The following is a 72,089-nucleotide window of genomic DNA, read 5'->3' as shown; positions in this document are numbered from 1 at the left end:
TTCCAAGAGTCTTATTTAAACGTTTTAACTTCGTTTAAAGGCTCAGTTTCGAGTTAAAGAAAGAGTAAAAGTTAAAGTGTTTCCTTCAAAGAAGTATAAGGGAACTAAGTATTCCTTAAATAGTTGATTAAGATCAAAAGTTTCAAGTCAAGCAAAGAGTAAGAAGTTGAGTTCATTTCTCAAAATATATAAGGGGACTAAGTATTCCCTAGAACTTTATAAATGTTTTTACATTTAAGTTAAGAGGAAACTAAGATTTACAAAAAGAGTTTTGAACAAGAAAAAGAGAACATTGATTCCAAGAGAGCATTTGAAGCTAAGTGTTGAGCAATTATATCAACACAAAGAAAGAGAGTTATTTTAAAAACATGAGATAAAGTATATTCTAGGCGTAGTATTGAGAACCAATGTTGGGATAAGAGATCATATTAACTTAAGTCCCAATGTAAACTATGCAGCAATCATGGGTATTAACAAGTCATACTTTTTAGATGATCACGTAAGTTAAGTTAATTGATCCACTAAGTTAAGGAGTTCTATGCAACGATAAAGTATAGGATAGTTTTGGCAGCGTGGGCAAGACATTGTATCACCACTTAGGCTCATAGTGGTGGTTGTCGGTTAGGAAATCTCCCACAAAATTATATTACTTTCATATATAACTAAAGTTGAGTTTTCTATTGCATTTTCTTTAGTGAACTAAGTTTTTTACTATTTTACAAAACTTTATGTATATCACATGTGTTTTAAATTGTTTTATATACATACATTGAGTTGAGTATTCATGAGCGAGCAGAGTAAAGGTAAGTTCATTTTATTATTATCAAGTTTAAGTTGTTGTTTAGCATTCCAACTCGCATAATCGTACATTCAATAGACTAATGTCAGTTGGCCTGAATCGTCTTATGATGTAGACGTAGGTAACCAGGATCAGCACCCAGCGCCTGTTGATCCAGTTTAGGCAATCAGAGTTAGTGGTGATCCTCCTTGCATTCCGGACGATCCTTTCATATGTTTTTCTGCCTTTTTTCATTGGAATGTTGTGGGGTCTATTCCAACATTTATCTTATATTATAGAGGCTTGATACATAGGTAGTTAGTTAGATAATCAGATTGTAATCCATATTTATTTTGCATTCAGATATTCTATTTTGTGACTTAAGTGTCATTTTGGCCAAGACAATTAATTTAAGTTATTTATGAAAATTCTCTTCCTTGTCATTGAGTAAGTCTTCCGTTGAGTTAAGTAAGCTAAACCAAGGATTCGCTTAAGGCCAGTAATGGTCACTGGGTATCGGCCACGTCCAGTGTGTAAGCTTAGGACGTGAAAGTTAGTGATGTTAGTTCATGAGTCTTTACTTTTCCCTTTCAGTTAAGTTGAGACTTGAGTTGCCACTTTGGTAGTGAATGTTATTATAATACATTTTAAGTTATATTTTGAGCACTCAGTTTTCTTGTTTTAAAACTATTTATCTTGAGTAAGTCTTCCGCTGAGTAAGTAAGTCAGATCAAGGGTCCACTTGGGGCCAACAATGGTTCTCGCGTGTCATTCATGTCCAGGGCGTAGGCTCGGGATGTGACATTATCAATGGTTTGATACAGGTCGATACTTTGTTGTTCGAAAATAAGTGTTATTTTAGCTTATTGCATATTCATCAAAAATTAATTACTCTTTTTGTTTTATATTATTTGTTCCCTTATTGACATTATCCCTTTTAGAAAATCTTAATTAGAGGTATATTTTATTAAGTTAATTTCGATGTTGTTTTAGAGCTTTAAATTTGACTATTACTATTTACAGTCATTTAATACTATGGTTATTATAATTTTTAAAAAATAAAATTATCCTGATTTGTTAAAATGGACAAGTAAAATGAACATCTATTTTTAATATTGGAGCTTAGTAAAATGAAACCGAGGGAGTAAAGAGTATTGTTTACTAAGTTTTTCTATTTATGTTTTTTTTTAAAAAGGAGCACGATGTTCTTCAATACAAGGGCATAATCGGGGGGATTCACGTGGATTCCATGGATTCACTCAAATCCCCTCGGCAAAAGTACACAGTATATAATGTAATATTTAAATGTGAATTGTTTAGCATTCACTAATTGAAAATGTGAATATATCACCACATGATATTTGTGATCTTAATTGAATATATTATTTGTTGTTTTATATGTGGTTTCTAATTATTTGTATTTTGAACAACTTATAAATTGCAAACATATTAAAACTAAAACTTGCAATTTTTATGTATAAATGTTGATGATTTATTTGATTTTTACTATTATTTACCATCTTTTTGGTTTTATAATAGATGGTCTTGTTTGTAACAAACTTTAAACATGTGAAAAATAAATAAACCACACAAATAAAATCTGAAAAGCATAAATATATTGATAAATATTGCGGTTATAATTCTGTTGATCCTTGATTCTAATCTCCTAAGATTTATCCATGATTAGAGGGTCTTTAGTGGCACATTTCTCAAATTAGGATGATTAGATTGACCTGTCTATATGAATAATCCATCAACTTATGGAATATTCGAGATCTCGACCTTTTAATGGAATCTTTGAGATTCCTTTTAAGAGAACTTAGTACCCTTTGTATAGGCATAAACTAGGATTTAGGGTTGAGTAACCTCCAAGAATCCTAATTTGAGTTGATCACAATTTGTAGAGTCCAAACGCGAATTAAAAATATCTTGTAGAGTCCCACAAAAATTCAATGTCTACAACTCTATCTATTCTAAATTGAATATTAATATTTTAAAGTGATTAATTTATTAAGATGACAATCATTACCCTCTAATAATTCAAGTGAGAAAATAGCAAATATGACAACAAAAATGTTCTTCTCCTAGCTTGTTAGAAGACCATAGAAAAATAACATTGTCCGGCAATTATCTACGTTGTCCCGATTACCTAAAATAGAAAATCTCATAATAATTTAAGAATATAATTAGAAAGAAGCTTTTTGTAGAGTTGAGCTGGAAAACAATGAGCAAAGTACTTGATAAAAAAATATACCCTGCATTTCTAATTTCAGCACTATTAATTCCTTCATTACTAATCTCTATGTTACTAACTTTTGTGTTATTTATTTTTCTACCAAATGACCCCTATATGCATTATTTTTAGACAAGCTAGTTGTAAAAACGCACTGTAAATGGTAAAACGTATCAAGCGTAAATAAATAAATTTAAAATCCACTATATTAAATGAGTTTTACTAAAACATTAAATTAAACCCCATAAAACTCCATTCTCATAATTTAGGAGATAAGCCTAAAGCCCATTTGGATAGACCTAGTTATAACTTATGACTTACGAGTTCTTTAAAGGAACAAAAGTCAGCATGAAATCAAGATTTCAAACCAAAAGGCCCTTGATTTTTTAATTTATTATTTTTTTCATCTAAAACAAATATTTAAGAATATTTTTTATTTTATCAAAAATAATACAAAATTATTTTAATTTATTAACATCTAAAATAAATCAATTCAAACAAGTTCCTCGCAGAAGGCTATAATTATTCCAAATAAGTTAACTTTTTTGCTTTTTCTAGGCCTGAAAATTTCGACATCCCAACATTAACTCAACTAGGTGCGTACATATTTGTATATATTTATTTTTTCTTAGAAAAACTTCGAACAATAAGGGTGTACTTGTTACAAAAGAAAATACTTATAAAAAATAAGTAATCTTCTTATTTATCTCTAATAAAATATATTGTTTGAAAATATTTTATACATTATGAGGATGACTGATGAGCGTGGGTGACGGAGGTTAGTACTACGGGGGTGGGTTGAAGGATGATAAATGAGAAAAGGACAATTAATATGATCATATATCATTTATAATACTTGTTTTCTTTATTTCTATTAAATGTATTATTTTTTCATTTAAAAAAATATTTTTGTATAAGAGAATTTATTTATCAAAAATTTAACAAATCAAAATGTGATGCACCTGTTAAAATTTTGTTTACATTGTTTGTTTACAATGTAGCAATTAGTTATGTAGCTACAATGACTTTCATGTAGTTAGTTAATCCATTAGTGTAGTTAGTTAATACTTACTAGTTAGTTATCTCAATTAGAGTGTCTTGTAAATAATTAGTTACTCAATCTATATAAATGGTTGAATTGAAGTAATTGTCGTAGATCAGAATTTCAGAAATCAATAATATCTTCTTCTCTTTTTCTCTCCACATTCTGTCCATATTCATTTCTTGAATGATGAGTTAATAAATTCATTTTCTTTATGGTATCAGAGCGGGATTTCAATGGAGTTTAGATCTATTCGAGACGATTGATCTTGTGTTCTTCTTCTAGACAAGTTTAGATATCTTCTAGTTTGTTGTTCGAGTTCAGATCTCTTGTAATTTGTTGTTCTGCACTATTTTTTCTTCTCTTTGATTCAAAGCTTAATAATGGTTGTCTTAAGAATTGATTAAAGTGATCCTCTGTACATTGGTCAATCTGATTCATCAGGAGCTATGTTAATTCCTATCAAATTGATCGGATCGGAAAACTATGGTGTGTGGAGCAGATCTATGAGGATTGCACGTCTAGGTAAGAGGAAATATGGTTTTGTAACTGGTGTTTGTACCAAGGCTCTATACAAGGATAAGCTGCATAATCAGTGGGAGACCTGCAATGCCATCGTTTTATCATGGCTGATAAACACTGTTAGTGAAGAACTTCTTAGTGGTATAGTCTATTCTACAACTACATTTTCAGTTTGGATAGATCTCAAAGAGAGGTTGGATAAGGTCAATCGCATGAGAGTCTATCTATTGCACAAATAGATCACAACACTCACACAAGGTACAGATTCTATGTCACAATACTTTACTAAGCTTAGAACTCTATGGAGTGAGTATGATGTTGTAACACCACATCCTAGTTGCAATTGCCCACAGTCTAAAGAGTATACCAATCATCTTGAACAATTAAGACTAATCCAGTTTTTATGCGGCTTAAATGAATCATATGATCAACCTCGTAGACAAATACTACTTAAAGGAGTGTCACCTTCTTTGAATCAAGCATATGCTATGATCATAGAGGATGAAATAAAACATTCAGCATGCTTGACCAATGTAGTTGATAAATCAAAGTCGATGGTTCTGAATGTGAATAAGACTCAAGGGGAAAGGAGTTTTTTAAACGAAGAAAATGTGAGTATTGTCACTTCACTGGCCACACCAAAGACAATTGCTATAAACTGATTGGTTATCCAAGTGATTGGAAACTGAGGAACAAAGCAGGTTATGGTAATAGAAGCACTACTGGTAATTCTGGTGGCTATGGAGGAGTGTCATCAACATCCAACAACCAGAAGTTTGGAGGACAACATGTTGCCAACAATGTGTCTAGTGATTCCAATTCTTAAAATTCATCTCAAGTAGCTTCAACTAGTCAAGGAGAAGGAGATTGTGCACACTTGACAAAGGCACAAGTATTTACTGAGAAGGAGTACAAACAAATATTGGACATGTTGAACAAAGAAGAGCCAAGAAGAGTCAACATGGCAGGTATTACAACTTGCTTAATGTCAAAAGTTGTTTCACAAGATTGGATTATAGATCAGGAGCAACTTATCATATAATAACACACAAACAGTCACTGATAAAGAGTCATGAACTAAATAAGACACTGAAGAATCATGTACATTTACCTACAGAAGACAGGGTGAACATTAATCATACTGGTGAATAGTTATATTTGATAATAAAATTGTGAGAAATGTTTTACATGTGCCAGACTTCAAGTTCAATCTGATATCAGTGTCCAAGATCACAAGGGAATTGTCCTATTTTCTGTCATTTTATCCTGATCTCTGTGTTTTTCAAGACCTCTTCAGAGGCAAGGTGAAGGGTATTGGTAAGGAAGAAGAAGGATCATATGTGTTCAAAGGAGATCCAATAATAAAACAAAACAAAGTTGGACAATGTAAACAACAAGTAATGGATGCAGGTATGACAGATCAAGATGTTCAGCTTTGGCATCAAAGACTTGGGCATCCCTCCCAACATATCATGAAGCATTTAAATCTGGTTCACAGACATAACAATGAAGTACTTACTAGTTGTCATGTATGTCCTTTAGCTAAGCAAACAAGACTGGTTTTTCCTAGAAGTAATTCTAGAGCTTCTGCTTGTTTTGATATGGTTCACATGGATTTATGGGGACCATACAAGACTCCTACTCTAGACAAGAAACATTATTTTCTGACAATATTAGATAACTATAGTAGGTTTGTTTGGATTCACTAGTTACAGTTGAAGTCTGAAACAATTGTAGCCATAAAAATTTTCTTCTCTATGATAACAACTCAGTTTGGTATACATGTTAAAGTTGTTAGATCTGACAATGGTACTAATTTTTTTAGTTCTCAATGTATTCAACTGTTTAATGATCTGGGAATACTTCATCAAAGTAGTTGTTCACACATACCACAACAAAATGGTGTGGTGGAGAGGAAACATAGGCACATTCCTACACATAGCCAGGGCCATCAGATTTTAGTCACAGTTGCCTCTTAGATATTGGGGATATTGCATCAAGGTTGTTGTCTACTTAATGAATAGACTTCCTTCATCAACCATGGCAAATAAAAGTCCTTATGAGCTCATTTATTCCAAAGTTCCAACACTTTCTCATCTAAAGGTTATAGGTTGCTTGTGTTATGCTTCATTGTTACCTAAGGGTGATAAATTTGCAGAAAGAGCTATTCCCACTATATTTCTAGGCTATTCAGAATTGCAGAAGGTCTATATATTGCTTGACATCAAGTCTAGAAAGTTTATTGTGAGCAGAGATGTAGTATTTCATGAGAGTATATTCCCATTTTCTGCAAAGTACATAGATTCTGTACAAGATGTCTATGGTTCTCCATTAGAGGTTATTGATACTCCTATTCCAGATTATGAGACTGATAATGCTACAAACACAGAAGTATATCCTGATGAGAATGTTGCTCATCCTATTATGCAATATGAAGACAATACTATTACTCTTATTGAGACTGAGGTTGATGAAGTTCCTACCACTACAAATATTCCTACTCACAATCAACCAGTCAGTAAGACCTCAAGGAAAATTAAAGAATATGTTTGGATGAAAGATTATACAGAGAATAAACAAAGTAGTACTAGACATCCAATTGTCAACTCTCTTAGTTATGAAAGAGTTACACCTAGTTGCAAGGTTTTCTTGAGCAAATTATCAGAGTACATTGAACCAAAACACTTCCATCAAGCTATTAAAGATGATAGATGGATTCAGTCTATGCAACAAGAGATCAAAACTCTAGAAGACAACAACACCTGGACAATAGTTGAATTACCTAAAGGGATGCATACTGTAGGTTCTAAATGGATTTACAAAATAAAATACAAGTCAAGTGGTGAGGTGGAAAGATTCAAGTCCAAGTAAGTAGCTAAGGGATACAGTCAGCAGGAAGGACTAAACTATCATGATACATTTTCACCAGTTCCAAAAATGGTGACTGTCAGATTTGTGATTGCCTTAGCTGTTTCAAAGGGTTGGGATATGTCACAAATGGATGTCTATAATGCTTTTCTTCAAGGATATATAGATGAGGAAGTATACATGGAAATGCCTGAGGGTTTCAAGAAATCAGGGGAAAACAAAGTATGCAGGTTGCTTAAGTCATTATATGGGCTTAAACAAGCATCTAAACAATGGAAATTTGAAGTTAACTAATGCTTTGGTGACTACTGGATTCACTCAAAGTGTTCATGATTATTCCTTATTTACTTTAAAGAAAGGTGCAGAGATTGTGATCATCCTAGTTTATGTTGATAATTTTCTCATCACTGGGAGTGACACACAAATGATCACTGAAGTAAAGGAGAATTTACATAGACAATTCAAATTGAAGGATCTTGGTGAACTCAAGTTCTTCCTTGGTATTTAGGTATTAAGATCATAATAAGGGGTAATTTTGAATCAAAGGAAATATATCTTGGAACTCATCGCTGGAGCAGGCCTACCAGGTGCTAAACCTGCTTCTACTCCTATTGAGCCTAATGTGAGATTAACATCCTTAGAATATGATCTAGCAAATTGTCATACTGCAGATGAAGTGCTTCAAGACATTACAGATTATCAAAGGGTAGTTGGGAAACTACTATATGCCACTATCACCAGACCAGATATTAGTTATACTGTACAAAATCTAAGTCAGTTCATGCAATCTCCTAAGAAGACACATTGGGAAGCAGCAATTAGACTGATTAAGTACCTAAAGGGTACAGTTGGTCAAAGAGTTTGGCTACAATCTAAACCTGCTGGAACTTTGTCATGTTGGTGTGATTCTGATTGGACTGCCTGCCCAAATACTAGGAGGTCCATTACAAGATATGTAGTTAATTTTGAAGACTCATTAGTGTTATGGAAATCCAAGAAACAACAGACTATTTCCAGAAGTTTAGCTGTGTCTGAAGTCAATTGGCTATAGGGATTGTTTACTCAACTCGGTGTGAAGATTCATATGCCTATTATCATTTTTAGTGACTGCAAATCAGCCATACAACTAGCAGCAACTCCATTTTTCCATGAAATAATAAAACACATCGAAATTGACTGTCACTTTATCAGAGACAAAATCAAAGCAGGAACCATCGACACTGCCTATGTCCACACACAGCAGCAACTTGCAGACTTACTAACAAAAGGGTTGAGTCAAGTTCAACACTCATACCTTTTAGGCTAGCTTGGTATGCTTAATATTTTGCACCCTTCAGCTTGAGGGGGTGTGTTAAAATTCTGTTTACATTGTTTTGTTTACACTGTAGCAATTAGTTATGCAGCTACAGTAACTTTGATGTAGTTAGTTAATTTGTTAGTGTAGTTAGTTAATACTTACTAGTTAGTTATCTCAATTAGTGTGTCATGTAAATAATTAGTTACTCAATCTATATAAATGATTGAATTGAAGTAATTGTAGTAGATCAGAATTTCAGAAATCAATAATATTTTCTTCTCCCTTTCTCTCCACATTCTGTCCAGATTCATTTCTTCAATGGTGAGTTAATAAACTCATTTTCTTCAGCACCTTTACACAATGTTTGGATCATTGTTCTTATTCATTATTTTATAATGTTTGTATTGTATTATATTATATTGTACGATAGATATAATGTCTGACTAGATTATATTATTTGTCGTTGTTAAATAATATTTTTGTTTTTTAGTTTGTCTATATGACATGCTATTGTAATTTATAAATTTACTAAAATATCTTTAATTATTCTAAGTACTAAAATTATCAATGATTACTAATAAAATAACAATATTATCATGCATATTTCTTTATTTAATATGAAAATAACATAAAATTATATTATCAATTATCACTACATTATAAATATTATTATCATGTTTGTATCTAGATTTATTTGATTATATAAAAAAAATCATATAAAGTAATATGTTGAAAGAGACAAAAGCAAGAAAAAAACCGAGAAGAACATATGCTTAAAAAAAGAAGAACAAAAAACAAAACCTAGAAGGAGACAGAGCAATATAGTAGTGTTGGGTAGGAGGTTTGGGTGAGATTAAATAATATAGAGTAAAAAGTAAAATAATATTATGAAACATTAAGTAAGAATATAACTGGAAAAAAAATTAATTAATAATGAAAATACACAAAATGGGGTGTTCTATAAAATGAGGATTTTTATTGTTACGTAACAATAGAATTTACAGTACAATATATTCTAAGTAACAATCATAACAAACACGTATGTATGATAACAATATAATATAATGGATAGCAATGATATAAACCGTCTATTAAACTTAATTTAAATGTGAATATCTAGTATATTTTCTATGAAATAAGCAAAAGACCTCTTAAATTGTCTAGAACAACAATTTGTTGAACCAATTAATTTTCATATATATAGTCGCGCTTAACAAACATACAATATCAAACAATTCTAGTTTGACAATTAATGAGACTTACTATTCCTCTCAAACAACCATGTTTTTCATCAAGACTTATTGTGGTTGTGGACTTGTAGTGATTGAGATATTCTGTTGTTAAATGAATATTTTGCTAATCATGATTGAAACTATTTCATTACTTAACTCAACCTACCAAAAAGTGTTGTAATATTTGATTTATCCATCTTTTTTTAATATTCCATCTACTTAAATTTATATGTTCTATTTTCCTCAAATATCGCATATGACATATTTTTTTAGAACAACAAAATTTAAATAAAAATTTGTTGATTATATTATTTTTAATATGACGTGGCATGACACAAAAAGTTTAGTGTCTAAACAAATGATGAAACATAAAGAATATGGTTGAAAAGTAACATGAAAATTGAATAGTGTAGTATAGGTAATTATCCAAATAGTGAATTTTAAGGAGGGTGGTTTAATAATTAAGAGTGGGAAAGGCAAGGATTAATATAATGGTTAAAGTGATTCCATATTATATATGCACTTGATAATTAATTATTGCGTGAGTTTGACATAAACATCTCTCACTTTATATCCTCAGTAAATAATTACAATATTTGGTTACCAGAATCAAATCATAATTTACCTTGTTTTGCAATTTGTCTGTTTGGAATTTCATTTATTTTTTTGGTTCAAAAAGATATTTTATTCATTACTAAGTAGCATATATAATACATTTCAGAGGTACTTATACTGTTGGGAAAATAATTGAAAATTTCACAATGATAATATAATACAATAATTATCCTGAAAATAGATAAATATTATTATAATGACATATAATATTAATGCAAAAAATTAATACTTAAGTCATGCTCGATCCTAATAGAAGAAAGGGAAAATTATATATAATAGCAAATTAATAACCTAAAATAAATGGAGTAACTAGGGTTTGATTTAATTGTGCTCCATAGCAAACGTTTGCAAAGAAATTGTCAGATGCCTCTCTCCCAAATATCTTGCTCGCCACTTTCCCCCAATCTCTCGCTCGCTTCCTCACTTTTTATACAAACACAAGTGTATAAAAATTGTTTCTAATTGTATAAAGCAGAGAAAATTGTATAAATACATATATTTTTGTTCCCCTCTCTCCCCTTTTCCAGATTTTGCTCGTCACTCTCCCGAATCTCGCTCGCCACCCTCGCCTTTCTCACTTATACAAACAGAAGCGAAATGTATAAATTGCGTTTCTGTTTGTATAAAGCGTGAGAAAATTGTATATACACATGCAAGTACATATATTTTCATCCTATACACTTATAATTATACAATAAATATACTCCCCTGCCCAGTTTATTTTGCCTTTCTCTCTTTCTCGTTTTATACAATTTTCAAATTGTATCTAATTTCTCTCTTTCTCGTTTTATACAATTCGATTTAATTGTATATTCCTTGTGAAGTCTCTTTTGTCTTTTTCTCTTTCTCATTTTATACAAATTCAAATTGTATATAATCGTTCTATACATTTATAATAATACAATTCGTTTTATACACTTCATTTTTATACAGTTCTCTGTCCAAATGTCTTTCTCTTTCTTGTTTTATACACTTCGTTTTATACAATTTGTTTCAACTGTATATGTATAGCGAATTATACAGTTTTTATGTTTGCTATGAAGCGCAATTATGAAAATTTTGCTATAGCATACAAATATGAATTTTTTATTTGCTATATGTGAAAGTTGCCCTAGAAGAAACTATTAGAATTAACACTTTTAAAATTCACAAAGGGTGGTGACCTATATCTACTAAACTAGAATTCACACTTTACAAATTCTATAAAGAAATCCCTTAAATGATCTAATTTGTTGTCTTCAATTTATTCAAAATCATGAAAATTGGATCCAAATTAGGTCAAGAAAAATATTTTCAAAATTTAATAACACCTAGGAGTTGAAGACAACACTTGATCAACTCAAAATAGCACTCGGACCTATGTATAGTATGCCCCTCATTGCCAAGTTTTAATGACAAGTGTTAAGGGAAAAATTTAATTGAAATTTGATTAAACTTAGCAAAAAGAACTAATATACAATTAATTTTGAGTATCGGTTGGAATATATAGAATATCATCAAGATTGAATGTTTTATCAATTATAATAACTAACTTCTGTCAATGCGATAAGTAGAAATATTTTAATCATTATCTATAATAACTTCTTCAAGACCTTGGTACCCGAAATGAATACTCAAGTTATCAAGATCAGTTGTAAAATGATGTATGGTGTTACTATTTATTAATCAATTTTGTGACAATAAAGTTTTTGCTAAATTGAAAACAGGTGGTCCAGAAACTTTGTTGCCATTATTACTCCTAGGAGGTGGACAAACACATGTAATATGACTCTTTCTTTCAATTAAATAAATTCGAACATTATCTGAATTTTGAGATTAAGTAGAATTGATATGAACCGAGTTATGAAATTCACGATTTAAGACTGTTGAATCCTTCATTTGAGAAATGTCCACGACCTTGGCTTTTGCCACATCCACATATGGTAGAAAAGGAACTCTGAGTATATAGTGCTGTAGGTGCAATAACAGTAAAGGACTTCATTCCTTTTCAATTGTCATTCTTTATTCAAAACATTTTATACAATGCATCAAATATAATTTTCTCTTGACATGATTCAAGAAATCTGGAAAAAGGACGATAGAAAAGTCCTAGTCCAACAAGAAAACATATTACCAGGTCATTATCGTGAATAGAATGTTACGGTACTGCAACCAACTTTTCCACTGTTGCCTTTTATCATTTTATTTTTTACATATTAACTGACTCAATATTAGCATTGTCACGATGCCAAGTGTGAAAATATGTCTTGAATTCACAAATATATGACTTGATCTTGAAACATGTGCAACAATAAGTTTGTCCCAACCTACATGAGAAATCAATGCTCTGACCTAACTAAGGCAGGATACCTTCTTAAGCAACTATCCATCTTAGAATAAATTGATTTTCACGCAATCAAATTGTAATACGCGTACATTGATCTTGATATTGATATCATTCAAAAATTGTGTTGATATCTATATAGTACCATTAATATGATAATTCCAAGTCACTTGCTTATATCATGTCTTACACAATAAAAAGGACTCAAAGATATATATGAGTTTTACAAATGAAAAATTGACCTTATCAATTTTCGGCATGTCATTTTCTTTCTATACTTTCACACAAAAAAGATCCATATAAATCAAGATGTGCAAAATTTAGAGACGATGCAATAGTAGATTTCTAATTGAAAAATACTTGCACGTCTTTTTTTAAAAAGTTGAATCCTAACAAACAATAAATAGATACAAATACATATTCAATCAAACTCCTACATGACATACCCTTACACAGTTACACTACCATCTCATCCACTTTTAAAATCCTGACTCCGAACGCTGCAAATACTTTGTGGGCTGGCATTAAAATATTTTGGACTATTTTTATTTTTATTTTTATTTTCATTATTCATTTGCATATTCCAACGGAATGGCCATATTTCTTAGGTTAATTATGTGTAGGGGACGGTGCTAGGTTGGTGTAGAACATGATCTACAAGTTTTGATTGTTTAGTATACTTATTTGTCAATGTTTATTTGAACACTTTTTAGTCATGTGGTCATGAAAACTTGTAAAAAAAACATAAGCACATTGATACACTGTTGGGATCTATAGTTGTCTCTTAACTCAACAACATAAAATAAACACACTACGAAAAAAAATTACGAATTACATGTGAAATTGGTCAATTTATCGTTAATAACCCATAATTGATAAATTTATTTATTAAATATTCCTATTTTTAGAGACAGTATTTTGGAAGGAAGAGTAGCGGGTAGCTAGAGATTTTATATACTAAGTGAAACGATTATATTAAAAAATAATTAGTTATTACTATTGTTGACTAGTGGATTTTTATAAAATTATGTGTATTTAAATTGTAATTACAAACATTTCTTTTAAAGAAATATGAAGATAAATGATTTATCAATGTAGTACCATAAAATATTTCGATATAACTATGACCAACTGGTCCCTCCTCAAAAAATATGATTTATATCTACAAGTTATAAAAATTACCAAAAAATATATGTACGTTTTGTATTATTATTTTATTATGAACTTGTTCGGTTAAAAATAATCTAATAATTGATAACAATCAACCAAAAAAAAATAACAATAAAGGCAAAAGCAATACATTAATCACATATTCATATTTGTAATTGACTCAGAATGATGACCTATTAAAGACAAAATGTTCCTTTTTTTTTGCCACACTCTATATAGATGGCAGAAAGAAATAGTTATTAGTTATTCATGAAGTAATTTAGTAGATAAAATATTAGTTGAAATTATTAAATGATGGATATTTTTTATAAAATATAAAAAATTTGAGGTAATTTTTTAATTGTTTTCAAATTTTTAAATATTAGAACTTAGTTCAAATGCTAACTTTTTCGTATTTGAAAACTTGTGATATTTGATAAATATATTTACAAGTAATAACAAATTATATACTCAAACACTATTTTTAAAATTTTTTCCAAATATATTTAGGACCAAACGGATCTAATAGTCAGCCGTTTATTCTAAATCAATTCAATGTACGTCTTATTCTGTTCATTGGTCAATTTGTGCTGATCTTTATAAACACATATTGTGATTGACACTATTCATCAATTTATATTCCCCTCATATCTTGAAAACCATTGTACTATGACACTATTATTAATATGTTGAGGAGGGGAGAGTTGAAACTTAACAACACCACAAATTAGTAAAGCAATATTCTAAAAAAAATATATACTTTGCATGTTATTTTAAATAAATCAAATCAAATAATAAACAAGAAATATTTTGGTTTTAAAATTATAAGTCAAAAATCATAAATTAGAAATTTTAAATTTTGATTTTTGACTTATTTTTATCATTTTATCTTAATGCCAGAAGTTTATAAACACTTTTTACATTTGTCCAAACATTCCAAAAATATTTAAAAATTATTTTAATTTTAGAATATTTAAAATAAGTTAAACCGAACAGATATTAACAATAACTTTAAAATAACTACTTTCTCTTGAAAAAACATTAGCAAGATAAATGATTAAATGGTGAAATCACCAATATAATTAGAAAATAGAAATAAAAAGATATTCTTAAATGCTACTTATTTTGTGGCTTAATTAAATTTCGAAAATAAAATTATTAGTTATTCTTTCGTTTATTCGTGGAGAGACTCAATTATCTTTTTAAAAAAAACATAATAACATGTCCCTATATCAAACAAGTTTTTATTTAGGTTTCTTGTACTATTATCATTCTTGTTCTAACAATATATTCGATGCACAAATTCAAACCTGATTTTATAATTAAAAATAATAAAAAATTATTCATCTCGTCAAATTCTTTAATGATAAAGCTATATGTATATACATAACATTATTACTAAACATATGTGAATCCGCCTATAGTCAGAGTTGGATCTATACTCACAAATGAGGTTGCACGTGCTTTTGTTAATTTCAAAAAAAATTGTGTATATATGTATTCATTCTAAGGTTTAAATGAACTAAAGTCCTTTTTTACTATTTTTATTTTAAACTTAGCTAGATAATATTAATGCACATAAAATTTATAAGTATAAATAAATAATATTGATGCACTCAAAATTTCAAATGTTAAATTTACCTCCTCTTATTTTATTATAAGAACAAGTGAGAAAAGAGTGACAAGCCACTAATCTTAATTTTTAAAAAAGGTGAACCACCCTCAATACTTATAAAGAAAAGGATTGAGGCAGATTGGTGGGATATTGAAAAAAGCAAAAGTTTGGAGATCTACTTTTTAGCTTTGCTTGCAAAAGTTCTAGTTTTGCATGTGCGCCATAATGCCTCTATTTTGACTTCTATCATCCCCTTTTCATAACCACTATCTATTTCAAAATTATAATTTCAACATTTTGTATTTATGATGAAAATTTTTAAGTATAATTTAAGTTCTGTATCAAAATATGAAATTCATATTTGTATTCGGTAAACAAGTGGTCTGAACACGTGTTAACAATTTTGATGGTGTAAAAAATTATAACAAAAAGTTTCTATAAATAACACGATAAATGATTTTAAAAAAAAAGTAAAATCAGTAAGATTTTGAGCACACGAGTATTAACTTATTCCAAGCATATGAAATTAATGGGCTAAAATAATTTCTTGAATTATGGGTGCCCACAATATGCTATTTAGTCCATTTTACTTGTATATACACTATTTTTTCGATAAAGAGTGTCCAATTGGATACCTTGATCACCATATAGGAAACAATTTTGTAACCAAGAGAAGGAGAGTTCGTGAACTAATCGAGCATGTGAAGAAAGTTAAGTTTATATCTCAAGAACATTGACCAAAACGACAGATATATTAGATCTTATAATACAAATAGTTAAAGTATGATAGAGGAATATTGATTGTCACCACTAACGACATTTTCTCGTGGACAACTTCCATTATGTATTGTACTTTAGAGTTTGAGCAAAGTTTTATTATTGACTTATGCTTTATTTTTTTAATCTATAAATAATTTTTTTGATACACTTGTTGATCATTTGTATCCCAACAAATACAAATATACAATAATAACACTTTTAGATTCTTATGCTCCAAATTTTCCTTGTTCATCAAAGTCTCTGTCTTACATTTGTTTGCTTTATTAGTATAACTTTGTTTTTATTATCTATTAAAATTGCAATATTCAATTTTTTATGATTAAACCTTAATTACGAATTACGTTAAGACTTTATATAAATTTAACTGTATCGTTTTACTGACAAACAATATTTATATTAGTTTTGTGTAGGAGTAGACCACACTATCTTTCATGCTTCTCTTGTTGTTGGGCATAAACAAGACAAACCTTAACAGCTACAAATATCACCTACCTTGTGAACATATAATCTAATTAATAACACTGTTATTATAGGCAATAATTGATTGACAATCTTCTCTTGGAACAGTTCAATGTAACCTAATCACTTATCTTAAATCCTTAACAATTTAATAATATGCTTGCTTAGTAATTAAAAATTTACCCATGTTGGTGGCTATATATGATTTCTTTTTCCTTTTGGTATTCCATTCGATGTTCGACTAAATTTAAATTGCATATCGTAGGATTAATTTTAAGATGATGCTTCCAACAAGATTAGCTTCATACCCATAATTCAAATATGAGATTTGAATTATCTGACGAAGATTAGCTTCATACCCATAATTCAAATATGAGATTTGAATTATCTGACGAAGAATGGAGAAATTCCATAATTACACCAGAATTCATGTTGTTTTGATATATATATATATATTTCATGTCAAACGAACACATGGCTTCTGTTAAAACTAATATATATTTCACCAATCATATTTTCTTATAACAATGTGTGTTAGGTACAAAAGAAAATGTGTTTCATAAAAAAATGTTTTTTCCAATAAGTGTTTTCCTAGAAAATAAATTGTTATTTTTTAAATATATTTTTAATCAACATATATAATATATTATCCTATGAATATTTATATACTCGTACAAACAGAAAGAGAGTGAAAGTGAGGTGAATAGAGGTGTTGGGGTTGGTTGATGAACCTCAATATTTAATTATATTTGGTGTCTAATACACATATTATAATGATATAATTAAAATTAAATTTATGTATTGCAGAATCTGTTTCTCAATTTGATACTTTCAACATAATATTATTCCATTTTCAAAAGATGAATTCAAAAATTTCTAAATTAGAAATTAAGAAATTTTAATCATGTATTGTAATGTCTTTATAAATTTGTGTTTGATCATACTTGGTGTACTCCTTTAAGGACTCAATTTTCCACACCTACTCATCCCCTATAAATTCTAAAGAGAGACAACATCATAAAATATGGTCTACTTTGTTATCAAAGATCTTTACTGCCTTTGAAAGATGTCACTTTTGGACTTCCACATCTCTTCTTTCTTGATGGAATAAAAAGTTGTTAAAATATGACATTTTGGCATTCTAGCTTTTTAAATCATTTCCAAACAGTGACATTATATCAACATTAAATTAATTATAATAACCTAATTTATACAGTAATACCCAAATGTAACATCTCGAAAAAAGTGAATAAAAGAAATCATTTTTCTTCAATCTAAAGATACATATTCTTATCACCATCATTACACCTCGTGAGGAAGCCACTTTATTTGTAAGGAACTTATAATCATCTTCAAATGGATCTTAATTAGGTCATGTTCTCTTAATCATTTGATTTAAGAGTTAATTTCCATATCAAGGTTTGTTTCCTCTGAAAGTAACCTAACCTCATGGATAATAATATGCTCTAAATCTAATCATAGGGCTAACACTAGATTTGGAACTACTCTTTTGAAATCAAAGAGTTTCATAGACTAGCCTACTACATGATATTGTTAGTGAGGTGGGTCTAAAACGAGTTCTGCAAGTTCAAGAACCCACATTACTTTCAACTCAAAATACGTAAATCAAAATTTGCACATATAGTAAAATTATACTTATTTTGAATTTACTGAGTCTAATTCTAGATCTGCCTCTTGTTATCAATTTTTATGCCCTTCACTACTATTCCAATTAGCCTTTCTCGTTTTTTATAAAAAAAATTCTTACTTGACTTCCGATAGCTCTACTAATTCATATATCCACTTTGGTAGTAGAACGCCTATCAATAACGACTTCATATCCAAAACTTGAACTTGAAATTATCATTTGATCAAGAATGAAGGAATACTTAGTGCTCACTGTGAGCCTTTATGTTAGTTAGTAAAGCCATAGTTGTAATCCATTAATGAAGAAGAAAATAAGGCAAAGTAAGTCTAAAATATGATACAAAGATGGAGTGAAAAACTAGTACAAGAAGACAAAAAAGTAATCACTCAAATTTTGAAGTGTTTAACATTGATGATGCTCTAATGAAATGTTACATGATCATATAAGTAAGCCCCTAGCAATAGCTTGATTCATTTTAAAACTAGTAGTTCCATAGACAGGTAAACCATCTCTATTTGCATGAACATGACCAATCATGCTTATGTTTTCAAGTTCAAAAAGATCAGAACTTGCACAACTCCTACCATCATCTTCATCTTCGTCTTGGTAAAATCCTCTGTATTGATGCTTTGGTTCTTCATTCCTGTATATGCTTTTGTGACCACATGGTTGACTATCTTCATCAACAATTACAGTAACAGGGCAAAATCTCACTGATCTTTTCGATTTATTACTTATCGAAGTCGAGGAAGGGGTTTTGTTTAAGCAAGATGATGTTGTCATAGTAGTTGAATCATTCACTGATCTTGATTTCCTGACTGAACTCCAGTCCTCTTGATGGTTTTTCTTGATGTTTTTCGAATTGAATATCGAATTTAGAAAGTTTGCTATTTTCCCACCTGGTGAAATAGGTTGTTTCACCATCTTCAAGGCTCTTGATTTTGTCCTCATGAACCTTCCTCCTCCTTCACATTTTGGAGTTTTAGTCTCTGTAGAGAATGTAACAACCCTGTCTGGTCTTCGGACTTGTGTTGTTGTTTTTGGCAATGTATTGATGGATCTTGACTCTGTTTCTGAAGATGAAAACATGCTTGACTCTGCTGATGAAGATGAATCTGAACTGAAGTGTCCTGAACTTTGACTATATTTGTAACTTTCCATCCATTTCTCAATCAATATTGCACGTCGAAGGCTTACAATTTCTTCTTCCTTGTTGTTGCTCTTTCTATTTGGGACTTGTTGATGTTTTTCTTCTTCTTCTTTGGATTCGTCAATTGAATGATAAATAGATTCCAATAAAGAGGAAGAAAACGATGGCGTCTTACGCCTTTGTTGAACTCGTATTATTGGCTTTTCCCAAGAAGACATTTTCTTTTCGTTTTTCTCTCTTCTCTGAGAAAGAGCCAAAATGTGGTGAGGGGAAATGGGGACTTGTTGGTTGATGCAACTGACTACCAAGTAAGGCGATGCATTTATATAAATAAAAATTAGGGAATCTGATAAGCACTTATTCATTCTTAATTACAGGTTAGCGTTTTACATTTGGATTTAGTCAAGTAATTATTTTTTTAATCCTTTCCTTAAATATAGAGGCATCTTTATTAGAAAACATTTTATTTAATATAAGACTTTTCGATGTAAATTTGAATTTAATAAAGCAATATTGATAGATACCAAACAAAAACAACCGGCCAAAAAGAAAGTAAGTTGAGGGCGCGCGTGCGTGTGATTCTGCCAGAATGGCTAAGCAAATGCTGTTCAGTTTTCTTTTTATTACTGTCACTGTCTACATCTGCCTATTATTATTATTTACATAAACTGCAAGAAGAGTTGATTACTTAATATTCAAGTACTTGTTTGTCTAGAGACTTATTATTACTATTATTTGAGAAGCACTTGTATCTCCTACTAGGTGTAGGGGTGGAATATAAATGAGCATAGTACACTACTTCCACCAGCAGTATCATGACATACCACACGTTTTGTTTTCACCAATTATATTAGAAATGAATAAAGTAGTAGATATAATGTAAAAAAAATACACTTGGTTGAACTACAAGTCATGTTTGACATGTTACGCTCAGTGTTATTAAAGGCGAAACACAAATTTGTGGAGGCTTTTAGGCACAAATAAAGCTTTAACAGAAAAAGACGCAAAGAGAGAAAAGAACAAAATATATATATATATTTAATCCAAGACTAATAATTATAAACATGAATGAAAAATATATGATCAAAAAAATTGAAAAAAAATCATAATAAAGTAAAATATGAGTTATTTTACTTCACTTCTTCATAAGAGGCTCATTGGCAAGGAAATATTTGTCTTAGAACTTTGATGAAGACAGTAAAGTGCACATAAAGCGAAGCAAAACACTCAACACGTTTTGAACCTCACTTCAGGGTTTAAGCACACCTTTGATAACACTGATTGCAATACACCCGCAAGGAGGAAAAGCCAAAAAGGGTAGAGAGGGATTGTTGATGATAGACTAATTTATGATACTATAGAGTTATACGCATCATTCATTTAGATATTTTTATTAATGACCTTTGTTCCTATTAGACACTTCACAAAATGACAATCAATTTAAAACATATTTTACTTTAAAAATTGATTTAAAAATATGTTCTACCGTCCCCACCGTCTTCCCACTCATCCGCCTCTTTTTTCTTACAGTTTCAAATGCTAGAAAACTTGGAACGTACTAGTTCCAGTTGAGATGTATACATTAATTATGTGAAAACGCCAAATTTCAACTAAACCAACCAAAAAGAAACTAGAAAGCATGGTATGTTTCTTGGGAAAAAGGTAGAGAAGTGGGTCCATGCTCACCCTAATAACAAAGCAGTGCACCAACTAACGCAATACGGAATTTTTCAATGTTCAAAAGAAATGAAATCAAAAACAAAAAGAGCCTTTATTGCAGTTTCACACACATCACAATGGTGCATCAGTCCAGGCGAAATTTGGACTTGGGAAAAATGAGCCATATAATTGAGCAGAGATCAATGTAAGCACAAATACGCAATTGTCACGTTTTAGCCTTTCAATAGACCACTCTTTTATCACTGATCAATTCTAGATTATTCCATCCCCATGCAATATAGAATGCACCTCATTTGGCTCCTTTGCATGTCAATCTTTCAACATCAACTAACTGGTACAAATCTCCCCGCCTTTGTTTTTGAAATGGAAGGTATGTTCTGCACATCGAAATAGGACTTTGAGCATATAAATGGCCCAGAAGAAGATTAACCATAACTTAGAAATGAGCTCTAAACATGATCGAAGGGTTGTGACTGAGAACTGTTTATATTGCTCCTCCATCATCCAAGAGAAGGAGGAAGGACACATTAACCATAAAATAAATCATTTTAGATAACAAATATTCAAATAAAATGCAGCAAACCAAATCACAAACAACTGAACATATACATACAATGTGAATACATATTCAATCTAAAACTAAGCTATAGGAGGAACTCACCTTCTCTGCTCAATTACTGAATAGTCAATCTCTGCTACTAGTGTAGTCTCCTCATGTTCTGTTGTCATAAGCACTTCTCCAAACTGCAAGATTGAGTTTCTTTAGATTCCTTTTTTTGGGGTCTGTGGGTTAAGCATAAGATATTACGCGACACTTGAAGTCACTTCTACAAAACATGAATGTTTCCAATATTTCTTTTCCACCATTAATCAGCTCGTTAATAAATGGTTTGAGATCCTTCTTGTTTCTTATTTAAAGTGACGCGAGGAACATGTTAACTAAAAGATCTTTGTAACAAGCCACATCAGACATTAAAATACTTACCGGTCCAACAAGAGTAGAGTGTCCCCAAGCTACATAACTAGAACCACCATCTCTGGCAGGAGAACAAGTTGCTACATACAACTGACAGGAATATGTGCAAATAGATAAGATAGATATTCAGAGTAGTAAATACAATCAGCGAGGCGCTAGCCATGAGATCCAGAAGAAAATTGTGCTCAATTCAGAAATTTAAGTTTTGTACGGACAGTAATAAAAGTGCTACATTTAAATTGATACTAAGAAGAAGTAGAGTAATACTATTATACATTGATATGATATACATGATTCCTAGTGTCCACTATACATGAAAAGAGAAGAGGAAAAAGATAAAGCAATTTGACATCAAAGAAGCACCGCTTAGGCTCATCTAACAAGGCAAGTAACTGATCTTCACTTTTGGAAAACTAACATAATGGAAAGGAAAATACAGTAACACACAAGAGTATAATGGAGCATATAGGTATCAGTGTTGTACCTGGCAATCAGCAGCCCTGCAGGACAAGTAACATAGATGTTACTAGTTATTCTTTATGTGCATGTATAGTCAATAAATTATACAGACTTCATTAAAGCTTGACTGCAATGTATAGGAACGAAAATGTAAGCAAACAAGTCTTCTAGGATGAAAGTTAAGAGTGTCTCCGAATTTCAATACATCAAGAAGGAGCCAAAGTTTTTTAATAGGACTAGTCCCTCCCTCCGACCCAAATTCAATAAATTTATCTTGCCCTTATAGAGATGAGTAATTTCCAACCTGAAACCTAAGTATATTAGTCAGTATTTCAAAAGTAAAATAAAGGAGTGACAAACTATAAAAGAAAAAGTAGCACAATTTTTGGCATCTAAAAAGTATTAAAGAAACATAAAAGACAATGGGATGAAGAATAAAACTAGTAAATCCTAACATAAACTCATACAAACTTGCAAATCAATATACATCCATCAATTTCCACAGCCTAGTCTAGTACAAAATCACTATAGCATGTGCTGTAAATGTTCTCCATGATATCAAGTAGATCACATGGTCAGCAATAACCATCAGTAACAATTTGTTGAAAGGTGTGAAGTACACTCTTAAATCACAAGACACCCTTGATTTTTCCACTATTGGGGGAATCAAGAAAAAGTGGTTTATAAGTATGACTTCGTGATTTGATTAATTTTCTCTTCACTAAGACATATAAACAAACAAACAATAAAGAATGTGAAATGATGAATGTCCCGCTTGGATTTCATTTCTCTAGAATTTCAGCTGGTACTTACATATTTGGTATCTAAACAGAATCACTGGGTATGTTGTTGTTGGTTCCTAAACAGAATCCTAGAAACTAAGATGATTCTCAATATTTGACAATTCCTCTTGTGGTTAAGAAGGCTTTACCATCAAAAGAAAAGATCATAAAGATAGCCCCCTATGGTATTTTGTAACAAATAGTAACACACTAGCACAGGTTATAAGGACTCAGCGTTTATTACATGATAGAATAAACCAACACATAGTCACTTGTGTAGTACTGTAGTACTAAACTCATCACTACCTCGCCCGTTGCAACAATTCCCAATGCAGCGGACCGGTGGTCATGTTAAAGGCACCAGGATAACAAAGCAGATGAGCACCTAACATGCAGGAAAAAACAGTAGTTAATTGAAAGTAGCTCATCACGACAGGTTAAATCAGACATAAAATAGCCTATGTGGTCATGTTAAAGGCACCAGAACCACGAAGCAGATGAGCACCTAACATAAAGGAAAAAGCAGTAGTTAATTGAAGAGTCTGGAACCTAAATAAGCCACAAAAAGATAAAAGTGACCAAAATAAGCCACTATTTTAGAAAGTAACTAACATAGGCTTAGTGGAAGAAAAAATTTCACTTAATCCAATATTCTAAATGTTCTCCGTAGTCCCATAACGTGTATATTTTAATATATAACGGAACTATTTCTTACACCTTGTAAAATGAAAGTATTTCTTACACTTTGTAAAGTGTAAGTTTTTCTTACACTTTATAAAGTGAAACTTTTTCTTAACACTATAAAGCGGAAGAAAAAATTATGTTTTTACAAAGAGAAATATTTTTCACGTTTTGAAGCTTTTGCAGTGTTTTTCATACAATTATATTGATTTGACATATTATAAAAACAGAAAACATTATTACATTATGCATTTTTATTTTTTAATTCTGGAAACTCCTCCAAGCTCTATTTAAAGATATTCAAAGATAGCACCTTCAACATTTTTAGTCTTCTATCTTTTTTCATTTCAATCACAAAAAAATGTCTACCCCAAAAGTTAGAGTTTTGATTTATTGGGATGTTGAAATTATACAAGAGAGAAATGTCATTTATTATAATTGTCCTCCCAAACACAATGCTAAATATTCAATTAATGTTCAATATCATAAATTTCTTTCATCAATTTATAAAAGAATGGGGTATAAATAGTAGTGATTATAATTATTATAGTCGAAAAATACCCTACTTCATTTTTATCACAAGGACAAGTAAATTTTGGAGAGTGGATTATTTATAATGACGATCGTTGACCGACTTTTTGAGGGTTCCAAATGACTACATAGATCAAATCAAGTTAACAATACTTGAAATCTATGTTAGAAAGTATCCTAAGACTAGCCAACAACGCTCTCCTTTATCGGTCGATGTCCATCCCCGATTAGAAAAATCGTAATAGCGTTGATGAATTTACGATAACTCAATCTACTGATTTTTCTAACATGACTCATTATCAAAATATTCTTACCAGACGATATGATTTTGATTTGAATGAAACTATCAATGAAAGTGACTAGTAATGCTCAATAATTATATTTCGATTATAATTTGTCGATTTTATCTATTATCTATTGATTTATATGATTTATTATTTTTATTTTATTATATATTTTGTAGCGGATTTACCTCACCAAGATAGGAATATTGCTCCAAGTTATGGACTAGATACTTATTTTGGTCAATTCTCACACTTTGATAATATTATATAGGCGAAATGGTCTAATGGACCCTTATACTTGTATTAGTTTGTATTCTGGACCATACTACTTAATCTTTTGCTAATTAAACCCTTAGACTCAATTAAAACAAGACTTTTAAGGCCCTCCAACCATGTGTCTAACTCACTCTTCTTTACATAAATGACATGTCATATTCACGTCAGATATATTAATGTCATGTCATAAATATTTCATAACTATTTTTTAAAAATTATTAATCAAAATTATTTAATAAAAGGTAAAATAATAAAATTTTAATTTATACTTTAGAGTAATATTGCACCATTTTTTGTTCAACTTTTTCGTCAACTTCATTACTCCGATTTCATGTTTTGCATTTTCATATGTTTTTATGTGTTTTGTTTGATTTATTGATGTGTTTCTTTAATGAGAGGAAACAGTGGTGAAGATCTTTGTGAGCTATAATGGACAAAATGAGCCAATTTCCCCATTTCACGACCAAAATCTGTGGAGACAACCATCACTACCTTCGTCACCATTTTTGCCAACGAAATTTATACACTCTTTCCCTCACCTATCTAATCTCCACCGCACATCATCACCATTTTCTTTTCCTCCTCCAACCTCCACAAAGTCAACAGCCTAACACCAGAAAAACCTTTTAATTCGCTGCCATGACCTCGCACCCTCACCCACCTCATTCTCCTCTACATTGACCAGTGTCGCTTCTCTCTCTTACTCTACTATGAAACAATGGTCACCGGTGTGCACCACCAACACCGCTTCTCTCTCTCACTCCACAGCGATTTAGTTCTCCGATGAGTACCACGAACGCTCTTTCTCTCTCCGCGGTGAATTCGCCTCTCATGGCGACGTCCAAGTCACCATCCTCACTACCCACCACAATGCCTCCCTCTTCTGATCTTCTATTAACAATGACGACGTATGGGAAAACTATTCCGTAATTTCTATAGAGACACTTAGTTTCCCATCAACTGAAGTTGGGTTGCTTGAAGGAATCGAGAACTTCAGTTCTGCCTCTTCACTTGAAATCGGGGGCAAAATATTTTGCGGCATTTATCTTCTACAGAAACCACTGGAAGATAAAATTCGTGAAATCCATCCTGATTGTATCTTCTGTGATATGTATTTCACATAGACTATCGATATTGCACTGGAGCTTAACATCCCAGGTTATTGTTCAACCAATCCAGCTACATGTACAATTCTATTTTATACCCAGGATCTGGTAAATTGATATTAATATATTCTGAAGAAGGAAAAAGGTTGGGTTTGGGATAAAAATGGCTGAACAACATTCTGAAGAAGGAAAAAAATAGGTTGGATTTGAGATGAAAATGGTGGGTGAAGAAGAAAGGAATTTTTAATTAATTGTCTTTTAAAAAATTATTTCTTTTATAATTTTAACTTTTTTTAACCCAAAAATGTCATTCACTCGCCTTAAGAGTGTGTACTTAAACACTTTTGCCAACTCAGACATTCTAATGCCACATAAGCCTGGTAGATTGTCAGAGCGATTTGTTAAATTGATTTCTATTGAGTTTAAGGGCTCAATTGTCAAATGATTACGTAGGAGGGTCCATAATACAAACCGGTACAAGTATAAGGGTTCACCAGACCATTTTACCTATTATATATATAGCACATGTTGAAGATGCTATGTTTAAATGTCCTTAAATAGAGCTTGGAGGAATTTTCAGGATTAAAAATAAAATACATAATGTAATAAATTTTCTATTTTTATGATATGTCAAATCAATATAATTGTATGAAAAACACTGCAAAAGCTTCATAAAGCTTCAAAACGTGAACATTTCTCTTTGTAAAACATAATTTTCTCTTCCACTTTATAAAGTTTAAGAAAAAGTTTCACTTTACAAAGTGTACAGAAAAATTTACATTTTATAAAGTGTAATAAATACTTCCGTTATATATTAAAATGTGTGTTATGAGACTAACGGAAAATGTTTAGAATATTGGATAAAGTGGAGTTTTTTCTTCCACTAAGCCTATTTTAGTTACTTCCTACAATAATGGCTTATTTTGGCCACTTTTATCTTTTTGTGGCTTACTTAGGTTCCGGACTCTTAATTGAAAGTAGCTCATAACCGCATGTTAAATCATACATAAAATAGCCTATTTACTTCCATTTGCAAAATCTAGATGAGACGGAATACAATTCGTCTGCATCACGAATAAATTGTGTGCATGGTAAGTCCATTTATGAGGTAGAGAATATGAAAAGCCACATTCTGCATAGTATTTTCTGTCTTTAACTTGCCAAAGCTTCCATATCCGATTACAAAACTTACAATCTTCCAATATCTCAGAAGTGAAGAATTCAACTTGGTGGTCTCGAAAAGCTCAGAAGAAAAGGAGAAGGCTGAAAGGGTAGGTCTTCTGGATGAACATTACATAACTGAGAGAGTAACTACCATGCACATAGAGAAGATATGGAAGTTAAAAATATTTATAGTAGACAAATAGAGAAGTAAACCTCTTGCAGCATAGATAGCCGCCAGTTCTTGGAAGCGAATATCATAGCATATACCAATACCAATGCGTCCAACCTCTGCATATGGAATCCACTAGTTACTTACAGTAGCTCCTCTACTGAATGGCTGCAAGTACTTCGGTATAAGATTATAGAAATCTTAAGTACATCTTCATCAACTAATTTCAGGAGAAAAGAAAATGTTGGCAATATGCTGTGCATCTTTCCAAGTAAATAGATACAGCTAAAAAGATATCTTCAAATTTCAAAAGGCGGATACCAGTAAAATATGATAAAATAGCATAGGCTCGTTACTTTTATTTTTTTGATCAAGTACATAATATGTTGGTTACTAGATTGAGACTCACCATCAGACTTGGAAAAAAAAAGATTGCAACTTTCCTCCTACGTCAGAATACCTCAAACTTTATATTTGAACAAGTCAAACAAGGACATAATGAATTTGTCGCCACAAATTTTATATAGCATGACAATGTACATCTTAAATCAGTATAAAGCTTGTCAAACCTGTGTCTACAATAGTAGGTCTCTCTCCAGCTGTTAGGGTCCTTGATTCTTTAAAAGTCATCTTTCCTGGAATGTCAATGTCAAAGAGATGTATCTGCAAAAGCATTGTTTTCAAACTGAATAAGTTAAGGCACAAAGCTTAAGAATCCCAAACATGCAATTAAATAAATTTATGATAAATAGTAGGATACAATGAACATAGTTGGTCTGCAAACCCATGTCATAAATATTATTTTTTCTTAAGAGTATTTTTCTTATAACTCTTTCCAAATGAGAAAGAAATATGCAGACCTTCCTATGCTTGGCCAAAAGCTTTCCATCTTTGCCAAAAACACAACAACTGTTATATAATTTGTCACCGCTGCGTTCAGGTATAGAGCCACCAATAATTGTAATCTTTCGACTCCGAGAAACTTCAGATAACATTCTAGTTGAAGGAGATGCATCTCCGCCAGCATCAATGTCCTCTGCATATACTGGAAAACTATCATTGGAATATGGACTATTCCATATTTCCTGTCATAGCAGGAAGCAATTGAGTTAATTTAAGCCTCACTTAAAAACAAGAAGCGAAGAGTAAAAAGAGATACTAATGGAAGCAAGCTAGTGAATGTAAGCAAAATTAAGACAGAATGCAAGCATCGCATCGCGAGTTAGACGATGTCAAAGAAACATCATAGAACTCTCTCAGTGACTCAAATACAAAGGGATGCATCCAAGTTCATCTAAAATAACCAACAAAACACAGGACAATCGACAATTAAGAATTTATACACATTCAGCAAGTAAATTAATAATTTAGTTCAGACATGAATTATAGGCCCATTTTCTAATGTAAGGACAAAGAACAAAGAAATAGTAAATGTAGAAAAGTTTAATGATGGAGACAGATTCTATTTCTGATGCTTTCATATTTTTTTTGAGAAAGGTAACATTTACTTCTATATATCCACAGGTATACTACATCAAAGTGTAGTTCCCCACCAAAAATGTGTACTTACATCAGCCTTAATATCTTCTAGTTACAGCCAGTCAATAACATTAAAAACATCTTCAGAATTTTCTATTACTACTTGCTTACACCAAAAATAATAAAGACCTAGGCAGTTTATCTTTATCTTCTGAATATTGTTGTTCTTTCCTTCAAAACATCTTTGATTCCTTTAATTCCAAATTGTCCACCAGATGCATGCTGGGACAATCCTCCATCTCTCCTCCTCTTTTTCTGCATTTCCATCATTGTTTTAGCATTTTAGAACTTGTGTGATTCTCCCTGGTTTTGTCCACTTGATCTTCCTTTTGTGAATGAACATCTGCCATAATTGATCTATCCATTTGCAGTGTAAAAAGAGATGGTTTACTGTCTCCACCTGTTAAATAGACCTCTAGCTGCCCCCACTTCCCACCAAGTATCTTCCCTTTCAACTCTGTCATTTGGGGCGTAAACTCCTGTTAGGTGCCATTTAAAATCCTGGTTTTTGCCATAGAAACAACATGAAACTGAGTATGCTCCCATACTACTTACTTCCCCTTTCCATATTCTTTTATCCCACATAATTAGTATGCCTCCCCTGGTCCCACTAGCTTCTAGTTGCACATAAACTTCCCATCTACTATCCCAAATTTCTTTAACTATGTTTGCAATTCCCGTCTCCAGTTTTGTCTCTTGAAAACACACAACATCTGCTTTCCAGATTCTTGACATATTCCTGATCATACACCTTTTCTTCCCACAATGCAGTCTCCTCACGTTCCAGGAAACAATGTTTAAATTCATTGATTCATGATGGAAAAATATCCCCCTTTACTTCTAGAGCCATTGCTGTGAAACTTAGAATCTAGTTGCAGGTTTTTTAGTTCCAATTGCCCTTTCTTCTTGCATGTTGGTTGTTCACTCTGTTTCCCCTTTCTCGCTTATTAGTGTCAATTTTCATCAATAATTCCTTTGCCCTCTCCTCACATCCTCACCCCAAATTTCGAGCACAATTTGATTATATTTCGTTGTATCCATTCTGAGGTGCTCAGTGTGTTGTAGTCTTCCTCTGGGAATTGGATGCCCAGTGGGATAACATCCTCGGCTCCTCCATTTGTATTCTCCTCTGCCAATGCTTATACCATTATCGCTGTACTTTTCTCTCCCAGTTCTTCCTTATTTTTTCCAGTCATGTCTACCATATGTCTTGCAACTTCCAATTCCCTTTCGTCCCTATTCATGATCTTATCTAATTTTGAGCTTTATTTTCCTTCCTTTGATTCGCTGTTATCTCAATGTTAAAAATGTCTTCTGAATGGATTTGTAAAGCTTGGGCTCTAGCCTTTTCTCAAGCAATTGGGTCCAAAAGAATTGGGGCCAAATTTGGGCCCAGTTTCCTTTGACCTTTTTTTTTTGTCTGTTATAACCATTATATTCTCCCCTTTTAAATCTGCCACTCGCATGAGAGACCTCTCACTGGAAGACCCCACGTGCCCATCCACCTTTTTAGTTGCTATTACCTCTTTTGTTATCTGCAAAAGCTGATCTTGGTTATTGACTGCTGAGTATTTTCATTCTCCTCTCTCCTCTTCTCTGAGAATTTCACGATGACTGGAGCTTCACACCACACCGAAATGGTGTAAGTGAAATCATAGCAGATTATTTTTACTTCTCTGGGAATCCGTTCGCCGTCACCTTGTACTTTTATTCTAGCCCAATGAAGATGATTTTTGAGAGAGGTCTCCTTCTCCGTCTCGATATAGCCTCCACATAGGTTACCGATCTCTTTGAAAACCTTCTGCGACCATCCATACCCAATCTCTCCTTACCTCTGCCGGCCAGCAGCCAGTTGTTGGTTTCCACCATTCAAAATCTAACTTCATCTTCTTCTAGGCACATTGGCCTGTTATGACATGCTCTGCTGCTAGTCTTGACGGTAGTTCAAACATAAAATGGCCATCGTTCATGGCATACACTTTGACTTTTATCTCCAACTTCCAAGAGTTACAGGCCCATCTTCTAACATCGTTCAAGTTAGGGTTTTCATTTGTTTGGCATTGGAATTTCCCTACTAAGCATCTGTTCAAGAGGTCCTTTTCTGATTGCGATTTGCCTCCTGTGATTCTTACTCTGTTTATTGTGCTTAGTATATCTTCCTTCTATGTTGCCTCCGTCACCCATCTGTCACGGAAGAGAACTTCTTTGTAGGACCTGTGGAATTGTTTGTTGTCATTTACTGTTAACCCCTGTGTTTCTTTTGGTTCATAAATAAACCCAGCAATCCTGTGAGCTATATTTCGCAGACCTCCTTTGAATGTAGATTCTGGAGTAATTATGACTGATTTTTTTTGACCTTGTAATGCTATAAAACTGATGTATCTCCCGCTACTATTGTATTTGAGAGTGCAGTAGAAGTCTGCAAAGTGGTCCTTCATGTTCCACCTCTTAACTGTCCTCCCCTGCACTTTGGACGCTTCAATAAATACTGTAACTAACCATTTCAATACTTTAATGCTAATTTCCACTCTTCTCATCCAACGTCGGCTGCGTTTTGCCCATACAAACCAACTCCCAACTTTGTCTTTACATCTCGTAATGTCGTAGGACTTGAAACCTACGTTGTAAAAGATGTTATCTTCCCCCTATTGGATGTGTTCCAGCGAGCTTGATCCACTTATCTGAAACCTAAAGGTAAAAAACTTTAAACTAAAAGTTGACAAGACTTGATATATGTGCCTGAGAGCATTCTAAACCTTTTGATTTTTTATATCAATCTGCTTTCATATTTTGAAATGCCTAAACCCATAATTTAGTTCAGACAAATTATAGGCCCATTATTCGTGGAATTCTAATACCAATTAACTCAGTCTCTCATAAACCACGTACGTCACAGTGATGAATCTTGGTAAATAACAGATAAAATGTATATACCCTATTATAACAAAATTTGTCTCCACCTTTATGGAGTCCAGAGAGACGATTGCATTGAAAAAATTCAGCCATAATTTTCAGAAAATAAAAGGATCTTACAGGGAGAAGAATAAGTTGAGCACCCTTGTCTGCAGCATCTTCTATTGCCCTCTGAGCATGAACAATATTTCTCTCCTTGTCGGTAGTTACAGATAACTGGCAAAGAGCAATCTTGAACTGATGCACAAAAAAACGTTATGACATCACAAAGTAGATCTAGACCACAGAGAGATAAACATGAAACCAAAAGTTAGGAAGTTACACAATCTTTTTAAGCTTAATAACCTATAGCACAGAAAAGACAACTTATTACAGGAACCTAAGTTGTTCAGACTCAGGTGCTGGTGTCCAATACAGGTGTGAATCTAGAGGTCGGCTTCACTATATAAATTTTATGAATTAGGGTACGGTTCGAGGTACAAATACAGGTGGGGGGATTCGGCTAAAACTAATTCAAATATCTAAAAATAGAGTTATATGTCGAGATTACAAAAATTTACAAGCTATTATGAGGTAAAAATATTGAACAAAAGGAGAATCTCAAAATATGATATAAGGAAAAAGGACTGAAATAGAATTTCATATATACTAAGTACTCCATTTTTACTTCAATTTCACCTTAGCTTTTGTTATTAATACAAAACTCACTACATCTACTCCAAATTTCTCCACTTATTTTGATCAAAGTATCCAAAATCAGTTGACCAAATGCAGTACGGATCTCACACCATGTCGTATCAACCTGGGTGCGGTATCGAAAGTGAAGAGTTCGATCAACTTAGGTAGGGACCATTGGGTTATTAAAAAGGTAAGGTCAAGTGAAAAAGTTAAGCAACCTCAACTTATTCACAAGCAAATGAAAGGAAAGTGAGAAAAGACACAGAGAATAATAAATACTCTATGTTTATATATAATTAAACCATTAATCTTTTGATATATGGTCAGGAAAAAGAAGACATTTCTAAAGCTTTATGAGTCCTTAAACTTTCTCCTCCTTTTGACTATATACATACAAGCAAACTTCACATAATGCTAACCAATTCGAATATTTATATAGAAATGCAAAAGAAAATGATCGAATTATAATCAAGTAAATAGAAATGCAAAAGGAAAAGTGAGGAAGTTGCCTTGGTGACGGGAGGAGCAGGCAAAGGAAGCTCTACAGGAACCCTAGCTTCCTCAGGCTTGAAGGAAGATTCCATAGTTGCAGAAACCAAAAATTTGGGGAAGTTTCTGTTATAATTGTGGGAGGAGGTGCGACCAATAACAAAACTAGAGATAAATGTGGAAGTGAGAGAGGGGTTTGAAGTGGGAAGGAGATTCCGGTGGCATAATCTTGTGATCCCTATGGCCTCCATTTTCAGATCTCTGCCTCTTAGTTGTTTTACGGAAGCCCACCTTCTATTTTCTTGACTTTTTCTTTTGCTTCTTTTGTCAGCAACAAGTTATTTTTCAATAATTCATTTTGTGAAATTATTATAACATGGATATGAGATTATTTATATTATTTTATTACTAAAGTATAAATGATAAAGATAAATAATTTCAGAGTTGTTTAGTGCCTCTTTAGGATTAAAGTTTGCTTGAATTATTATATATTATACCTCATGCCAAATAATTTATTTCAATACTCTTTGAATAATTAGTAAGGGCAAATTTCGCAAAGTGATGCTTCGATCATTTGTATTAAGAAAAATTTTCAAAACAACAACATTTTAGCATTAATAACACCTCTTAGCTACATTTTTAATATTTATTAAAAATACTATATTTAAGTTTGTTATTAGGCTGATTTTAAAAAAAAAAAATCTTTGCTTTAACTTGATAAAATACAACTAAGAAATAACAAATTGGAGAAAATTAGGAAAGAGAATCTTACAAATTAGGTATATATTATTAAAAATTTTCGGTACATACGTTAGAGAGATTAGGAGACCAAAAAAGGGTGCTTCTCTCCCTTCTTCCTCAACTCCATTAACGATTTTCAATTCTCCAATGATAATCCTCCTTCTTCGTAAAAGTCAATTCAATTGGTCATCGTTTTTATTGGAAGAAAGGAAATTGATATTAGTGAAAAATATTTTTGAATTAAAAACTGAATCAGTTGAAAATGATTGACGAGAAAAAATTCTTTATTTGGCACACAATTCCAATTTGACAGTTATAATCGATTAGATATTGAAAAACTCGTAACTTTGGTACAATTTGATTTGAATACAACAATTGATTTTGGTTCAAAAATTAAATGGTCTCAGTGGATTAGAATTTTTGAAAGATAATTGTTTGGACTACAAAATAAATTTGAATACAATTAAAATATTGTGATTAAAAGCTGTGAGTTTTGAAATACAAATTGTGACAATTACTGTTATTGAAAAAATTGCAAATTTTGATTGAAGACATTAAAGCTTCAAATGAGAGATTGAGTGAATGTTTTTGAATAATTTTTCATGTTAGTTGCTTGGAATACAAAAAGCTAGGGATTAAGGCTAGGGCCAAAGTTTCATCAGTAAAGCATATTTCAAGATTGTAAAGAAGTATTCTAAGAAGAGCTTTGAAAAAGTATATTTTGCATTAAAATGACAACACAAACAGTTTCTTAAAGGAAGTATGTTAAATATTAAAGAGCGCATATCTCTGATTTGAGAAAGCATAGTCAAGTTTTTAAAGTTTAGTTCTGAATCACTATTATTGAGCATAGGTCAAAGTATCACATTTTCAAAAAGAAAACAAATCCTAAAGTGGGACATCATATTCAATTATTGAGTTAGCTTAGGGTTTAGATTATTCAAACCTCAAAACTACGCCATCAACATACGATATGACTATGATCATATCATTGTCATTAATCCTAACAACGGATAAGATGAATCTTACAACGTGAACAAAAATTTTATCACCATGAAACTCACCTCATGATTATCGGTTAGAGAAACTTTCAAGAAAATTAAAATATGTTATTTCCAACATTCGTTATTATTGTATACAAATTCTCAGTTGTAAATCTTAGTTATTAAAGTACATGCATGCTCAATTGACTATTTTACAATTTATCTTCAGATTTAGAGGGAGTTTGAATTGACTTAAAAATTAATTAAATCTACTTTTAAGTCAGTTTTTGACTTCTGAAACTATTTGACTAATATAATATAACTTAACATAAGTAAAAAAGAATGACTTAAAATAAATTAGAAAGTGTTTGACAAGGTTAAAACTTACTTAAAATAAGTCAAAATCAAAAATAGGTCTCCCTTTACTTTTGATTTTTTTGACTTAAAAGTAATTTCAGTTTGACTTTTTATATTTGACTTAAAAATCTGCTTTTTTTAGAGACCTACTTTTTTATTACTTAAAAATCATTTCAGTTTAACTTAAAAGCTACTTCCTCTGTCCCTTTTTACTTGTCCACTTTTGAATTGACACACCTATTAAGAAAATAATCAATGACGTAGTGAGTTTATAATTTTACCTCTATTAATTATGAAGTGGGTGAAAAGTTCTATATTTTTAAAAGTAATTAGTCATTTAATTGTGGGTATAATAGGTAAAAAAATCGTTCTTTCTTGATTTATCAAAATAGACAAGTAATTAGGGACAACTATAAAAGAAATGAACAAGTAATTAGGGACTGAGGTAGTAGTTTTTTTAGCCAATACACATGGGTTCTTACCCTTTCAATTCAGTATATTTAGTTTAGCAAGTTATTTCTTTCAGCTATTTTACATGTACATTTCATGTATTAACGTCATGACAATATATCTGTATATCCAGTTTATTTAGAGTCTGTTAGACATTGAGTATTTAGGTAAACGTGAGTCTTATCCCGACGCTTATATTTAATTATTAATGGCTTCATAAACAAGTTATTTGAGTCATACTTTCGATCATTTACAAAACTATTTTATTTGAGACTTATTATTTATAGTGTTATTTGAGCTATATTTTCGTGAATTGTAATATTATTGGTTTAATTGAAATTTATATATATATGATATATGGTAAATTTTATTCTACACGTACTCTCATCATAAATTGATTTGGAGTTATTTGACTAAAATGTGCAGTAATTCAAATCATGTGCTTGTGAAAAAGTTAAAAACAATTTTTTGCAATATCATATATTAGTCTCTAGAATAATCTAGTCTTTTATTTGGGATAAATATTTTATAGAAATATCTAGTTGAATCTTACGATCTTAATTAACGATTTTGAGCTAGCAGAGATTTTGTTATTATAATTTTCATTTGCTATTCTCTACATGATATCAGATTATAGTCATGTGTTGGCTTTTGTGGTTGATTCAACTAGTTTGTCCAAATGGATTTTGATAGTGATGATAATGGACTAGGAATTGAGTTGTTGAATCAGTTCAATTATAAGGTATGAAAAACAGGTAGGGAATCATACCTTGTATACCATCAACAACATCCCATAAGGTATGTTCCATACATATTTTTTATACCTTAGTAATTGAATCAATTCAACAACTTCATCCACAATCCATTACCACGACCGTCTAAATTTATTTGGACAAATCAATTGAATCAATCACTAATCCGATCTTAAATAAAATTTAAAAGGTAATGTCTGACTATGAATTCTATATCATGATCAAATCATTAACTAAGATAAGAAGATTCAACTAAAGGAAGAGAAAGTTAAAAAGGAGAAAAAATATTTTGAATAAGAGAACTTTGTTTAGAAGAATACTCTTTGATTTTGGTTGTTCTTGGGTTACATATGTACAAAACCGTCCTCTATTTATAAATATTATATGTGGATGGTTTTAGATACTCTAAGATCTTGACCATTCTATGATATTCTACAAATATCATTTCAAGAATTTCTATAAGAAAATTCTAGTAACTCTATCTTCTACTCTAGAATATTTAAATATTTCGATAAGATGTTGATCCTAAATATAACACTAGACCATTCTAAAGATTAATGTGGATATATATATATATATATATATATATATATATATATATATATATCAAAAATCATCTTTAAACTTTTTCACAGTGCTAGTGTGATAGCTTGATATAATTAAACTTGATATTCATGCATATTGGACATTGTGGAAGTAAAAGAATAAATTATGGTAAAGCAGCATTCAAGATATTTTTAGTAAGAAGCTAGACTTTGGTCGTTATATTACGTTTCATTTTTATTGCATCCTACTGATTGAGTGGTGAAGTGTTGAGATGATTCATAGTATTGTGATTTAATTGGTACATTTGAGGTATATTGTGACATTATTAGTAGTGTAGCTGATGTGGGTGACTATATTGATTCATATATTGTGATACCATTAATGGTGTACCTGATTTTGGATGATATGTGCTTTATCGTGTACGTTACTATTATTCTATATTTTTGTAGTGATAATTTGTGATATGGTATACATTAATATTTCTTTTTTGTAAAAGATCAACTGATATAATTATATATTGTTGTCACTTTTAGAGAATCATCTATTAAAATTTGTTGAGTACACATATTTTCTGTACTCGCTCTGTACTTATTGCATGCATGCAGGATCTTGCAGTACTTCAGTTTGCTATGCGTTTCGAGACATGTTGTTGTTTAGAGTTCAGAATGAGCTATGTTTTTCTTCGATAGCACTAGATTCTAGAGACACCTTATTTATTTCCCATCTTATTTTTCTTCCAAACACTTGTATTAGCTCTTTCAAACTTGATTTGTATTCATACATGCTCCTGTACTAATGTCATTACTATTCCGCATAGTATATTGTTAAAAATGTTAATAAAGGAACACAATTCACCTACGAGAATAGAAGGTACCCTCACGACTTAACAGAATTTCATGTCGTAACAACTTAATAAATTGGCAGTAACAAGATTCTTTACACGTCAATATAAAAAAAAAACCTAGAGAAATAGACAAGGTTTGCTGCATGACTTAGAAATTCATGTGTTTAGCAAATCGAAAAAGATCTAGAAATAAAGTCAAGGGTGTACATGACCAGATTGACTCTAATTTTTAATTATTAAACTAAATCATTTGTGTCAAATTTTTGAAATTTAAAAATAAAACAAAACATTTAAGCCTCAGGAGTTTTCAGGTTTTTCATCCTCAGATTTTTTCGAATTGATTCGGGTTTTTAAACCAAACAAAAACATTTGTGTCGAAATTTTAAATTTTTAAATCAAACCAGACGAATAAACCTCAAATTTTTTTTTGAATTTTGGATTCTTTTTGTAAAATATTTATACAAACATACAATTAATTATGCTCCAAATATAGGGTAAAACTTACCCGCATCGGGTGTTTACCAAGTCAATACATGTATGCCATGTGTTTAAATTTATTATTCATTTTACTTAACCATAATTAATTAATATGTATTTTACTTTATAAAATCACATAATAATGGAAATTGTATAGGCTTGGTATAAACACCCAGTGCGGGTAAGTTCTTTTCCCCAAAAATATCTTTAGTCCAATCAAAATACAACTATTAAGGTGTTTTTAAGAAAATAACACAAAATATGAGATGAGTGATGACACTAAAATATTCATTAAGAATAAATATTGGCAATTGATAAGTCATAATGAAAATGATCATAATTTAAAGAGAAAATGCATAAGTATCCCCCTCCCCAAACCTATGCGCAAAATCTCAGAGAAACACTCATACTATACTAAGGTCCTATTACCCGCTGATTTTATTTAATAAATAATTTTCTATCCCTTTTCAACCTACATGTCACTATATTTTGGGCCCAGTGCGTGCTGACAATTTTTTCAAACTTCCCGGTTGATTTTGTCATGTAGGCTGAAAAAGGGTAGAAAATTATTAATAGAATAAGTTCAGGAATGTAATAGGAACTTAGTAAAGTATAAGTGTGTCATTGGGATTTCGGATATAGGTGGGGGGGGGGGGTACTTATGCATTTTTCCTAATTTAAAAGTACTAAATCATGCTAAAATAAGTCTAACAAGAAAATAAAACTCTCTTTAAACTTCGAGTATCATTTGGGGGAGTTTGTAGGTAAAACCATTACAACAAAAACAACTTTTAGCACAAAATATGAATAGAGCAAAGAAGATGAAGGAAAACACCAATCTTGCTCCACTCCCAACTGAGCCTCCACCAGATCCTCTAGACAAATTCCCATCCTACATGGATATGCTGAGAGATCAGATACTAATTCCTAATTCCACTGAGGATCTACATATGCCTTCCTTAAATACACTAGATGCAACAGTTACTGTTTCCAAGGGAGCAATTAATCTAACAGAAGACGGAACTACTGTTATCACACTTTTCGATGAAGACAAGCAGAGAATGTATGCACCTTGGGAATTCTCTATTATTGTCAAGTTACTGGGAAAAGAATCATCCATCAGTACCTAAAATCCAAATTACAATCCCTGTGGAAACTAAGGGAACAATTTCCACAGATAGACTTAAGCTATGATTACTATATAGTGAAACTAGGATCCAGAGGTAAGCCATGATAAGATCCTGCTCAATGGACCTTGGTTCATCAAGGACACTTCCTCTGGGTACAAAAATGGGTCCCAAACTTCATGCCTAATACATCAACTCATAATAGCTCTGATGTTTGGATCCACCTTATTCTTGAAAAATTCGGTAGCTCTAATCGTACTTTACTAAAAGTTGATACATGCACGAGTGCTACTCTAAGGGAACACTACTAAAAAAAGACCAAAAAAAGACCTAAAAATGGAGACCTCAAAAATAGGTCAATAATAAGAGACCTCATGAGGTCGCTATTTAAATTAATATCTTTTAATTTTTTTTTAATGTAGGAGAGACCTCGTGAGGTCAATTTAATGAATAATTATTTTTTTTACCTAACTTATTTAAAAATTTTAAATTTTTAATCTAATTCTCATAAAATTGGAGACCTCATGAGGTCTCTTATTTTTTAACTATTCAATTAAATTAAATTATTATTTTTAATTTAACAAGTAGAGACCTCATGTTAAATTAAAAATAATAATTTAATTGAATTAAATATTTAAAAAGTTAGAGACCTCATGAGGTCTCTTAGACAAAATCAAAAACCTAGACAAAATTAAAATAACTCTTTCTTTCCTCTCTTAATTTTTTTACACGACTGCGTGCCTCTCTCTCTTTCTCACTGACCTCGTCGACGGCGCGCCTCTCTCTCTCTCGTCGTCGATCGTCGACCGCCTCTCTCTTTCTCGTCGTCGATCGTCGACCGCCTCTCTCTTTCTCGTCGTTGACCGCCTCTCTCTTTCTCTCTCTCTGTCAACCCTCTCGCATTGCTATCTCTGTCGACCCTCGCTATCTCTGTCGACCCTCGCTCTCTGTCAACCTTCTCGCTCCGCCGCCAGGTCTCGCGCCACCAGCTCGCCTGCCGCCGCCAGCTCGCCAGCCGCCGCCAGTTGCAGCGCCTCAGCAGTAGCACAACGCCTCCATCTCCAGGTAAATATCTTCGCATAGTACAACTACTTATGGTTTCACGTGAATTAGGACTTTTTCTTGTTATTTGGACACCACAAGGCATTGGGCATCCTAAGAGCTTGTGACTAGAAATTGTGACACTTCCAATTGGATTGTTGAAACTAATCATCTGTTCAAAATTAAAAAGAATAATTAGATCGTCGCTTTGAGAATTACTAAAGATATTGTAATTAGAAGTAAGAAGCAATTGAAACTCACATTGTTTACAAAAGGGGTCATAAGACCACATAGTGCTGCATCACAGTGGATGTAAAATCGATCTTGTGAATAGCCACATTCTTTGAGTGTTTCAAGAATAACATCAACATCATCAATAGCTCCTTTGAACATAGTTCCTATAGTTAAAAGAACCATCAATGGAAAAGACTTAAGATGACTGGTTTGATCACATAAAAGAAAAAATGAAAAATGATAAGAGGTTGGAGTATACGTATATACCAATTGTGACATTTATAATAGCTGGTTTGTCCTTATTTTGAAGTAACTTTGCTCTTAAATCTGAATAGTCCATCTCTCCATTTACTGATGTGTTGATTGTTTCTGAATCCATTCTATACATTCTTGCAGCTTTGAATACTGATATAATAATTAGCTTTAAATTTTAGATATAATTATTTGTTAAGCATAAGTACCAACACTAGTTGATCCTATTGATGACAAAATTGATTTTCTTTTGAAAATCAATTTGTGTCCATCTAGTGTTGACACTTAGCTTTAAATTTTAGATATAATTATTTGTTAAGCATAAGTACCAACACTAGTTGATCCTATTGATGACAAAATTGATTTTCTTTGAAAATCAATTTGTGTCCATCTAGTGTTGACACTTAGCTTTAAATTTTAGATATAATTATTTGTTAAGCATAAGTATCAAAGAACTCTATAGAGATGCTTATCCTACATGGGGCAAGTTCCCTAGCAATCTTCAAGAGACAAATATTTTTGGAGTTCAGGGTATATTCGAATTTATTTGTTTAACACTATTAAAATACTTGTCTTCATTAATACTTATCAAATAAAATAATTTATGCTATGATTGTAGAAAAAATGTGCTTGGCGTCCGGAACATGAGGCCAAAATTTGTGCAAACTTTCACAAGAAAGCTACGCATACTCTTGCTAGTTTGTTTAATAAAGCTCGTAGAGATAATAGCAAACCTAGCTGGGTTCTATCGGAGGATTGGGCAAAATTACTCGTGCATTGGAAATATGATCCAAGATTTAATCAGATGAGTGAGATCGGTAAAAAGGCAAGATCATCTACTAAGGGTGGTTCTCTATACACAAGTGGGGCTCAAAGTCAAGGAAGTGTGAGGAGGAAATTGGTGTGTATCATTTTTCTTTGTGTTTATATATTTTATGTATTAATATTTAATTACTCTTGATTATAACTTTATTATTTTATGTAGGAAAAGGAACTAGGAAGACCGATAACTCAAGCTGAGGCATTTAAGGCAACACACATTAGAAAGAAGAAAAATCCTGAAGATCCAGACGTGTGGGTTGAACCGTGAGCTGAAGTGACCTATGTAAGCCTCTAATTTTAAAAAATAATTACTTATTTTCTAAATTTATATTCTCATATGATAACATTCAATTTAGAATCGATATCTTCAAGCTTTGGAGGATTTACAACAAACTCTGCCTGAAGAAAATCGAGGTATGTCACTTACTCAAGAACAGGATGAGAGAGTTTGGTTAGACTTGACTTGTGGGCCGAGTAGATATGGGTATGGGAATGCCGCATAAAACCTTTCGTGAATTTTCTTCTGAGTTTGAAGGCCTAAATAGTTCAAATCATGATGAATCAATGAAGAAAAATTTGGCTATGGAGAAAAACATTGTTGAGCTATCTAGCCAAGCCGAAGAATCACGGGCTAGGAAAAGGCGGTTGGAGTTACAGTTTGCGGGTCTTAAGGCTCAATTCGATGCATTACTTGCCTCAGGAGGGATTCCCCCTTGTTCTGGTGATGTCACTTTCCCTCCTCAATCTCAACCTACTCAATATCCAATGTATGGTGAACAAAGAAATATGACCCATGAGAGTAGTGATGAAGAAAGTGATGAAGAAAGTGATGATTATGTGGCAAACACACTACCACATTAGTGATTTTTAGACTTGTGATATCTAACTTATGGATTATTTTGTTAACAATTTTGTGATGGGAATTATTTGTTTTGTGAATACATGATAACGTTGGAATGTATTATATAACTTATGGATATCATGATTTTTGTTTAATATATAATTATGTTGAAGTGAGTTGCAATTGAGTTGATAAGAGAATATTTAGTAAATGTATTGCTTCAATTGAGTTTTTTGAAGCTCTTTGAGTTTGATTTGGGTACTCAATTAAAATGACAGGTGATGAGAAGCCGCAGAAATAATAATTTTCTGCCAGTTTTTTTCCAGAAAAAGAGACCTCATGAGGTCTCTATTTTGCATTAATTTTCCAGATATTTCATAATAGAGACCTCATGAGGTCTCTTTTTTGCATTAATTTTTCCAGATATTTCACATTAGAGACCTCATGAGGTCTCTATTTACCATTTTCTATTTTATAAATGCAGAAAAGAGACCTCATGAGGTCTCCCTTTTGTATTAATTTTTTCAGCTATTTCAAAATGGAGACCTCATCAGGTCTCTAATTAACATTTTATAAATGAGGTCTCTTTTCTGCATTATATTTTCCGTAAATATCATAATGGAGACCTCGTGAGGTCTCCAAATATAAATGCATAGAATAATAATATAAAATTAAATTAAATAATATCTTAGCGACCTAATGAGGTCTCTTAATTAAAATATAAAATTAAATAATATTATAAAATTGTGACCTCATGAGGTCTCTATATAAAAAATATAAAATTAAATTAAATAATACAATAGTGACCTCGTGAGGTCTCTTTTTTGTAAAAAAATCAGATTATTTGTTGGTGACCTCGTGAGGTCTCCGTTTGGCGACCTAACGGAGACCTCATGAGGTGTCTGTAAAAAAGTGACCTGCATTTTACTGACCTAGCGTTGAGGTCTCTTTTTTCCGAAAAGAGACCTCGTGAGGTCTCTTTTCTAGGTCTCTTTTTGACCTTTTTTTAGTAGTGGAAACATATGTCAGGCTCTGTGTCGAGATAGACTTACATCAACCTGTTAAGACACAAGTTGTCATTAGAAGTCATAACCAAGTTATTGAATATGAATTGCAAATTTATTATGTACACAATGTGGCAAGATTGGTCTTCAGCATCAACATGATTGCTCCCCAGATCAAACACCAAATGTGGTCCAACCTGATAATGCTAATGTGGGGGGGAAAAGTCAAACGTAGAAGAAATGACATACAATCCAATATAATCGGAATCTTATGTCAATCAGAAGAATACAACTTCCCTAAAAGAAGTCAGGGGATCTTCTCCTCAAGTAAGATGCATAGTATCAGGTATAAAAATGTTAGTAAGTTCCCTCTGAATATCGACCATCCGAATCTTAGAACTCATAACTAACTTTAAATATCATAAAATCCCAAATCGAATTTCTCCCCACTCCCCTCCTGTGTCCCCTAATCAATTTGCTTCTCTTTCTATCTTGGATTAGATGGAGATCACCACCCCTGCTAACAACGATGTCCAATCCCCCATCCTTCTCTTCCCAGCGTCACGACAAGTGTGCAGGATACGTGTAATATATACAAGTATACTATTAGTACTAAGTTTTAATCTCAAACAGTAGATACAAGGTGGTAAAAAATGATTACCTACTAATAATAACAGCTATAAGCAAATTGGGATAGACAACACTTCTTCTAACACTAAATAGGTGACCCATCCCACTGAAATATTGGAGAAATGTTTTAACATGTAAATTCACCCTACGCCTAGCCCCCCTTCTACTATACCTCTTCGTGTTCCTACCAATTTCATGCAAAATATATCTCAAGAAATATACACTCAATCATCAATCCTACTTCAACACTCAAACAAGCTTAAACATACGGAGGCTCCCCTCCGTTCAAATGAGCTCAAGAAATTCATTCTCCTATCGAAAAAAAGAAGAGCAAACTCTTACCACTTTTCTAAAGAATGGAGAACTTCGACCCTCTTCATCCCCCTCCATTGCAGAACCTTCTGTTGGTCTTCGTGACAAATGTCTTACAACCAGATCAACCCCCATTGTCTTGGATCGAACAGGGGCAAACAAACCAGACAATCTTCTTCAAAATGGATCTAAATGGATAGGAGGTGACAATAGTATTACAGAAACCAAACTTCATACAGAAACCCGTTATTGAAGGTATAAAGTTGGCAATATACAATTTTCTCAACCACCAGTGGGTCAACAACATAATAAATCCACTAGCTCCTGTAGTAGCCCGCAGATCCACCACAACATGTAACACCTTTGGGGAATGTCATCTCACTTCAATCCCATTCTGAATCCAACTACAAATCAGAACCTCCCGTTCTTCAGTCCTTTAGAATTAACACTGGGAAAATCTCTGTTCTTCCCATGGATTTCTTCAGAATCCTCCGATGTCAGTCCCTTCTCAAACCCCAACTCCATGGGAGTCCTCACTAGAGAACATAAACATGGGACGAGACGGGGAACCTTACAAGCCCTCATTCACAGAAATAGCAAACTTAAGAGAAGTGACCCTTATGTTGTTCCCGAAAACGGAGGATAAGAAGTACATTTTAAAATGCCCACAAACACCGAAGAAATGCTCCATCGACATTTGTCCCCCGATCAACAGATAAGCGGCAAAACTGGCAGTGGTAGTGACCCCAACTATCAGAACAATGTCACAGTGGGCCAGGACGAAGAAACGCGATACATCTACCCATTCATAATGAATAGGAATCCTTCTCTAATTATTTGGAATATTCGAGGGGATAACAATGTGGCTTTTAGAAGATATATGAAGGATCTTCTAAATACCTATACTCCTTGTATCTTGGCATAGCTTGAAACTAAAACGGAAAGTCACGAGCTTATTAAGAATGAATACAACTTTAATGGTACAGTTGAATCTCCTGCAACTGGTCGCTCTGGGGGATATTGTTATTTTGTGACATGAGGATCAAGGTAAGATCACTGGCATGAGGCAGGCCTTTCAGGAACTACATGTGATGGTTTGTTGACACCCAATTTCGGCTCTTCATAATTATTATTATGTTACGAGATTTTATAAGAGTACGAAAATTCATCTCATAAATGCTATTTCTTATTAATTTTTTTTAAAAAATATATCATACTACTTACTTTCTCATTTTTTTAATAAGAAACAAATGTCGTTCCTAAAAAGAGAATCTATTTTTTGTTCAATATAATTTCTTTTGTCACAATAGATGTTTTTCGTACATTTGTTTAAAATTAGAAATCTTAATCAATTATTGAGTCACTAATTTCTATTAATTTAATTTTAAGAGTGACTAATTTTATCAAATAAGATAATCTTGTAACATAATTATTTTTTATTTAATAAATTATGACTATTTAATAAAGAAGATGTTATGATTTAAATTATTTTAATATGAGCAATTTCGGCAATCTATCTCTTCTTTAGCCAGCCAATCTGTGTATGCCACGTAGGCATGCATATGGATTGTGATTCTTTAGATTAAGTAGGCGTTTGACCATGCGATACTATATCACGATATGATATCGTGAGATGGAATCAGCGTTTGGATATGCGATTTCACGCTGATTCAATCTCATGATTCCGTATCCTGAGATGTGATTCCATATTCTCCAAAAAGCATGATATGGAATTACATGGTATTCCATATCATGATTTGAGATATTTTAATCCAAAAATTGATTAACAAGTTTATATTTTGTTAAAATAACCCCACATTTATGTCACTAACCATTTATTTCATATGTGAATAAAATTTATAATCATATCATTACTCTTTAAAATTTATTATTCTCACCAACATATAGTCACTTTAACTCACCCACCGATTGTTAAAGTGATGATATGTTTATTGTCTATAAACATGAAAATATAGTTGCGGATGTATTGACCAACAAATGGCTCAATATAACAATGTTGGTTAGTCTTCTTAGTCATATGATCGAGAAATGCAAGTTCAACTTGAGGAAATTGTTCGTACTATGTGGGAGGATTGTATTAAAAATTAGTACACTACAATTAATGTTTAATTTTTTTTATTAAATTAAAGCTAGATGAAACAATTACTTAAATGGAGAATAAATGCCTTTTTATAATTTATTATTCGATTTTATAATTTTTCATTTGATAAGATTGAATAAACAATTAGGACCATTTTAATAATTTTACAACTTATGAAACTTTTATGTTTATGAGAAAATATACAACACAAAAATTTTATATCGGATATTCAAACAAAACTTAAATTTCAATCTTATAAATCCATATCATGGTACATATCGCATAGCCCTAAATCTCGACCCTACAATTCAATCTAATGGTCGGAATTAATTGAAGAGAACAAATGCCTTTTGAACCATGACAGATCTCAAAAGCCACACCACCGCCGCTGCTATAGCTGAAAAGGTGGAGAATGTGAAGGGCCATCGGATTTGGGATTGGAATCCTGATGGTTGTGAGATTGGAATATGTGGTCCTCATTGAAAGGCATTCGAAAAGAGATTCAGATTCAAAAGACATCCAAACAGAATTCCAGGAGAAAAACTATCCTTGTATTTTGAATTTGAATCCAACTCCGAAGTTGGATTCTTGTTTGCTGCTCTCGCGAAGGTAAACTGCCTCGCTTTAATATATATTTTTCCTCAAACTCCAGTTAGTCGATTTTGCTGATTTTTGATCATTTCAATTTGATATGATGTTTAGATTTTGTCTTTAAGTTAGTAAAGTTGAGCTTTCTGTTTAGCAATGATACACATATCTCTCATATTATCTTTGTATTTTTGAATATATATTAAGGTGTGTGTATGAATGACTGAGAATGTTAAGTTTTCTCGACTGCAATATAACCTAATCTAGTTCTGAAAAGTCATAGCTTACTTTCTAATTTTGAACGTTTCATTCCCTCTATTTGTTGGTTCAAGGACTGCTGTTTGACATTTTAACTTTGAAATCTTATCCTCTAAGTTGTCCCGAAGTCTTGGTCACCTGGTTTAACATTCTCGTTCATTTATACTTTTCTGTCACCATGATCTCCTATCCTAAAACATGTTTTCTCGAAGCATTTGGACTATCAATTTGGCCATTTGTGTTTTCAAAATTTTGTGAGTTTTGATTTGACTGGTCTAAAATGCATACACTCTTTCGTGTCCTGCTTCTTTTCCTTTCTAATGCTTCTCTCGATTTCTAGTGGTGGTGCAACTCATGATAACTCTTATAGAATTGCATTTTCAGTTTATCTTTTCATGTCTCTATATAACATTGCAACTTTGAAAAAATATTCAGAAGCATGTCCCTGGTTACATTCTATCTATAACCTATTAGGAAGTGCTTATCGATTAAATTTTTGCGCTTTATTTTGGATATATATATACAGAAGCATGTCCCTGGTTGTATAAGTTACATGAAGTATGAAATTCTTTTAAGCATGATCTGCTTCCAATTGCGAAATCAGAAATATATGTACATCTTCTTGGTTATCCGATTATATCTTTTGGTATATTCGTTGGTATGGTTGGCGACCTTCAGGAAAGGGACTCCCAAAGGGCATAAAACACTATGAATGCTTGCTGTCCAGTTGCTCTCTCTCTCATTTCCATTCTTTTTGAAAGTTGACAAGTTTCTCGCTTTGTTCTTTCATCTCGGCTATGTAATTACAAGGATTGAACTATATATTGGATTCACCAGCTTAATACATGCTAAGTGTGTTTACACAATGCAGTTCGATACCAACACAGTAATTCAATGATTTTAGTCTATTATGTTTGATTAAGTAGTATGGTCATGGAATTTTTCTCTCCTAAATGACAACTTGAATATTTACTCAATTTACTTGCTGTCAACAATTCTAAAATGCAAAGTTCAATCTCACATTTAGTCAAACAAAATTGTTTACCCATAATAAATAATGTATAATCCTTTTTTTATAATTATATTTGTACTTTAAATTCTCATATAACATCACCACTGCATAGTACATACCGAAATAATCCTCTCTTGTTCCTTAGAAGCTACTGACATTACTATTGTTTATATTTCTTTTGTGGGACTCAAAGAAATTTTGATGTGATGGAAGATACATTCATAAGTTCTGTATTCCAAATTTTACTTGCAAGTCTAACCAAGAAATGTTAATCTTTAAAAGATCTCGGTTAACAAATGGCTTCATGAATTTGGGATGATTTTGTGGCTCATCTGTTAATTCATTTTTTTTTGTTTTTTCTTTTGTCACATGTACACTTGGGGAGTTAATATGACTCTATCTCTGTACAAATCAGAGAAGAGACCAATAGCCGCATAAGCTCATGTCTTGCAGCCCATTTTCGCGTCAATCGTTTCACGTGTTTTATATATGTTGCTATTTTGAGTAACATTTTTCATATTAATGTTTTGTATTTATGCGCTTTATGTTTTGGGCTTATAGAAACCAATTGAGATCGATAGTAAGACAGACATAGTCGTTCATCTCCCATCGCTCTAGATATTGGACTTAGTATGTCCATGTGGCTTAGATAACGCTTTCTAATGAGGTTTTCATATCTTTTGTCGTAAATGCTTAAATTTTAAGAAAAAATGAACTCGGGAATGACTTCTTTTTACTTTTTTTTTTTTTTAAAGAGAATGTATCCATTTAAAGATTTTCTTTTAAAAAAGTAAGACTTGATAACGATTTTTTTAACAACTTAATGATGCAGAGTTTTAGCTTTAAAATTGCAGGTTTAAGTGTAAAAAAATACAGCTTCAGCATGCTCTATCAAGCAGATATCTTAGAACTTAAAAATGCAGATTTTTATGATTACATATACCACTTTCTTGACAGCTTAAGAGTTCTATATTGAGTTTAAAAAATGCAGCTTTGTGAGCTCAAAAAGGTGCAGATTTTGTGCTCAAAATATACAAAGTTTGAGTGTAAAAAGCTCAAAACACTGCCCTTTTGTGGGCTTTGCAAAAATACAAAATTTAAGCTTGAAAATACAGATTTTAAAAGATAAAATTGCAGCTTTTAACAGCTTCATTTCTGCAATTTTAAAGTGAAAAATGTGCAACTTTTCTTAATTTAAAACCTATTTCTCTTAGGGCCTAAAAGTGCATATTTTGAAACAAAAAACATTAGAATGAGAGATTAAAAGTGTACTATTTCTAAAAGTGCAAAACAAGTACTCCCTCCGTTTAAAGAAACTTAAAGAATGTTCTAGTTTGACTTGACACGGAGTTTAAGAATATACAAAAGACTTTTGAATTTCGTGAACCTAAATTAAAGTTAGGTCAAATGTATAAAATTGCCCTTTGATTTTTGTGAATTTAAATATGTCACATAAAAAACTAAAATTTAAATGTTTCCAAAAAAAGAAAAAAGGTTTTTGAAAAAGACAAAAAGAATGGAGGTTATTCTTTTTGAAACGGATGAATATAAAAGTTTGTTATAATTAAAGTATGATCTTTTATTCTTAAAAGGAAAGTATGGCTTAAGTTGTTCGCTCCAAGTTAGACCCATTTATATTCTTGACATCACCCTTTATGAAAATATATATTTGTCATGGATTTTTTTAATTAGACATTACTAAAACATTTTAATTTATTAACATTAGGGGTGTGTAAAAATCGAACCGTTAAAATGTTATTGGGTTATTGTTATTAGGTTATTGGGTTATTGGGTTTTTAATGGGTTTAGAAAAAATAATTAGGAAAAATAACTTAAATACACAACTATAAGTTTTATATTCTCTAATTTTCCCTTTTTTTTTAAATATTACATAATTCTTTTTTTTTTAATTTTAGTAGAAGTGTATAGATACATAAAATTCTCTCCTATAATACACAATCCCCCGATATAATGCCTATTTTTTCTCCACTAAAACACTCAATCTTCTAAATCAGTTTTTGGATTTTGAATTATTAATTTTAATTAAAACACCCAATTTTAAAATTTTGAATTTCAAAATTCAAAAACTTTGAAATTTCAAAAAACTGCACAATTTCTCTCCCGTTCTTATTGTTCTTCTTACTCCATCACGTCTTCAATTCTTCTTACTCCATCATCGATTATTACTAGTTTGTCAGGTTCAGAAAATAATCGTGTTTCACATACAAAGTCTCCAGCTTTCGTCAAAATCATCGGTTTTTCTTTTCTATGCCTTTCCATTTTCATCATTCTCAGAAGTTTTTCATCAGATATCACTACTGTCTCTAACCCCACAACCCCTTCTCTAGAATTTCCTATGTCTTTCATTTCCACATCCATTGCCGGTGACGATCCATCTCCGCCGCCGTCGGCGACGACAGCTGTTCTGAAGCCCCGATAGTAGGGGATGGAGAGGACGGGGATTGTTGATGAGAATGGGGCAGAAAATAGAAAAACGTCTTTGCATGATCCTATGAATCTTCAGAAGGATTCAAACAAAGACTCTGGCGAAACATCAAAATCAAAGGTTGTCAAAATACAACAAAAAAAAGAAAAAAGAAGCAGCAAACATTGTTGTCAGGCCTACATTATTTCGGGTTTGTATTTTTATACTTATTTTAAAATTGTTGTTGAAATTAGTAAAAATTTTAAGGAATCCAATATGTATCAAAAAATTATGAAAATTATTATCATGTATCAGACAATAGGTTTAATAAATAAGTACTAAGTGGATTATAATGTTTAGTCTATGATTTGATACATGAATTAGATGTATATTATATGATTTCCTATGTATCAAGGGTTTTTGAAATTTTTTATCATGTATTAGTGATTAATTTCAATAACTGCGCCATCAAGTGTGCTTGCTGATACATTTTGAATCAGTGTGTATAGTGTTTTAGACGATGCATTGATACATGAAGTGTTTGCTGATACATTTCATAAATCAGTGTGCTTGCTGATACATTTTGAATCCATCAAGTGTGTATAGTGTTTTAGACGATGCATTGATACATTTTGAATCCATCAAGTGTGCTTGCTGATACATTTTGAATCAGTGTGTATAATGTTTTAGACGATGCATTGATATATGAATTTGTTGTGTATCGAAGTTTAACAGATTGTTCATAAAAAATGTATTCAAAATAGATGATATAATCTTTGATTTTCAAAATTTGAAATTAATATCCAATTACGTGCTGATTTAATGCTGATAAATGATCTGTTACCGTAAATTAAGCTATTTTAGTTAACAAGTTTAAATGTACCGTTTCCCCCCCCATTTTTTTCTTAACAGTTTAAACTTACCATGTATCATTTACCATGTATCACTAGAGTCTAAAGTATCATGACACAAAAATTTTAAGGGATTTTTAGTAAATACTAAATTTGTCGGGACAAAGTGTAATTATTGAATTACACTATGAGATACCTTAAATTTTTACTAATAATTATTGGGTTATTGGGTCGGTTTCGATTTTTCCTATTGGGATATTGGGTAAACCATTAACCCAATAAGACTATAGTTATTTACTACTTTACCCTTCCTCAATATTAAATATACATAATTTAATACATAAATAGATTCAATATTAGCTTTTCAGGCTATGTGATTTTTTGGTTAGGAAATTGGTGAGAACTTTGTTCATTATCTGGTGGATCAAGCAACTGTTCAAGATTGTCTCATTGAAATATTTTATTTTAGTTTTAATTCTAGTTTGTAATTGTAGGCGATAGCTTTTGCAAGTTTGTGAATGTTAGTAATTTGATCAACATTCAAAGTTTTCTATTATGTTTTGACGGTAAGTTGGTTACATGTAATTATAACATACGTACTATCATATATTATTTGATCGACATTTCTTATTGGGTTAAACAAAATCGAACCGATAATATCAAAAACCGATAAATCGATAATAAATTTCTTATTGGTTTGTTATTGGGTTAGCATATTTTAAAACCGAAAACCGATAAACCGTACCGATTATATGTAAAACCGAACCGAGCCGACCGATGCACACCCCTAATTAACATATTATTTTCAAGGATTTAGATATGTCGATGGGTTCACAATACGAGATACATAAATATCTATACAAATAAAGGTATACATTTATATTTTCTTAATACGTGACTTATTATTTTGTTACACTTTATATTATTTCTCATATCTACTATCACTTTTACAAATATTTCCTTTTTATTGTAACTTATAAATCTTAACACTTTAATATATACATTATTTTAACTACATATTTACGCCCAACTACTACCTTACTTTTATTACACATCTTAATAAGGCAACTAATTTTCGCAAATTCAGCATCTATATATTTTAAGGATAAGTTTATTATGATACATCTATATATATATTTTCACAGATGAATTTTTTTTATATATTTAAGTATATTTATTTATTTTTATAATATGATTAAAAAATACTACTATTAAATCTATTTAATAAAACATATATATGTCGTACCCTGTGTTTTACTTTTTAAACTTACTAATTAACTTAGTTTTTTTTCTTCTAAAAAGCAAATAAATAAACAAGCTTTCCAAATCATATTTTTCTAAATTGAGTTTAAGGACTATCTTCGGAGAGGCTCTGACGGGTGTTTAACACCTTTCCCTCGAGTAATCAAAGCCTTACTCAGAATCTTAGTGGTTTCGCAAATCAAAAACAAAGTTTACATAAAAAAATGGTTTTTCTAATATTTTTCTTAAAATTTAGTTGGCGACTCTAAGACAAAAACAAAGATATTTTTCCAAAAAAAATCAGAATGTCAACCATATTATGTTGTGAACTGTTTAGACTAGTTCAAAAAATAGGGGTGTGACATGGTTGAGGTACTCCCTAATAAACCTCCTTGGCTTATGTCTATTATCTATGCTAACCCTAACTACATATGTGCTATGAATTTTTTTAATTAGATATTACTAAAACATTTAAATTTCTTAACATGCTATTTTCAAGGATTTAGATATGTCGACGGTTTCACAATACAAGATACATATATATATATATATATATATATATATATATATATATATATATACACACACACACACATAAAGGTACAAATTTATATTTTCTTAATACGTGACTTATTATTTTGTTACACTTCATATTATTTCTCATATCTACTACCACTTTTACAAATGTTACCTTTTTATTATAACTTATAAATCTCTACACTTTAATGTATACAATATTTTAACTACATATTTACACCCAACTACTATCTGACTTTTACTACACATCTTAATAAGGCGACTAGTTTTTGCAAATTCAACATCTATATATTTTTAGGATAAGTTTATTATGATACAACTATATATATTTTCACAGATGAATTTATCATATATTTAAGTACATCTATTTATTTATTTTTATAATATGATTAAAAACATACTATTATTAAATCTATTTTAATAAGACATATATATGTCGTATCTTGTGTTTTACTTTTTAAAACTAACTAATTAACTTATCATTTTTTTTAAAATCAAATAAGTAAACAAACTTTCCAAATCATATTTATCTAAATTGAGTTTAAGGACCATCTTCGGAGAGGCTCTGAGGGGTGCTTAACACCTTCCCCTCTAGTAACCATACCCTTACTCAGAACCTCAATGGTTTCGCAAATCAAAAACATAGTTTACATTAAAAAATGGTTTTCCTAATATTTTCCTTAAAATTTAGGTGGCGACTCTAAGAAAAAAATAAACATATTTTTCCAAAAAAAATCAGAGTGTTAGCCATATAATGTTGTGAACTGTTTCGGCTAGTTCAAAATAGGGGTGAGACATGGTTGAGGTACTCCTTAATAAACCTCCTTGGCTTATGTCTATTATCTATGCTAACCATATCTTACTCCATAGAGATACCCTCTTGAATAATCTTAGGAATATAAAAGATAACTATAATGGTTCTTGGTTTGTAGGAGGCAACTTTAATGATATTATCTGTCAGGCAAATAAATGTGGAAGAATTCCTATTAATTGGACTAGAACTAACAGATTTGTAAATTGTACCCGTTATTGTGGTCTGACTTATCTAGGCTTTATAGAGAGTCGTTATACTTGTTATAACCATAGATTTGGCAGGGGTCTTATTCTAGAAAGAATTGACAGGTGTTTTGAAAATCACTTCTAGAACCAGTCTTACAATAGTGCTTTCATATCCACCTCCCCCACACTTATTCTGACCATTTCCCCCTTCTTATTCAACTTGATATTCGTGATCGTCCTAAAAAAAATTGTTCCGCCTTTAAAACTACTGGTATGTTCATTAAGACTTCAAACCTATAGTATTTGAGTGTTGGCTTAATAGAGATCATATCTCTGCTTACCATAACTTTTTCCCTAGAACGGAGAACTAGAGTAGATCTACCTTTGGTGATTTTAGGTAAAATAAGAATCGTATTCTAGCTAGACTTAAAGGTATCCAAAACAGTCCCCTCATAGGTACTAATATGTTCCTCCAAAATCTTAATATCCAGCTTACTTCGAAATACAAAAACCATCTTAGGATTGAGGAAGACCATTGGCGTATGCGCTTCCGCATTAATTGGATTAATGATGGTGATACCAATATCAAATGTTATCACATCTCCGTCCTTAATTGTAGACGAAGGAATAATATCTCCTTCTTTAAAGATATTTATGGTGCTTGGATTTCCAGTCACCTTAATATCTTCAATCATACCTTAAACTATTTTCAAAGAATTTTTTCGACCTCTCATCACCATACATTTCTTCATAATCCTGAGTTCAATAATACTTCCTGTCATAATATTGACATGTCTACTCTCGATTATCCTCTCCAAGACCACGAAATTATTAAGGCAGTCTACTCATTTCGACCCTCCAAATCACCTCGACCTGATAGCCTTCATCTCTCATTTTACCAAAAGCATTGGGAAATTGTGGGTAAATCCGTTCTTGAAACTTGTCATTCCATTTTTAAATATGTGACTATGCCTTTAACACCACTTACCTTTGTCTTATTCCGAAAATTTCCAATGCAAATCATCTTAAGAACTTTAGGCCTGTCGGTTTATGAAACACTATTTATAAAATTGTTACAAAAACTATTGCAAACCATATGAAACCTATTTTAGAAGTTCTCATTGGCCTGTGCCAAAGCAGTTTCCTAAAATGTAGGAGGTCGTTGGATAACACTATTATCATTCAAGAAGTTATTCAGTACCTTAAGAACTCCAAGAGAAATGGGGCTAGTTTTGTCTTTAAGATTGATCTCGAAAAGGCTTTCGATGAGTTAGAATGGTCTTTTATCCATGAAACCCTTATGTTTTTCAAATTTTCTACCAATACCATCCCCATTCTTTTCAATGGGTCTAGAACTAATTTTTTAGTCCATCTAGGGGGATTCGACAAGTTGACCCGATGTCCCCTTATATCTTTATCCTTTGTATGGAAATTTTGTGTGCACATTAGCCACCAGGTAAAATTGGGGGTTAGGGATCCTATCAAAATCATCCCTAAAGCCCCTTACCTCTCACACCTTTTTTATGCTGACAACCTTAATCTTAAGGCTAGAGCTCATCTTGAAAGCGTTGACACCATTGGTCATACCCTCAAAAGTTTCTTCTTGTTGTCTGTCAGTCCATTAATCACTTCAAATCGAAAATCATATTTTATAATACTTGCACCCCTATGTTCATTTCTTTTGCCACATCCACTTTAGTAATCCAAAAAATCCTCCCACTTTGAAAAATACTTGGGTTTTCCTATTCTTTCTAGGGCACCTAAACAACTCTGACTTCAATTACATTCTAGATAACATTCATGCTAAACTAGGTAACTGGAAGACTAACTTCCATAGTCCTGCTGGACGAGTGGTCCTTATTCAATCTACCTTGAACACTAAACCTAACTATGCTATGCAAATATTTGAGTTGCCTAATTTTACTCTTAAAGCCATAGACAAAGCTCAACGTGTTTCCTTTGGGGGTTGACCTTTATTAATAAAAAGCTTTATTACCTCAGTTGGGACACTGTCACTAAACCTAAGTAGGAGGGTGGTATGGGTATTACTAATAATCTATCGAAAAAAATAAGGTTGCTTTAGCTGGCCTTGCTTGGAGAATCTTCTCAAATCCTAATTAATATTGGGCTAGATGCTTGATAAATAAGTATGCTGGAAGTTTTATTAAATCTTGCAAATTTGTCGTACCAAAGAACATTAGATTTGGTTTGTAAATTTGTAAGAAGGGCCTTTTTCAAAATGTTGTTACAAGAAATCACACAAATATTTGGGATTCTAATTTGATTCCCCCAAATTGCAATATCATATTTCTGATTCAAGGCCTGATTCATCGTTAAGATTTGAAAAAAATTGTCAGTGATATCTATTCAAACAACTATTGGCATATAAAAGATCGTTCCTTTTATTTTTCTTAAAATATTAAGAACAAAATTTCTTATGTTTTCTTTACGTAGGGTCATAATAATTCTGACTTCCCCTCATGGTCCCTTAACAATATTGGTTTTCCCTTATGGTCCCTAAAATGGTTTGTTCACTACTTTCTCTATTTACGACATCACCTCTCCTACTCCTTAGAACCTCGATGGCTGCAACTGGATTTGGATAACTCCAACCCTCAAGAAAATTAGGTTCTTTCTCTGGCTCTTTTATAAACAAGCGCCTCCCTATGAACTCTTTCCTGTATAGACATAGCATTACCTCTTCACTTGTTTATGGAATCTGTAACCAAGAAGAAGAAAATATATATCACATATTCTTCAATCGCACTGTTGCCACCTCCTTCTAGTCGGAGCTCCAAATTAATCTTCCTACTCTTATAAAATCTTGTCTCGCGGATATTCGATCCATAAACCATACCTTTGACAATCATCTCTTATCCTGGGACTTCTTCTATCCTTTGGTGCTTTGGCATATTTTGCTGAATAGAAATCACAATATTTTTAATAATTGGCCAGATCCGTTAAAATTCCGAACCTCACTGACCATATTCTCAAATTTAAATATATTACTGGTATTACTGATTATTCTAATAAACATTTTGATTGTTAGATCAAGTGGTTTCTCCTTTTGTCAATAGATATCAAACTTAACGTCGATGGTGCTTATAATCACGATTATCAGTTCAACATCTTGGTGGTGTCTTTCAAAAATTGTCATGGAAACTAGATTGCTGGCTTCTATAAACATGGAAAATATGTAAACCATACTCATGGAACTCCAAGCACTCCTTCAAGGATTGGTGGTGTCCATTGCCGATGGTTTTGCAAATACTAAGGTTGAAGCTGATGCAACAAAGGTGATCAAACAAATGCAACACCCTTCCTTCCTTTTTTCAAACATTGTTAATACCTGCAGGTATGTACTAAGGAAACTAGGGAGTTCCTAGATCCGACATAACTTTTGGGAAGGCAACACAGTGGCTCACACATTAGAAACAGAAGGACATCAGAGAGCCACGACAAATGAAATGAAGTTTTTTATGGAACCTCCACCATGGGCTGAGGACTACTTTAACAACGACTCTATTGCAGGATGTGTTACTAGGAAGAAAAAATATTTTGTACCGTAATTATCTAGAAAAACTTGGGAACCTTACTATTTAAACTCTATGCTAGCGGAGGATTATAAGGAACTACTAAAGTTACCTCATCCATCTACATCTATAGTTGCTTCTACAATGCAGGATCTCGTTGAAGCAGAAGGGGAGAACAACCCCTATATAATGCTAATCTAGTTTGTTATAAATAAAAAACTCTTTCAACCAAAAAGAAAATTCTACTGTTGCAAAACTGAAGAACAAAAGAACAATATGAAGATAAGAAGAATATAGAAAACAAGAGAAACAATATAAGATAACTTTCTTTCCTTCAAGTTTTCACCAAATCTTTAAGTGTGTACAACATGAAGTCTATGTCTCTATTTATAGTATAACATAGAGGCACACAAAAGTTTAGTAATAAAAATGACATTAACATGAATATAATGGGGGAGGTTATCAAAGTGAAAGGTTACTGTTGTAATCAAATCGCACACACAAGTGCATGTGTTCGTAAAAGAAATATAATGACTCTTATTAAGGTGTCGGGTATCGTACCCACAGGGACTTCTAACTAGAATCTATTATACTTTCCAACTCTTAATTCAAAACAGTGTAATGTCCAAGTTTTATAATGAGTATTAACTAAATAATATATCTAACTAAAAATTACTAGAGTGATTCAATTCCTTAATTCGCAAATGATATTATAGGAAAGATCCAGGACTGCGGTTTTTGTCAGGAATCATGAAATTGTTATCCTCTATTAAAGATTTACTTGAAATTATCTCTTCGCTCAACCACATGGTTAGATGTATGATCATGGTCTCTCGACCTCTAATCACCTACAACAATTACAACCTTAACTATATCGTTGAGCGGGGATAAGATGAATAAACGTTGAGCATTACGTTATCTTCTTGTATGCTGATCCAAGCAAGGTTTCTAGGTATATATTTATCCTAGAAATGAATCAACCCTAGCTATTTAGAGTCAACCAAGCTTCTTACTTTCCATGTTGTATCCTCTTATTCCTCTCTCGAGTTCAATTTGGACAATGAATTTACTTCTATGGGGGTGAATCATGAAATACAACAAGCAAGAAAGTAATAACGAATCATTGATAACTCATAGTCAAACCTTTAACAAATTAATTAGGTTCAGTCATCCTGCAGCCACAACCCTAGAACTAGGGTATTTAGCTACTCATGATCTTTAAGACAATATTCGAAGTTATGTAAATCATTCCCAAGAATCACAAGATGAGAAAAGATAAAAAGTAACCCTAGCACAGCCAAGTATCATTCCTGATGCTCACCGTTCGAAAAATAAAAAATTATTGCTTAAAATTACAATAAGACCCTATTTATACTAAATTTAAATTTCCATATCAGGGCTTCAGGTGCAATGCGAGGCTGGCACGAGGTGCACTGCCTTGCTATTTATTTGAAGATTGAGATTCGTCCACCAGGTGCGCAATGCAGAGGTTACACGTAGTCTTCTTCTTTGAAAATTAAATCGAGGTTTGAGATTTCTCTCCCCTCTGCGCGACGCGGGACTGGAACACAAATTCCTTTGATGCATTTCTTCCGCTTCCTTTTGCTTTGCTTCCTCCTTAGATTTTCTTGTCGCTTTATTAGCTCCTTTTAGTGCATTTTTCTTTTACCTCACCTTCCTGCATGACTAATCATGTTGGATAGTTTGGGAACACATAATTTACTCAATAAGACTCGTAACCTAGACTTAACGACTCCCAACTAAACTTAAATGTAGGTATAAATAGCATTATTGGCATATAAATATGCCCAAGATCAATTACAAGAATAATGGTTATAAAGGTGGAGGTTATGTTTATCTTCATGATGGAGGAAAACAATAGGAGCAACTTCTTGATGTAGTGGACATCCACAGTATATTATTTTGTAATCTCCCCCATGTATGTCCATGGATAATATGTCTTGTCAAAATCTTACTAGGAAAAAACCTCATAGGAAAAAATCCTATTGAAGTAAAAAAAGTTCCTATATCTTTTAATACGCTTTGAATGTTGCCTCGTCAAAAACATTACCAGAAAAACTCATTTGGGATAAAATCATGGTTAAGGAAAAGAGTACAATGGTATTTTTCTCTCCCTGATAAAAACTTTACTTGATATCTCAAAAATAATGCTTTCCAATCTTGTATCACAACTTCTCAAACATTGATGTTAGAAATCTTTTGTGAATAAGTTTACAAATTATCACATGAATGGATCTTGAACGTCTATCTCACCTTTTTATTGAAAATCATGTGAGAAAAGGACTTTTGATGAAATATGCTTTGTCCGATCTCATTTGATTGTATCCTCCCTTCTATATTATTTTCGTATATAGTGGTGGGAATATCCTTTCCCAAAATTAAATCACATATTGGTTGAATATGATAGATCATGATTTCAACCAAAAACACTCTCGACTTACTTCATAGATCAATAATATTTCTGCATGATTTGGAGAAGTGGTTACTAGTGTGATTCTTTGAATTTCAAAGATATTGTTGTGTCTCCATATGTAAATAGTAATTCCTTTTCGATCGAGCTTTATGCAGTTCAAATAAATATTTTGTATCTACATAATCAAATTATTTCTAAATCGAGAATTAATCATTTTAATTTTATTGAATCTCGTCTTTTCTTCTAAAAGAAAATCACACATCTTTAATGTGTTGAGTCACTTCCTTTGTTAGTTTCTTGTCATAACTTCAATGATACTATGACAATCTTTTCACATAACTTTCGTTATGTATATCAAAGGATGTTCTAGCATTTGTATAACCATCAATATGTAAGTGCACCAATTGCACTAATACATGACATTTTAAATTATTTTCATGAAATCAAAAAGATACTTTCTCTGTGTTAAGCAGTCTCAAAACCATTGGGTACTCAATGGAATTGCTTTAACACCTTTTAAATCCTTTAATGATTTTTATTTAACCTTCATCGTCAAGTTAGATATAATAATCATTCATTATGCATATTCAAGTATTTCATCTATTACAAGATTGAAACACGTCTTATTGCATCCACCACTAGACAATATATTTACATTCAATAATTTCAAGATTTTTGCAAAACCCTTTATGCCCCGAGGCACAAATTGTACTTTATATCTTCCAGTTATACTTTCACACAATGATTCATTTGTATCCCACTGACATATATTTTGATCTATGAACTATAAGTTCAAAAACATAAATTTTCTAAATGAAATAAAATATAATTGAATAGTGCATTTGATTTGGCTAATCATTTATTTTTTCACATTATATGAAAGATTCAAATTTAAGATCTTCATAACCATTTATAACCTTGATATTGATTCTAATACGATATAACTTATTGAGATTTCTTCGTTTTTCATCATTTTCATGTACATGAACATGAGCCAAGGTTTTATGAAATGTAATGTCATAGTGCTCTTTCAAAGCACTTACCTCATTAGCAATGACCATTTTGATAATTTGTTCCTCTCCTTCCTAAAGGAGTTTTACATTTTGAATCGATTGGTCTATCATGCTTCTGGCATACCATAGACTATGTCCTTCGAGGACTATTTATTGGAGCATTTGCAGCTGGATTAAATTATTGGGTCAGCAAATACAACTAACAAATTACTTACAACATTTTGAAAATGAATTATATCTTGAACTTCAAGTTCACATTTTTTTAACGAGGATCTAGATAATTCACCCCACACATAATTTTCAGCTGCTACACATATCTCCCCCTAATGTTAGGAAATCTAACATTTACCCCCAAGCTCATTTGGAGAGCCATCTTTGTGCGTGGTGGGCAACAAAATCATATGTGCACACATCAAATATTTATATGAAAATTATTTGGTTCCTGACCCTAAATCAATGGAGAACCTTGTTGGATTGATTCATACATGTTAAATAAAGGCATAATACATATATTGGACTCTAAACTGGACTTAATTTTAACTTTGGCTTCAACTTTCATAATGCACAAACTGACACTTTAACTATTCAACTTTTAAATAAATAAACACTTGAGTCCTACATGGCAAAATACACGTAAGACACCACGTAGGACAAAAATGACATGTAGGACATGTATGTCTATTTGTTCAATTTTATACAAGTTTAAGTGTCTACTTGTGCACACCCAAAGTTGAAGGGCATAAATGTGATTTGAAGCCAAGTTAAAGGGTATATTTATGTATTATGCCTTAAATAAACTTGTCTCATACCAAATTTTATTTGAGAGATTTGTTCTCATAAGCAATGATCTAGCTATAATTGGAGACCTACAATTTCTGCAAAACCAACCAGCATGTCACTACTCAAAGTACACCCTAGAAGGTAGGGCATCTTCAAGTCTCCACATGGAGTACTCAACCTCTCGGAGGTTTTGAACAAGCCTTTAGACATCATTCATCGCATATGTATATATGAAAAGTAGTGTTGAACTAAAACTTTTCACAACAATAGAACAATAATTCAAAATCTATTCCATAGAAAATATAGGAAAGGCTAAGTCTCTTTGTAGCCATCTTAGATACAGGAATATCTTGGGTCACAACCCATACATCAACATATATAAAATATCAAAGTCTAATACATGTGTTTAAAATAAAAAAGCTAATCATAGTTATGTCCTCCAATCAATTGAGGACATGCCAAAACTTGCTTGAAAGGATGTTAATTCAAAGCTTGCTTCCAATAACCTCCTCACTTGCCACCTACACCTTTAGATATAAGACAATATATGGAGTTAGTACATTAGAATGCACTAAGTATGGTGACATACAATTAAAATCATGCGAAAAGGACATTTGTGTTATAATATGCTTTCATGCTCTTTTGAAGAAAACCTCATAAACATAAGTATAAGAAATCACTTACAAGTCAACCTACACACATATAAGACATATTCCAAGTAATCCCCTTATAGCATTAACATCACTTCAAACCATATAAGCATGTAACCCTCCTACCAAAGGTTATCCTAAGGCTTACTTAAGTAAGAAAGAAGAGACCGTTCATACACCCTCTTCAAGCCCACCTAAATAATCCTTAAGACTACCAAAGATAAGATTATTTCATTTTCATCATTATACCCCCTACCTAGAATTACACTAAGACTCACCTAAGTAAGACATGAAGAGACCGAACATACACCCTCTTCAAGACCACCTAAGCACTCCTAAAAGCTACTCTAGATAAGTACCTTTTTATTCACATGCATTAACTAAGTCAATCAATAGTCACTAAGACACTTAAGAGACATTCGTAGTTTGAAGACTTCACATAAGGGTCTTCGAGACCATAGGGAACTCTTATCCTAGCATCTTCAAAGCCTACTTACAAATGTATAGATAACGTCTTATTCCACTACCTACACTTTGTAGAACTTCTCCAATACTAGAATGCATTCCACATGTTGAGAATAGGCATTTACCGATATAGACCATACTAGCTAGGCATGAAATCCAGATTTAACCCTACTCCGATGGAGGGTGTTCTACTTTACAAGGGTAGAACTAGGACACATCCCATGTAGGCACTTGGTTAAGGAATATCAAGGGTTCCTTTGTACTCTAGTATCAACTTAAGTAGAGTCACTACCACAAGCATATTTTCACGGTGATAGCCATGTTCTCATAGAGTAAGTTCAATCACAATACCAAGGATGAGTTCACCAGATATTCTATTCAATGGTCAATACTGATGGTTTCATGTCGTTCCAGCCAACCTATCCCTAAGTCCATCATTCACACGAGAAGGATATCATTATGACTTTCAACTTCAAAGATATCATAACCTTCTCTCTAGTTTAAAGGTTCCAAGTTAATGACCTTCTTAACCATGTTCAAGGTCAAATTTCGATCGTACATTCACATACATGACAAAGGTTCTTAATCCTACTAAGTCAAGTGTTCACATTCGCGTTCTTCATGTATCAAGTAGAGGGACATAGGTCTACCAAATCAAGACACACACTTTATCACTTTATCACATGTACAATAATATTCAATTAGCACATATGGACAACTAAGTCTACTACAAGTCACCCTATCCACTCCTATAGAACATCAACATAGTCCATCATAAGTCACATACAATCAATTAGGAAGAATCGTACTTAAACACCAAGTATACACACTTAAAGGCATCACTATAGTCTATCTTATCTACATATAAATAATTAGGAGAAATCATGCTTTCACTTTATATATATATACACACACACACATACACGCACCACATAATCCTTCACATTGATTACCTATATAGCCACAACATGATAACATCACAATTCATAAAGTAATGACGACAAGGTCATGTTCTTCACAATTATAACATATAAACACCGCCACCATAAGTGGACATACCAATCATCACAATTGAATAACACTTATACAATATATATAAAGATTATGTCATGTTACCACCATTTCATCATCAACACCACAAATCCTTAGCCTTCTCAATCAATTCACTTCACCAAAGGCTCTTACCAATAGTCATACACACCATTCCAGTCCAACATGAAACCAAAGCAATAATCCAACAAGATACAATATGAACATGATCAAATTAAGGCAACCTATATACAATTCTAACATAATCTTTACATAAATCAATAGCCCAAAGTTAACTACACAAGAATTCAATATAATAGAGTCATAATCAAATCACCCACATTATAGCCAAAATTAGAATTTCATGAATTGCATGGGTTCATAGGAATTATTTTATCTAAAATCATTCAATTAACATCAATTATGACATAAATCATTGATTCAAATCATTTTATGCAAGAACACATGGCTGGAAGTCAAAATAGAAGATTTCATGTTTTGAGAAGTCTTAGAAAAAGCCTTTGAAGTTTGGTTCCTTGACGAAAGAGAGTTCAAGGATAGAACAACATACCTTATTGTATATTATTCACGAAAATGATGAAGATTCAATAAGTAAATCAAGATCTTATCCTCAACCTTGCTTCAAGCTTCAATGGAGTTCTAGAGGATGTTATTTGGGGTCTTGGGTTTTCTTTTTGATAATGAACTCAACTATAGATTCTACACTTATAAAGTGACTTAAAATGCCCAAAAAACACCTTATGTAACTGCCCAATCTATTATTTAGAAGCTAGGTGAATTTCTCATATAGCCTTTACTAGGCCGAGACACCTGCAGAAAACTACAAGTGGGAAACGACGAGCACAACTACGGGGCATCGACCAGATGACGGGCCGTACTGGCAAGCCGCCTTTCTGGTCAGATACTTCTCAAGTAGGGGCTTAATCTTCCACACCTAAGTGTAGAGCGATACCCCCCAACGACAGGGCGTAGATGAGTCGACGATGCGGCATTTAGGCAGCTTAGATGGAGAAGTTTCTAGTAGAAGGTTGGGTCCTCCTCAAAAACTCTTTGGGTGGTCCTTGGGGAGTTGTGCCCAGACATACAAACCTAAACATGATCGTCAAGGTTTTAGAAACCTTCCCTATCAATTTGAACACCAAACACCATTTAAAACATGTTAAGGCACACTAGAACACACAAGCACGTCCCAAAGCTATCATTCGAATGTCTGGACTTTCTTGGACGTTTGACCCCGAAAACTTCCAAACTCAACATACTGCCTCTTGATACTATAACAACTGTTTAAGACCTTATAAACTCACGACACACGTATTAGGCTCTAGTTTCACCTAGTTCGTTTTTAGGGTGTTACGCATTATCAACATGGTATTATAGTCTGAAATTGTGCTCTTAATTTAATAATTCAAGCAAATAAACTTACAGAAATCAAAATTGTAGGTTGATACAAATGCATATGTATAGATGCATCTATTAAATCATAATATTAAATGGTCCACGTGGTAGGTTAACGGACCCATATTCACCTTTTTATATGTTCCAGATGATTTTAGGGGATACAATTTCAACCTTAGCTGGTACAATGATCGTTTTATCATGAGAACAAGTTACAAAAGAGAATTCTTGAAGAATCTTTTATTTCTTCAACTTATAGCCACGTGAATTCTCAATTTCTCTTGCATCACATTTGAATCGGAATGACCAACCTATTATGCCAACTAATATTTATTCTAGTAAGCTTTTAATTTACTTTTGCATGTGAATCCATCATCATGCATATGTTTGTATATAACAAACAACGGGAAAAAATAGGTAATTTTATACATAAATATTTATAACCCACTTTGATTGTAGTATTTGAAGATTATTTTTAATTCTTCTGAAACTTAAAAAAGTTTCTTTTGAGACTTACTACAACCCCAATATTATGAATAATTTCATTCCTCCAAATAGTTACAAATTATCCCTTTCGAAATTCTCAATTAATTTTTTGTACTACCACCATTTTACAATGTTATTCTTATGGTAACCATCTCCTTCAAGGAGAAAACTATTCTTATTGTCATGTTTATAATTATTACATTCAAGACTTATATATTGATAACCAATGTCAAATTTGTGTTGCCACGCAACAATGTTTATTTTGGTCATGGTCACAACCTTTACGGAAAATATTTCTTTCTCTTTTGTCCTCCAATAGTTCATTATAAAACATACCACAATATTTGTGTATTACTCAAAGCATATATATGACCAAAATGATCATTTATGTCAAAATAATTTCTTTCAATCTCTCAAACCTTCCGTAGAGGTGAGATGTGATATACATCCAACAATACATGAACATGTTTATATCCATACGAATACACGTCACATTTTCTTCAAAAAATGGAACAGAACCATTTGTACATGTTTCATAAGTTCTTATTAGAAACTCATTGTCATGTTTTGGCATTGGGTGACTCACCTCAACATCACTTTAAGAGGCCAAATGTACTACCACTTTGTATTCATTTATTTTGATAGGGAATTTACAAAACTTTTTAAATTGGGTTGCACCAACAACAATGTGCTCAACTTCTCATACCACTTTGATGGATAAAAATTACTTTTAACAATTATCTTCACATTTGAAGGATCATCATCTAATAACCTTTTATACAATTTTAATGGACAAAATTACCTTCACATTTGAAGGAACATCTTAAGAACTGATAATGTTCTTCCTTTTAATTACTACAGTGATGATCATTAACATTTTATCATACTCATATTCATACATTCAACCATTTGTCATCTTTCAGATATATTATGCATTGCTGCCACATTCACATAAGAGAATGGAGCAGATTAATTTGGTAAATTTCATGACTTTCGGTCAAAAGTATAAAACTTTATGTTAGTCATCATCATATCATCACTATGGTGCATTAGGACGTTAACCTAATGTCTTACTCATATAAAGACACCTTTAGTCATAAATCAATGTGACTTGAACCCAACTTCTTATTATCATGGTGCATTTAGATTTTAACTCGATCTCTTACCCACTTGGTGCGGTGATACCTGAATTTACTGTCTTACCCTCAATCAATGTCTTAATAAACCAAATTCATTACCAAAAAAATAAATTATCGAAAATCATAAATATAATCTGAACTTGACTTAATATACAAAAAAATGAACAAAATCAATTACTTAGAACAACATGTTAGAATCATATAAAAATCCCAAGTTAAAATAAATTCAAACATTTTAATAGTCTCTCTCAACATTGTTATGAAGATTATTATAATTTACTAACCATTTTAGAATAACTACAGAACAAGTTTTGTTAGTACAAATAATATGTTAATAACTCAACAAGTAAATGTTTACATAAACAAAAATAAAGAGGTGCAAAAGTCAACAATAATCCAATCAATATGTATATGCCACATAAGTCAATAAAACAAGATCATAAAGAACAATTTCTTTATAAATTGTTAACTTACAAAACTAATTTTACTTTTTAATTACATAAGTGATCAAATTAAAAGTTTGTTAAACGTACAAGCAACTTGATGGACTCATATGATTTTGAGATGGTAAGAAAATTAATAATGCATGATCAAAAGTAAAATATAAAATAAATTATATAGTAATTAACCTTGAGAGAAAAATAAATACAAATATTTTTACCTTCTTTATATTTTCTTTGCTTCAATCCTTCAATAGTAGAACAATCGTGCTGATAACGTGTTGTAAAACTTAAGAACAAAAGAACAATATAAAGAGGAAGATAAGAAGTATATAAAACAAGAGGAATAATATAAGATAACTTTCTTTCTTTCAAGTTTTCAGCAAATCTTCAAGTGTGTACAACATGAAGCCAATGTCTCTATTTATAGTGTAACATAGAGGCATACAAAAGGTTAGTCATAAACATGAAATTAACATGAATATAATGGGGAGGTTATGAAAGTTAAAGGTTACAAGAATAATAGTTAACAAGGTGGAGGTTATCAAGGTTATGGTTATCTTCATAATAGAGGGAAATAATGGAGTAACTACTTGATGTAGTGGACCTCCACAATATATTATTTTCTAACATTTAATAAGTATTTATTACATGATTAAATATTTTTTTTAAAAAAATTGTTTATGTACTTGTGTATTTTTAAGGGATAAGACATTAATACCTCTAGACTATTTTTGAAATCACAGAGACACACCTAAACTTAACTAGGGTCCTATTACCCCCTGAACTCATTTTTTTCATATTTTTGTACACCTTTTGTGTTGATCTAACACCTCCAACCACCCAAGTTGATTGTGTTGTACACACTCATCTGCCACTAGGGGTGTTCATGACCGGGTTGGTTCGGATTTTTCAAAATCAAACCAAACCATTTGTATAAAATTTTTAAATTTATAAACCAAAACCAAACTAATAAAATTTAAATTTTTTTTGGAATTTTTCAACCTCGAATTGCTTCGGATTTTTCAATTATCAAACCAAACCATTGTATCAATTTTTCAATTTATAAATCAAACCAAATAATAAACCTCAATTTTTTTAGATTTTTAGATTCTTTTCCGGTAAAGTTTGCATACAAACATATAATTAATTTGTGCTTCAAATATTTCTTTAGTCCAACCAAAATACAATTATCTAAGGTGTTTCTTAAAAAATAACACAAAATATGAGATGAATATTGATAACACAAAAATATTCAATTAAAATAATAATGAAATCATCATATAAAATAAATATTGTAAAGTTATACTGAAAATGATCATAATTTAAAAGTACTAAATCGTGCTAAAATAAATTTAATAATTATTAATTACATTACTAAATAGTGAAGAACAATTAAAACTAGATTATGTATTTTAATTATCTAAACCAATGTAAAACTAAAGTAACAAATATTCAACATTATTATCATTCTTAGTGTTAAACTGATTTTCTTTTTGCATTAGTATTAATTTGATTTTAATTTAAGTTTTATTATAATTATTAATATCTATGAACTATAATTTTTATTGGACCATTCCGAATTCTAAGTTTTAAACTTGAAATAATATATTAAAAGATAAAACTATGAAATAGTATAAGAAATATTTTAAAATGATACCATAGTAAATATTTTTATGTATATAATAAATTTTAAAATAACATATATAATGTCAGGTTGGTTTAGTCTCGGGTTCATTTTTTTTAGTTAAAACCAACCCAACCCAATCAAAATATAGTCGAATTTTTTTCCAATACCAAACCAAGTCAAACCAAATCACTAGTCGGATTTTTTTTGGGTTGACTCGATTTGCGATTTGGTTTGATTTTCGGTTCAGTTTTGTACACCCCTACCTTCCACATCTGTGAGTTATATTTTAATATTTTAAAAAAAACATTTTTATTTTCATTATGTTGTATATAAATTAAGTTAATACACATTTTTTTTTCATCTTGTATCGGAATTGTCACGACCCAAAATGAATCGTGAGTGACACCCACACTTACCCCCTAGGTGGGCGAACCAATAAGTCTGAACTCCAACATATACCAATAATTCAACTATAAATAGCAAAAACAATGCGGAATCTCCAAAAGTTATTAAGTAACCAATTTAAATAAGTTTCTAAAGTTTAATATTTATCATCCAAGAATCTGATAGTCATTACATCAAGGACATCTATTTCAAAATTACCAAGTCTAAAAGTGTTTAAGAAACTAAAATAAGCAAAAAGATGACCCATGTCCGAAATTTAAAGACATCAAGACGTGAATGAGAGAATCCAGCACGAGCTAGAATTAATAGCTCACCTGAACTCTTAAATGCTGGAGATTGGCTAGAGCTGAGGGATGGTGCACTTGCTGATGAGATAATTGATTCTTGACTGTTGTTTTCAACGCTAAACCCTTATTTCCCCTTTTCAGAATATTTTCCTCCTAATTATTATATGACTTATTATAAGAGTGGTGAAAGTGACCTACTATTTATTTTACTATTAACCTCTTTAACCACCAACTAAATAAATTATTAAAATTATCCCACTAATTTTATAATTATAATTATGAATAGTCCAAAACACTCATTAAACTTATAGGAAAGTATTTTCAGACATAAAAAGTTCTAGTTCTAGTTCTCAAAATGACCAAAAATAGTCGTTACAATAGATACCAATTTACCCATTGTTCGTCCTCAAACGATCAAAAGAAGGGCGAGGGCGAGAAAGTGTACATGAATCGGTAAAAAGATGTGGATATCTTTCATGCATATCAGCCTCACTCTCCCAAGTGGACTCTTCAACTAGCCGATTCTTCCACTGAACCTTGATAGAAGCAATCACTTTTGATCTCAATTTGTGGACCTCCCTATCTAGAATAGCAATAGGTTCTTCCTCATAAGATAGATTCTCATCAAGAAGAACTGAATCCCAACGAATAATATAATTTCTATCACCATGGTATTTTTTCAGCATAGACACATGAAATACCGGGTGCACTCCTGACAACCCTGAAGGCAATGCCAATTCATAGGTCACCTCGTCCACGCGCTTCAAAACTTCAAATGGACCAATATACCTCGGACTAAGCTTACCTCGCTTACCAAACCGTATCAGACCTTTCATGGGTGAAACCTTCAGCAAGACTTGTTCACCCTATGTAAATTTCAAGTCCCTAACCTTTCGATCTGCATATTCCTTCTGCCTACTCTGAGCTGCTAAAAGCTTTTCCTGAATAAATTTCACTTTCTCTAATGATTCCCTCAGAACATCAGTACCCCAAGTTCTAACCTCAAATGCATCAAACGAACCAATGGGGGACCTACATCTCCTCCCATACAATGCCTCAAATGGCGCCATATCAATACTTGAGTGATAGCTATTGTTGTATGAAAACTCCGGTAAAGGTAAAAATTTATCCAAATTACCACCAAATTCTATCACACACGCACGAAGCATGTCCTCCAACACCTGAATCGTTCGCTCAGACTGACCATCGGTCTGAGGGTGAAATGCAGTACTAAGATCTAGTCTAGTACCTAATTCAGCATGTAATGTTCTCCAATAAATAGAAGTAAATTGTGTACCTCTATCTGATATGATGGAAAGTGGAACTCCATGCAATCGAACAATTTCTGAGATATAGAGTTTGTCTAACTTCTCTGCATTGCAAGTCATCTTGACAGGAATGAAGTGAGCAGACTTAGCTAACCTTTCAACAATTCCCAAATAGAATCATAGTTACCCAATGTCTTTGGAAGACCAACTACGAAATCCATTGCAATTCTTTCCCACTTCCATTCAGGAA

At 31.9% G+C, this 72,089-nt stretch overlaps 3 protein-coding genes and 1 long non-coding RNA gene across 5 annotated transcripts; 1 reads left to right on the top strand and 3 right to left on the bottom strand.

Moving 5' to 3' along the window:
- Positions 1-18,872: 18,872 nt before the first annotated feature.
- Positions 18,873-20,808, bottom strand: LOC101257581 (protein BIG GRAIN 1-like A). The gene has a single exon (XM_004243676.5). The coding sequence runs from the start codon at positions 20,074-20,076 to the stop codon at positions 19,000-19,002; it is 1,077 nt and encodes a 358-aa protein (XP_004243724.2). The 5' UTR covers positions 20,077-20,808; the 3' UTR covers positions 18,873-18,999.
- Positions 20,809-21,458: 650 nt separating this feature from the next.
- On the bottom strand, positions 21,459-33,795 carry LOC101257877 (omega-amidase, chloroplastic-like). The gene is made up of 10 exons (XM_004243677.5): positions 33,459-33,795; positions 32,392-32,508; positions 28,680-28,904; positions 28,389-28,482; positions 27,864-27,938; positions 23,915-23,993; positions 22,852-22,867; positions 22,377-22,457; positions 22,053-22,135; positions 21,459-21,768 (listed from the first exon to the last, which is right to left on the bottom strand). The coding sequence occupies exons 1-10, from the start codon at positions 33,687-33,689 to the stop codon at positions 21,681-21,683; spliced, it is 1,089 nt and encodes a 362-aa protein (XP_004243725.1). The 5' UTR covers positions 33,690-33,795; the 3' UTR covers positions 21,459-21,680.
- Positions 33,796-40,469: 6,674 nt separating this feature from the next.
- Positions 40,470-41,369, bottom strand: LOC109120703 (uncharacterized). The gene is made up of 3 exons (XM_019214720.2): positions 41,258-41,369; positions 41,018-41,154; positions 40,470-40,928 (listed from the first exon to the last, which is right to left on the bottom strand). Exons 1-3 carry the CDS (start codon positions 41,367-41,369, stop codon positions 40,470-40,472), a joined length of 708 nt encoding a protein of 235 aa, XP_019070265.2.
- A 5,811-nt stretch (positions 41,370-47,180) lies between these two features.
- Positions 47,181-48,680, top strand: LOC104648446 (uncharacterized). 2 transcript variants are annotated; one of them, XR_002028277.3, is made up of 2 exons: positions 47,181-47,561; positions 48,325-48,680. It is a non-coding gene; the product is annotated as an uncharacterized lncRNA (long non-coding RNA). The 2 variants fall into 2 exon arrangements; XR_003247480.2 differs by having other exon boundaries at positions 48,234-48,680.
- Positions 48,681-72,089: the final 23,409 nt, after the last annotated feature.

Source organism: Solanum lycopersicum, chromosome 7, assembly GCF_036512215.1.
Source record: "Solanum lycopersicum chromosome 7, SLM_r2.1".
NCBI classification, from domain to species: domain Eukaryota; kingdom Viridiplantae; phylum Streptophyta; class Magnoliopsida; order Solanales; family Solanaceae; genus Solanum; species Solanum lycopersicum.
The sequence above is the reverse complement of the archived record's forward strand: the minus strand, read 5'-3'. Positions and strand labels throughout refer to the sequence as shown.

Coding starts and splice junctions, on each gene's coding strand:
- LOC101257581 (XM_004243676.5), bottom strand. CDS start 20,076: ATGAATAAGTGCTTATCAGATTCCCTAATTTTTATTTATATAAATGCA.
- LOC101257877 (XM_004243677.5), bottom strand. CDS start 33,689: ATGGAGGCCATAGGGATCACAAGATTATGCCACCGGAATCTCCTTCCC. Junction 28,905..32,391: donor CTCAACTTATTCTTCTCCCT/GTAAGATCCTTT, acceptor CTGCTATGACAG/GAAATATGGAATAGTCCATA. Junction 22,136..22,376: donor ACTCTACTCTTGTTGGACCG/GTAAGTATTTTA, acceptor TCAATCTTGCAG/TTTGGAGAAGTGCTTATGAC.
- LOC109120703 (XM_019214720.2), bottom strand. CDS start 41,369: ATGGATTCAGAAACAATCAACACATCAGTAAATGGAGAGATGGACTAT. Junction 41,155..41,257: donor TATTATAAATGTCACAATTG/GTATATACGTAT, acceptor TTTTAACTATAG/GAACTATGTTCAAAGGAGCT. Junction 40,929..41,017: donor TGACCCCTTTTGTAAACAAT/GTGAGTTTCAAT, acceptor AATTTTGAACAG/ATGATTAGTTTCAACAATCC.